Consider the following 72,089-nt stretch of genomic DNA (forward strand, 5'->3'; position numbering starts at 1 on the left):
TATCTCTGCAACAGAATTGAGAAAGAAGACATAGAATTGAAGAAGAAAGTACTTGAAAGTAAGAAAATACATAGAGTGTGAACAACTGTAAATGCTCAATGATGGAATAAAATTGAATGTTATTATTCTCAATTGTGAAGAAAATTGATCATACTGTGATTTATTAAAAGAACATATTTTGCCAAGAATCACAAATATTAAAAGTAGGAACGTGAATAAGATAGGATAACATCACAAACAACAGAGAAAAGAAACTGGTCAACATGATCACACAGGCTTCCGTTGCAACAGGTCATCAAGTTATTTTTTCACTTCTTTTATCAATTTCCACCACATTTCTCCTATTTATATAGTCTATATCCGAGATTATAAATAAAGATTATGAATAGTTTATCCGTATTTAGATTTTCTCTACAAAATATACTACCAGTTCAACTACATGTCTCGTGCAAAAAAGAAAAGAAAATATTAGCACTGTTTTCATTTTGCAATTTCTATCCTTTTGGTGTTGTCAGGCTCAAACTAAAATTTTGAAACTGTTAATAGATTTCATCTCTCATGCTCTAATTGTATGTTAATATAATATAATTAATTAATGCATAAAAAATGTCAAATACCAAAACAAAAACGTGTGAAAAATATATAAAAAAACTGGCTTTTGTTAATGTCCTTCAAGTAAGAAAAATGTAGAGAAAAGATAGAAATATCAGCTGCAAATGCTATAGTTGTTTCTTAAGCACAATGGAAAATTTGAAATGTATATCTCATGTAGGAAGCTGATAGGAGCAAGGTACTTGAACAACGGTTATAATATATGGCCTATGCCGGAGTTGATGCAAAATCTAACTGTACACTAAACACAACACGAGACTATGAGGGTCATGGATCTCACACTATCAACAAACAACAATAGGAGGAAGCTTTGTTCCTGAGGCAATGAAGCCGACAAAGGGAATGAAGCAATGAAGCTGAGAGTTAAAATAAAAAAAAAGGTGTGAGAAACGGATCAACAGTTATAGATTTTTCACATTTTTCTTTTATTTTAAGAGTACAACAACAATGAATCAGCCCCAACAAAAATAGGATAAAAACAAATTCTAGAGAGAGAAGAGATGTACTTTGCATGGTGGTGCGGTGGTGGGTCGAGGCTGTGCTGCTGTGGTGTGTCGCGTGACTGCGTGAGCATGAGTCGCGTTCTATTTTCCTTGAAAGGGAAAGAGTCATGTGACTGCGCACGTGCGTGAGTGCATAGTGGAGAAGAACTGTGAGGAGAAAAAGTGTTCTTAGCCTGCTACATCCACGAGTCTGTTGAGAGAAGAAGAAAGAAAAGTTTAAAGTGAAAGAGAGAAAATCACACCTAATGTAACTGGATCACACAAATCAAATGTAATGCGGGAAACCCGCGGACCCCGCGAGCCAAACCCGCATAGTCCACGGATTAAGCGGGGCGGACCCAAAAATATGACATAACCATGGATTGTTTAAAAAAATTGGTTTCCCGCGCGGAGCGCGGGTTCCGCCGGCCAATCCATGGACTTGGGCTTGTTTACCCACCCCTAGTAACAGGGAACAATCAAGCTTCCTCTGAAATGCGTCATCACAATGGAGACAGAGTCATAGTCACTGTTGACAACACAACACAACACATCCTGTGGTGAAGGAGGGAACTGTAAAGATCAATGCTGGCAACAATGAAGTTCAGCTGAGTGACGTCTATCATGTTCCTGGCTTGAAGAAAAATCTCATTTATGTCTTACAAATCACTAGCTCAGGCAAGTATCTTCTTTTTGGCCCCAATAGCGTCAAAATCTTGAATGATGTGAGAAATGTAGTATTTGAAGATATTTCTTCTTGGAAAGTTGAAGAAAAGGTTGTCTCAACTGATGAGTTCAGAGGAGAAGTGCAACCAGTTGCAGATGTAGATGAGCAATGAGTTACTAACGTAGAGCAACAAGGAGAGGAAAGCATTGAGTCAACTGAAATAGATGCAGAAGAAGTAAGAAGGTCAGATAGAAGAAAACAACCTCCAGCATATTTAAAAGATTATGAAACATGAGTAAGTCAATGTTTTGTAATTCATGCTTTCTTTACTAGCACTCAAGAAGAAGAAGAACCAAGCAGTTACGAAGAAGCTAAAGATAATGATAATTGGCAGCAATCAATGAGGGAGGAAATTGATGCACTCTTGAAGAATGAAACTTGGGATCTTGTCCGCAAGCCAGCTGGTTTCCAACCCGTTTCATGTAAGTGGGTGTACAGATTAAAAAGAAAATCTGATGGTTCCATAGACAGATTTAAAGATAGATTGGTGGCAAGGGGATTTTCTCAACATCAAGGACTGGACTATGAAGAAACATTTAGTCGAGTAGCAAAGATGGCTATTGTGAGAACCTTGATTTCCTTGGCTGTCAAAATGAATTGGAGGTTGTGGCAACTTGGAGTTGAAAATGCATTTTTGTATGGTGAGTTAGACAGAGATATTTTCATGATGCAACCTGAATGCTTTGTTTCAAATGATCATCCTAGCTATGTGTGTAAATTGAAAAAGGCTCTCCATGGCCTCAAACAAGCTCAAAGAGCTTGGTATGGGAAGATTTCACAATACTTTATGTTTTACGGTTTCAAAATTTCATATGCAAATTCAAGTCTCTTCATCAAGAATAATTCATGTGCACATATTGTAATCCTTTTATATGTTGATGATATGATTATAATTGGAAGTGATGAAGAACAAATTGAACAATTGAGAAAGGATCATGCTATTTGTTTTGAAATGAAGAATTTAGGGGAAGCTAAATACTTTTTGGCGCTGGAGATTGAGAAACTCAGGGATGGACACTTTGTTTCTCAGTCAAGGTATGCTAAAAATATGTGAAATCAATATGAGATGAATGAAGCAAAGGAGGCTGCCACTCCCATGGAAATTCACCTGAAGCTACTAAACGAAGAAGGAAAATTACTGGAGAACCCAAACCTGTACAGAAAGTTGTCTGGAAGCTTAATTTACTTAACCATTACTAGACCTGATCTCACATACTCTATCAGTGTTATCTCACAATTGTAGAAGCAAGGCTTCATGGTGAATGTGATTCAAAGGTGTTTTGATGATAACAATGATGACAACAAAAGATGATGACAAAGGTGATGAACAAAAAGCTCAAAGATCAAAGAACAACTCAAGTGAATCAAAGAACATCTCAAGTGAATCAAGAACAAGTCAAGAGTTCAAGAAAAGAATCAAGAAGAATTCAAGACTCAAGAAGAAAGCCTAGAATCAAGAATCAAGGTTCAAGGTTCAAGATCTCAAGAATCAAGATCAAGATTCAAGACTCAAGATTCAAGAATAAAGAAAAGACTCACTCAAGATAAGTATTAAAAAGTTTTTCAAAACTTTGAATAGCACATGAGTTTTTGACAAAACCTTTTACCAAAGAGTTTTTACGCTCTGGTAATCGATTACCAGTAGCAAAATGAGTTTGAAAAAGTTTTCAAACTGAATTTACAACGTTCCAATTATTTTCAAAAAGTTGTAATCGATTACAATGTTTTGGTAATCGATTACCAGTGCCCTTGAACGTTGAAATTCAAATTCAAATGTAAAGAGTCACATCCTTTCACTTAAAAGCCTTGTGTAATCGATTACACTAATTTGGTAATCGATTACCAGTGAGTGTTTCTGATAAATCAAAAGATGTAACTCTTCAAAAAAGGTTTTGACTTTTTCAAATTGGTTTTAAGTTTTTCTAAAAAGTTATAACTCTTCTAAATGGTCTTCTTGACCAGACATGAAGAGTCTATAAAAGCTTTGTTTTGCAAATTAAAAGAATTCATTCAATACTTTTACTTTTCCAATCAATCCTTTACAAGCCTTGAATCTCTTTGAACTTCTTCTTCTTCTTTGTACCAAAAGCTTTCTGAAGTTTTCTGGTTTTCCAAACCTTGAAAACTTGTGCTATTCATCTTTTCATTCTCTTCTCCCCTTGCCAAAAAGAATTCGTCAAGGACTAACCGCCTGAATTCTTTTTGTGTCTCTCTTCTCCCTTTTCCAAAAGAATAAAGGACTAACCGCCTGAATTCTTTTGTGTCTCCCTTCTCCCTTGTCAAAGAATTCAAAATGACACAGTCTGAGAATTCTTTTGATTCTTCCCTTTCCCTAATACAAAAGTGTTCAAAGGACTAACCGCCTAAGAATTCTTTTGTATCCCCATTCACAAAGTATCAAAGGTTTAACAGCCTGAGATCTTTGTCTCAACACATTGGAGGGTACATCCTTTGTGGTACAAGTAGAGGGTACATCTACTTGGGTTTGACTGAGAACAAGAGAGGGTACATCTCTTGTGGATCAGTTCTAATGGAGGGTACATCCACTAGGTTCAAAGAGAACAAGGGAGGGTACATCCTTTGTGGATCTTTGCTTGTAAAAGGATTTATACAAGGTTGAAAGAAATCTCAAGGACCGCAGGTAGCTTGGGGACTGGATGTAGGCATGGGTTGTTGCCAAACCAGTATAAAAACTCTTGTGTGTTTGTTTCCTTCTTTCCTACTCTTTTACTTTCTGTTGTGCATTTAATTTCCGCTTTTACTTTCTGTTAAGTTTCTCTTCTACTCCTCATTCTCTTAACAATTTAGTAAAAGCCTTAAAAGAGTAATTTTTTAATTAGTAAAGGTTTAGGAATAATTAATTCAACCCCCCCCCCCTTCTTAATTATTCTGAAGCCACTCGATCCAACAAAAATTTGTGCAAGAACCTCGAGTTCCTCATTGGATAGCTGCAAAACATATTATGAGATATATGAAGGAGACAGAAGAATTTGGGCTGAAGTATGGAAGAAACAAAGAACTGAAGTTGATTGGCTTCATAGATGCAGATTGGGCTGGTGACGAAAATGATAGGAGATCAACCTCAGGCCGCTGTTTCTTGTTTGGTTCAGCAGCAATTACAACGTGTAGCAGAAAACAAGGTATTGTGCCTCTTTCAAGCACAAAAGCATAATACATGGCAGCCACTCTTGCAGCACAAGAAAGCATTTGGATAAAGAGCTTAGTTGGAGATATGTTACACAAAGTAGATTCCACAATAGAGATCTTTTGTGATAATGAAAGTGCCATTAAATTATCATCAAATCTAGTTTTTCATAGGCGCACCAAACATATAGAAGTGCATTACCATTTTGTTAGAAAAAAGGTATTGAATAAGGAGATTGACTTGAAGAAGATTCATACAAAGGAACACCTGACTGATATTTTTACAAAGGCTCAAGAGAAAATCTTATTTGAGAAGTTCATAAGACAACTTGGAATCATGAAAAAGGAGCATGCATTAAAGGAGGGTGTGTGACAAATAATGCATGACACAACAGAGGAAATTAAGCAGCTAATGTGTTTATGACCAATCTTTAAATCTTATTAGTACCCCTTGATTTATGCAATTAAAATAAGTTGTTGTTGCAACATATTAGGAGAATCATTGTCATTTTAAATTTAGCCAAAGTCTAGGAGTTTGTTTTCCTAATTTTAGCATCACTCGTCATGTATAAAATCAACACTCTATCTCTGTATTCCTCAGTTCAGTACACAATAAAACACAGATTGGGTTCTGGTAGCCTGTTTTTCATATTTCAAATATTCATTTATTTGTTTTAGCCTGCTCTAAGTTAAGCCAAAGGACTCATTTTATATATAGCTTGAAATTGTAAAAGATATTTTTTATGTTCCCAATAATTTGTGCTAAAACTAGTATGCAATTTCCTTTTAAAAATATACATGCATTATGAAGTATTTTTTACCAAGGTTTTTTTTACTAGAAAGCTAAATAGTTCTCTAACTGTCATGTTAGGACAACAATTAACTAAATTTTTTTCTTGGAATTGAATGATAATATTACAATTTGAACTTTGATATATATATATATATATATATATATAATAAGCATAAAATTAATAGGAGTTGAATTAATTTTTTTTATAAAAACAATATATTATATATTGTATAAGACTTAAGAGAATTGTGAATGACTATATAATAATCATATAGAAAATCTATATCTATATTTTGTAGAAGCAAGCTTCATGATGATAAACCAAGCAATTTTGATGATGCCCAAAGCCCAAGTGATTGATTCAAGACTTCAAGATCAAGCATCAAGAATCCAATCCAAGATTCAAGATTCAAGAGAAGAAATCAAGAAGCAACAAGTCAATGTTGGATCAAGTGGCCTCAGAATAATTAAGAAGGGGGGTTGAATCAATTATTAATTTTCCTTGACTAATTCAAAAACATATCCTTCTTAAAGTTACTAGATTTAATTAGGCTTTTACTACTAAGTTAAGAAAGTAAGAAACAAAAACAAAAACTTAACCAAAAGTAAAAGCAGGAATTAAAAGTACACAGCGAAAATTAAAGAATGTAGGGAAGAAGAAGACAAACACAAGATATATACTAGTTCGGCCACAAACCGCGCCTACATCCAGTCCCCAAGCAACCTGCGGTTCTTGAGATTTCTTTCAACCTTGTAAAATCCTTTACAAGCCAAAGATCCACAAGGGATGTACCCTCCCTTGTTCTCTTTGAAAACCCAAGTGGATGTACCCTCCACTTGAACTGATCCATAAGAGATGTACTCTCTCTTGTTCTCAGTATAACAATTCCCAAGTAGATGTACCCTCTACTTGTACCACAAAGGATGTACCATCCAATGTGTTGGGACAAAGAATTCTCAGGCGGTTAGTCCTTTGAATCTTTGTAAGGGGAAACAAAAGATATATCAGGCGGTTAGTCCTTTTAAATCTTTTGTTTATGGGGAAGGGATGAATCAAAAGAATTCTCAGGTGGTTAGTCCTTTGAATCTTTTGTAAGGGAGAAGAGAGACACAAAACAATTCAGGTGGTTAGTCCTTCGTTCTTTTGGCAAAGGGAGAAGAGAATGAAAAAGATGAATAGCACAAGTTTTTGAATAAAGAACTTTTCTTGGAAGAGAAAGTTTTGAACAAAATTTTTTAGAAAGATGAAGAGAAAAAGAATCAGAAAATTTTGTAGAAAGAGTTGAAAGATATTGAATGATGTTGAGAGAAGATTGAAAGATAGATGATTGATCTCTTCTTTAAATTCATGCCATGGTCACATATTTATAATCTTTTGATGACTCAAGTCAAAGCTTGTGACTCTTGGCAATTTCTTTTAAAAAACTAGTCACTTAAAAAGTCGTGACTTTTGAAAAAAATCTTCAGAAACAAGTCACTTGAAGAATTGTGACTTTTGGAAATGTATTTTTTGAAATCAGTCACTGTTAATCGATTACCATTAAGGTGTCATCGATTACACATCAACAGATGTGACTCTTCATTTTGAATTTTGAAAATCTTAACGTTTTAAAACACTGGTAATCGGTTACTACCTTCTGGTAATCAATTACCAGAGAGTAAAACTCTTTGGTAATGATTTTGTGAAAACTTCTTATGCTACTCAATGTTTTGAAAAACTTTTTTAATACTTATCTTGATTGAGTCTTCTCTTGATTCTTGAATCTTGAGTCTTGAATCTTGATCTTGATTATTCTTGAATCTTGATTCTTCAATCTTGAATCTTGAATCTTGGAACTTTATTCTTGAATCTTTGCTTGAAACTTTGCTTAACTCTTGATTCTTTGGCATCATCAAAATAACCTTGGAAGACATTGCTTCCCCAATCTCCCCCTTTTTGATGATGACAATTCTGAAATCAAGAGAATGCATACAATTTTTGTTCTACCGATCACTCATCCCTTTCTCCCCCTTTCTTTTTGAATTTATGCTTGATTTTAATGTTTTGAAAATATAATATCTAGATTTCTTAAAATGCCCATTTTTCTCTCCCCCTTTGGCAACATCAAAAAGGCCAAAGTGCGTAAAACATACATAATTCAAAACATACACAAAGCATTCTTTGTAAAATAAACATAAAAGATTCTAAACCAATCATGAAACAAAACATGCATAAAAAAAATTAAAATGCAAACCACATAGTCATATATCATAATCCATAAATGTTCAGTCATACTAAGCAAATACTAAAAATACTAAATGTTCAAATGTCATAAGTTATTCACAAAACATAATAAAAGCATGTGTATTAAACAAGTCATAAATCATCATAAAATAAATTATTTGTCTAAGTCACTGACATCTTGAAGTCCTAATTCTCTTCTAATGGTGTAGAAGGAATCTTTGGGTAGTGGTTTTGTGAAGATATCTGCAAGTTGATTTTTGGTATCTAACACAGTCACCTTTTAGGACATGATCTCTAAGGAAATGATGCCTAATTTCTATGTGCTTGGTTCTAGAGTGGAGAACTGGGTTCTTAGATATATTTAAGGCACTTGTGTTGTCACATTTTATTGGGATATGGTCTAATATAATTCCATAATTAGATAGTTGTTGTTTCATCCACAGAATCTGTGCACAACAACTACCAGCAGAGATGTATTCTGCTTCGGCTGTGGATAATGCTACACTATTTTGCTTCTTGTTGTGCTAAGAGACAAGAGCAGATCCTATAAATTGACATGTGCCACTAGTGCTCTTCCTATCTGTTTTGGATCCAGCAAAATCTGAATCTGAGTATCCTACTAAATTACATACAGAATTTTTAGGGTACCATAATCCTAAGTTAAATGTTCCTAAGAGATATCTTATGATCCTTTTTACTGCAGATAAATGTGAAAACTTTGGATTTGATTGCAATCTTGCACACATGAACACACTAAACATAATATCTGGCCTACTTGCAGATAAGTAGAGTAGAGATCCAATCATACCTCTATATTGTTTTTCGTCAATGGGTTGATCGGACTCATCTTTATCAAGGTAGCAACCAGTGCTCATAGGAGTAGCCAAGTGTTTTGAATTCTTTATTCCGAATTTCTTGATGAGCTCCTTGCAATATTTTGCTTGATTGACAAAGATCCCATCATTTGTTTGTTTGATTTGTAGTCCAAGAAAGTAGTTTAACTCACCCATCATGGACATCTTAAACTCACTTTGCATGTCAATATAAAATTCCTTGTGCAAAGATTTATTAGTAGATCCAAAGATTATATCATCAACATAAATTTGTACCAATAAGATATCATTATCCTTCTTCTTTATGAATAGGGTGGTATCTACCTTCCCTCGAATGAAATTATTTTCTAATAAGAATTTACTTAATCTTTCATACCAAGCCCTAGGTGCTTGTTTTAACCCATAAAGTGCTTTCTTTAACTTATAGACATGATCTAATTTTTGTGAATCTTCAAACTCGGGAGGTTGTTCTACATATACTTCCTCTTGGATTAGACCTTTTAAGAAGGCACTCTTGACATCCATTTGATATAGTTTAAAGTTCATAATAGATGCATAGGCTAAAAGCATTCTAATGGCTTCTAATCTAGCTACAGGTGCAAATGTTTCTTCATAGTCTATACCTTCTTCATGGTTGTACCCTTTTGCAACTAGCCTAGCTTTTTTTCTAATTACTATACCATTTTCATCTAGTTTATCTCTAAATACCCACTTAGTTCCTATAATGGGGTAGTCATGTGGTTTCTCAACTAGTTCCCAAACATTATTTATCTCAAATTGATTTAACTCTTCTTGCATAGCAATTATCCATTGATAATCTATTATGGCTTCTTTAAAAATTTTAGGTTCTATCATAGAAACAAATGTCATGTTATTGCATAAATCTTTGAGAGAGTGTCTAGTTGTTACCCCTTTTGAGATATCTCTGATGATGTTGTCAAGAGGATGATTTCTTGAAGTTTTCCATTCTTTGGGAAGATTATCATTTTCTTGGGCTATGTCATCTTGAACATCCTTGTTTTCTTCATCTCTCTTCCTTTTTAGATTTTTTTCTTGATTGTGCATATCTTCCAAAGAATTTGCAATATCATCAAGAAATTCCTTTCTCGGAGAGGTAATATTAGTTTCATCAAAAGTAACATGTATTGATTCCTCAATTGTCATGGTTCTTTTGTTGTATATCCTAAAGGCTTTGCTTAGTAGCGAATACCCAAGGAAGATACCCTCATCTGCCTTAGCATCAAATTTTTTAGGACAAAACATTTACATCCAAAAACATGTAAATGTGCAGTGTTTGGTTTTCTATTATTAAAGAGTTTATATGGGATTTTCTTAAGAATGGGTCTTGGGTCTTATTAAGGCTCTATTCATAATATAACATGCGGTGTTGACTGCTTCTGCCCAAAAATATTTTGGAAGTGGTGTGTTATTTAAAAGGGTTCTAGCAATTTCTTCTAAAGATCTATTTTTCCTTTCTACTACACTTTTTGTTGAGGTGTCCTAGGTGCAGAGAAGTTGTGTTCTATGCCATGTTCATCACAAAACATTTCAAAATCATTAGTTTCAAATTCACCTCCGTGATCACTTCTAATGGAGATAATTTTGAGATTTTTGTTGTTTTGGATGACTTTGGCAAGTCTTCTAAATGGATGAAATGCATCATTTTTGTGAGTAAGAAATCAAGTCCAAGTATACCTAGAATAATCATCAACAATTACTAAGGCATAATAACTACCACCAAAACTCATGACCCTAGAGGGTCCAAACAAATCCATATGCAATAATTGTAATGGTTGAGTGGTAGAGACAATATTTTTAGATTTAAAATATACTTTTGTTTGTTTACCTTTTTGGCATGCATCACATAACTTATCTTTTTCAAACTTTAATTTTGGTAAACCAACAACTAGATCTTTTGAAATTAATCTATTTAGATGATCCATGTTAATGTGAGCAATTCTCTTATGCCATAACCATGGATCACTATCTTTACTTAGAAAGCATGTATCATTTTCAGATTTTTGTTTCAAATCAATCATGTAAACATTATTTTCTCTGAAACCTATATGCTCAATAATCTTGTCATGCTCATGCTTGATAATACATTTTTCAGAATCAAAAGATACTTTATATCCTTTATCACAAAATTGACTAACACTCAATAGACTATGCTTTAAACCTTCTACAAGTAACACATTTTCAATGGGAGTAGAGGAACTCGTACCTATTTTGCCGACTCCAATGATTTTTCCTTTGTTGTTGTCACTGTATGTAACGTGTCCACTTTTCTTGCGAGAAATAGTTGTAAACTTGGATACATCTCTTGTCATATGCTTGGAACATCCAATGTCGATGTACCACTTCATCCTTACAGATTCTTCCTTGTTATTCTCATGAGATTTTGTCATGAGACATAAGTTGGCTTGGTCTTCATCATAATCTTGAAATGATTTCAGATTTGACCTATTCCTGAAAATACTTTTGAAAAATAGAGAATTTAAAGAGGCCATTTATCTTGAAGTTGTTAAACTTTCTACAAGATACTTACTCTAATACCACTAGTTGGATCAAGTGGCCTCGAAATAATTAAGAAGGGGGGGTTGAATTAATTATTAATTTGTCTTGACTAATTAAAAAACTTATCCTTCTTAAAGTTACTAGATTTAATTAGGCTTTTACTACTGAGTTAAGAAAGTAAGAAACAAAAACAGAAACTTAACCAATAGTAAAAGCGGGAATTAAAAGTACACAACGGAAATTAAAGAGTGTAGGGAAGAAGAAGACAAACACAAGATTTATACTGGTTTGGCCACAAACCGTGCCTACATCCAGTCCCCAAGCAACCTACGGTTCTTGAGATTTCTTTCAACCTTGTAAAATCCTTTACAAGCCAAAGATCCACAAGGGATGTACCCTCCCTTGTTCTCTTTGAAAACCTAAGTGGATGTACCCTCCACTTGAACTGATCCATAAGAGATGTACCCTCTCTTGTTCTCAGTATAACAATCCCCAAGTAGATGTACCCTCTACTTGTACCACAAAGAATGTACCCTCCAATGTGTTGGGACAAAAAATTCTCAGGCGGTTAGTCCTTTAAATCTTTGTAAGGGGAAACAAAAGATATCTCAGGCGGTTAGTCCTTTTAAATCTTTTGCTTAAGGGGAAGGGAAGAATCAAAAGAACCATCCGACGGTTAGTCCTTTGAATCTTTTGTAAGGGAGAAGAGAGACGCAAAACAATTCAGGTGGTTAGTCCTTCGTTCTTTTGGCAAAGGGAGAAGAGAATGAAAAATATGAATATCACAAGTTTTTGAACAAAGAAATTTTCTTGGAAGAGAAAGTTTTGAACAAAAACTTTTAGAAAGATGAAGAGAAAAAGAATCAGAAAATTCTGTAAAAAGAGTTGAAAGATATTGAATGATGTTGAGAGAAGATTGAAAGATAGATGATTGATCTCTTCTTAAAATTCATGCCATGGTCACATATTTATAATATTTTGATGACTCAAGTCAAAGCTTGTGACTCTTGGCAATTTCTTTTAAAAAAACTAGTCACTTAAAAAGTTGTGACTTTTGAAAAAATCTTCAGAAACAATTCACTTGAAGAATTGTGACATTCGAAAATGTATTTTTTGAAATCAGTCACTGGTAATCGATTACCATTAAGGTGTAATCGATTACACATCAACAGATGTGACTCTTCATTTTGAATTTTGAAAATCTTAACGTTTTAAAACACTGGTAATCGATTACTAGAGAGTAAAACTCTTTGGTAATGATTTTGTGAAAACTTCTTGTGCTACTCAATGTTTTGAAAAAAAATTAATACTTATCTAGATTGAGTCTTCTCTTGATTCTTGAATCTTGATCTTGATTATTCTTGAATCTTGAATCTTGGAACTTGATTCTTGAATCTTTGCTTGAAACTTTGCTTAACTCTTGATTCTTTGGCATCAAAATTTCATCCATGAAAAAAGATTCCAAGAAGACTCTCCAACTCTTAGATGCTACAAGTGCAACCAACTTGGTCACATCAAAGCAAATTTCCCCTCAAAGGAGCAATGGCCTGAGAAGAATGAGAAGAAAAGTCATGAAGAAAGAAGATCCAAGAAGGCGTATATTGCGTGGGATGACAATGACTCATCCGACGGTTTGGAGAAGGAGATCTACCTTCTATCCAAGGACTATGAGAGCGATGAGAACATCTCTCAAGAAGATTAAGCAAAAGTCTGACTTCCATCTTTGAAGATCTAGGCACTTAAATCATGAAAAGGTAACATCAAAACCATTCTCTTTTAAATTAAGTTGGTTGAAACTTTCCTTTCAATTAACTTGTTTATATGATGACTAACAAAATCTTATTTGTTTGTCTTGGTTAATTGCTATTGTGAATATTTGCTTATATGTTTGATTGAATTTTTTTTTCTTTTTCTCAAAGCATGCAGTCTATTTTTTAAAACAAATATTTGATGATGTCTATGATTCTTGCATGATTTTTAGTATGATATGTGAATTACTTGCTTAAAAAAATCATTCATACAGTTTTCCAAAAATCTATTATGTTATATATATTTATTTTCATACAAGAGTTTTTAGATATAAAGTATTTTGACCCCCTTTCAAACCCTTTCACCCTAAGAATTCATTCAACACTTAGTTCTGCTAAAATGCTCTCTGGTAATCGATTACCACAATGTGTAATCGATTACAGCGAGACAGGCTAAGTGTAATCGATTACCAAAAGATGTAATCGATTACAACGCGTCTCTGTTACTTATAAATTCAAATTTCAGAATTCACGAAACTGCAACTTCGTCTTTCTCGCGAAACCCTCATTCCCAAATTTTCTTTCTGCCATAACTTACATATTTCTTATCCAAATCAAGTCCCACAAAGCCCAAAATTCATCTTTTTCCATCCTCTTTCATTTCAACCAATTGAAATTTCAAATAAGTCTCTCAAATGACAGAACCATCAAAGAAGCGCAAAGGTTCTTCGAGTAGAAGCCAGTGACACTCTGAGGCTCAGGATACTCCAATTCCTTTCTCCATTTCCTCCTCCTCATTGTTCTAATCGGAAGAACAACGTACACGGTACATAAACCTCTTCTCCTCTCGTTCTATCATTGACCCTAAGTTCATAGATATGGATTTCTTTTCTGATGAGAGTTTCGAATGCATTCAAGCATTTCATAACTAAAATCTCATTCCATTTATGTCTTTAAAACTGTCTGTGTATTCTGAATTAGAAAAAGCCTTTTATTCTAACCTTGAAATTCAAGAAAGTACCTTGATTTTTGAGGTCTATGGGATAAAGATGGTCATTGACCAATCCCTCTTCTATGATTTGACAAAATTGTCTAGTGACGGTGTACCATTTGAAGGTGCACTGGATGATGATTGTAAGTTTGATTTTTCTGTGCATGATGCCCGCCGATTGGTTTGCACCAACCAAGCGGATATGACCGGAAGGCTGCTTGCCGGTTCATTGGCTCTTGAAAGCTGCATCCTCCATTATCTAATTGTCCGTATCTTACTCCCCAGATCTTCAAACCTTGCACAGGTTTCTAAAGAAGATCTAATAGTCATGTGGGCCTTTCATACCGGCCGACAAATTGATTGGGCACATCTAGTCCAGTATCGCATGCATAAGGCATTGAGATTAAATGCTCATTTGCCCTATCCTCACCTAGTTACCTTACTCCTTCAACATTTTAACATCCCTCTTGATTCTGAATCATATGTTCCAATCAAGAGATCTTTCTTGATCGGTGTTGCTATGGTTGCCTCCTTTGGTTACCGCAAAGAGCGTGATGGCTCTTGGGTAAAAAAGGGTGCTCAAACAAATGATGATGAAGGAAACTTATCGGTTGAAGGGGACTCTTCTCTCCTTCAGAGTATTTTGGACATGTTTGATGAACTTCAAACCTATGTTGGTGAGAGGTTTGACTCCTTGGAACGTCAAGTGGACACACGATTCGAGGAGATGAACTCAAGGATTGCAAAGGTTGAAGAAGATGTCACCATTATTCGCGACTGCTTTGATTTACCTCCATCACCACCATCAGTTTAGACATTACTATTATTATTAGTATTTTGATTTCTAGTCGTTTATTTGGCTATGTTTTGAAACACTTATTAGTATGTTACTTTCTAATTTAGTTGTTTTAATTTGGTTATCTTGGATGACTCTCTAAAGTATCTGACATTATATTGTAGTTTATGAATGAATTATTATCATCCTTGCTTAAAGGGGGAGAGAAAGTTTATGTATGATTTTATGTCTCTATACGCACTTTGGCTTTTTGTTGATGCCAAAGGGGGAGAGAAAGTTGGGATTAAATCAAGAACTCATATAATTAAATAACTTAATTTCAAGTGAAGCTTAAACTCAAAAACAAAGGGGGAGAATTAAGTGAGTGATCGATTAGAAGATAGAGCTTGTATGCATTTCTTGATTTCAGGTTTGTCATCATCAAAAAGGGGGAGATTGTAGAAGCAAGCTTCATGATGATGAACCAAGCAATTTTGATGATGCCAAAAGCCCAAGTGATTGATTCAAGACTTCAAGAATCCAATCCAAGATTCAAGATTCAAGAGAAGAAATCAAGAAGCAACAAGTCAAGACTTCATATAGGATAAGTATTAAAAGAATTTTTTAAAAACCAAATAGCACAGTTTTGTTTTACAAAAGAATTTTCTCAAATTTTCTAAGTAACCAGAGTGATTACTCTCTGGTAATCGATTACCAATTATCCGTAATCGATTACCAGTGACCAGTTTGGTTTTCAAAATGTTTTCAAATGATTTATAACGTTCCAAACTGATTTTCAAATAGTGTAATCGATTACACTATATTAGTAATCGATTATAAGTGAATCTGAACGTTGGAATTCAAATCCAATTGTGAAGAGTCACAACTTTTCATAAAACACATTGTGTAATCGATTACACCTTTGTGGTAATCGATTATCAATGAATAGTTTTAAAGAAAAAGTTAAGAGTTATAACTCTTAACATGGTTTTCTCAAAAGTCATAACTTTTTCAATGATTTCTTTGACCAGACATGAAGAGTCTATAAAAGCATGACTTTGGCACATGAAATAATAATAATATATTCTTCCAAACAATCTTTTTTCACAATCTTTTCTCTAACCATTGCCCATTGTTTTTTCTTTGCCAAAAAGCTTTCTAAACTTTGTTTTCAAAACATTGTTTTTTTTGCAAGTGGAAATTCTACAGAAAACAAAAGTGTGCTATCTTTTCTTCCTTCTCCCTTTTGCCAAAAGATTCAAAGGACTAAATGCCTAAAAATTCCTTTGATTCTCCCTTCTCCCTTTTGTCAAAAGATTCAAAGGACTAACCGCCTAAGAATTCTTTTGATTCTTCCTCTTCCCTTTAAAAAAAGATTTCAAAGGACTAACTGCCTAAGAATTCTTTTGATTCTTCCTCTTCCCTTTAAACAAAAGATTTCAAAGGACTAACCGCCTGCGTTATCTTTTGTTTCCCCTTACAAAGATTCAAGGGACTAACCGCCTGAGAATTCTTTGTCTTAACACATTGGAGGGTACATCCTTTGTGGTACAAGTAGAGGGTACATCTACTTGGGTTGTAATACTGAGAACAAGAGAGGGTACATCTCTTGTGAACTAGTTCAAGTGGAGGGTACATCCACTTAGTTGTTCAAAGAGAACAAGGGTGGGTACATCCCTTGTGGATCTTTTCTTGTAAAGGATTTTTCAAGGTTATTGGAAATCTCAAGAACCGGTGGTTGCTTGGGGACTGGACATAGGCACGGGTTGTGGCCGAACCAGTATAAATCTTGTATTTGTCTTCTTCTTCCCTACACTCTTTACTTTTCCGATGTGTACTTTTAATTGTCGCTTTACTTGTGTCTAAGTTATTGTTTATGTTTTTTACTTTCTAATAACTTAGTGGTAAAGCCTAATTGAATCTAGTAACATTAAGAAGATTAATTTTTAATTAGTCAAGGCACATTAATAATTAATTCAACCCTCCCCCCTTCTTAATTATTATGAGGCCACTTGATCCAACATATTTATTTATTAATACTACCTTCAAAAGAATTGAAGGTAGCACAAATGGTAACTTTGTATAGGTGTCACCTATATACCAACTCATCACCTTCTCACCTTATAAAAATTTAAAAGCTTAATTGTATTTTTTATCCTTCTAGTTCTTTTAAGTTTCAATTATACCGATCAACTCTTAGTAAATGTATGGATTTACTCTCCCAGATCTTATTTGTTCTAATTGAATTTTCTTAATATTATTAATTGTGCAATTTTAGTCCCTCAAATTTTTATAATGCTATTATTAAAACTATTTTTTTAGACAAAATCACACAATTGTGATAATTGAAGACTAAAACCTTACCATTACGATAGCTGGGGAATTCAATTAGCAAATTGAAATACATGAGGACTACAATTGCATAACTTAAAGGAGCTTAATTAACACAATTGAAACATAAGAGACTAAAATCACACATTTATAATAACTATAAAATAAAAAAAATACAATTAAATCAAAATTTAACTATTAAAAGAATAAAAATATTTAAATCAAATAATCTAACAATTCAGTTAAATAACGAAATTTTTTCATCTCTTTCTTCATGTCATATAACTGTCTTTCGAAAAAAGAAAAAAAAAAAAAAAAGACACTTCCTCTTCTCATTTTGTTTTCACAAGCTAAGTTGCACTTGGGTACCCACAAGGTTTGTTAATAATATTAAGGATTTTACCAGAAAACCAATGCTACAAACTATGAATTTGTACATGTCCAAACCGAAACCAATATAATTATCCCCTAAATAGAGCACTTAAGTATTGTAATTATATCCCTTGTAAATAGAGCACTTAAGTATTGTCATTATATCTTGAATTAAATGTCTCATACTTTTAGTATATAATTAATTTTTAGTTTGAGTTTCTGATAAATTTTTTATCATTGAGTTTTTTATATATTAAAAATTTTACTCTAAATTCTTGTTGTCACAATTTTTTTATCAGAGACTCAAAACAAAAATAAAATATATGACACCTAAAAGTTATTTAAGTCTTATACATTTTATTCAATCAATTACCAAATATATTTGGATATTAAGTCTTGTTTGAGGATATATTTAGGTTAGAAGGAAGCAACGATTTTGAAAGTGGGAATAAATATGTTCTATTCTTTTGAAAAATTAAATTAAAACTTGAAAAAAATAATAAAAATTATATATAAATCTATCTTTCTTAAATTTTTATTGTCTCTAAAAGTAATTGGTTATATATATATATATATATATCGTTGAACCTGATGTTTGTAATAAGATTAGAGTAAAGAAATATATATAACGAAGTTATTTTAACAAAAGTATTTTTGTAAAAAAAAATTATATGCTAAAAAAGTTCTACTGTAACTAAACATGATTTTTTTTAATTCCCAAAACATGTGTAAATATTTTTAGGAATATTTTATAATAAATCAAACATTTTTTTAACTATTCATATTAAGAATCATAATTTTTAGAAATGATGATTTCTGGTCATAAAAATACTTTTCTTGCAGCCAAACGTCTTCTAAAGCCACAAGTTAATGGATATACAAATTATAAAGTTTTTATAAAAAAAAATCACTTTTTAAAGTTAAAAATATCAATAATACATTTCTAAATACATTTTTTTTATAGAAATTATAAGTTTCTCCCACTCCATTGGAGTTGTATAGAACTACTATTACTCTACTATTAATAACAATTTATCTCCTCCAAATATTTAAATAAATTGCATATTTATAATTTGAATTTAAGATCGTTGAAATAAAACAACCTATGTCAATTCTCACACTGGCTAATACTTTTATTGCAATTTCCAGTATATCTTCAACATTCATTTCTATAAAAAAATATTTTAAATATCTTAACCGATGTTTTTAGAATATTTATTAATTAGATAATTTAGCAGGATCTGATTTAACTTGAGTAAATACAATCTTAATGGTTGTTGAGATTAATGCAGTTTAATAACTGTCTGTCTCTGCGGCAGATCTTAATCCAAAGTTACTGGTACTATCTGACACCGCTTCCAAACATGTCACAAGATAGGCCTAAAGTTATGACTCCCAACGTCGTACGCTGTCAACTTCACACATATGACGAAATTCTGTCAGTTTAAATTTTCAAAGCAGTTTTTGATAAATTCCTTTTTATTGACTTTTTGTGATTGATTTAGGCAATAAAAATAAAATAAAAGATATTTTTTTAAAATAAAATAATTAGATTTCACATAATAAAGATAATTTTTATATAATTTTCATCCATTAAAATAAATCCAACCTTAATAATTGCTACTTCTAAACTTAAATATAAGCAATGATTTTTTTATTTAAATATAAATAAATACTAATTTACTTTTATGATAATATTCCTATTATGTTATTTATTTAATAAAATCTTATTTCTTATGAATTATTTGTTTTATTCATATTCTATAAAAATGATTGTGAAAGACATTTTAAAAATATTATTTTAAATAAATATTATTAACTCAATTCCTTAATTTATGAAGTTTATACCAGGAAAGAGTAGTGTTAAATCTTTTTATATAATAAAAATTGAATTAAAATATGTTAAAAATTATGATAAAATACATTGATAAAAAAAATTAATTATATTTTCCCCTTGTAATTTATTAATCAGAATCCACAGGCCACGACATTCATCTTTACTTTGGTAACAGGGCCCTAAATTATTGAACGTTGACTGCAGAGCCGCTATGTAGCACGAATACCTTTGGTGGTTTGGTACAGTTGCCTCAGGCATGAATGCTTTCAAGGGAAATGAATTCTCTCTATTTTCTTTTTTGTTCATTTCTTTTATTTTTATGTTTTTAGAAAAATAAATCAAAAGATGCATACTTTATGAGAATTCAAGATGAAGTAACACTAATTTTCTCAGAAAAATTCTATTCTTCTGAGAAATGTTAAGAATAAATCTTCTAAGATGGCTTTTAAAAGATCACTATCACTATGATATGATATACAGCAAAAGCGCTATCTATCGCCCATGAAACTCCCAGTACTATACAGATTAACAGAAGTGGCCAAAACTGAAAGAATGATACCAATCTAAGTACATGGCAGCATAGCATACACTCAACAACCATCATCACATAACATGCCATATTTCCCAGGAAAATCAAAATTTTGGCAAATGGATCAGAATGATCACAAAACTCATGACCAGTTTCAATGAAGTTTTCTTCCCTTGGTTCTTTAAAGTTTGCCATCAAAAGAATCCAAGTTTTGTTAGAAACTTGTTTACCGTGTCTTGGCTCCATTTGATGTCATTTTGCAAGGGATTGTCATCATCTGGCTCGTAGTTTGGCCGTCTTCCATTTCTGGGGACAAATGAGACTCTTCATGTTTATTGTAAAGCAACTCTGGTTCATTATTGATGGTTGCATTTATCTCTTGGGGTATGGCATCATCAGTTTCTTCCTCCTTACTGAACTGAACATTTTCAGTTTAAGCACAACATTAAAGAGTTATCAAACTACTTAACAGCTGCATGATTTAAAGAATGCAAAATCATCACCAACCCAACTCTCATTTTATGGATTCAACTACAAGAGTCAAACAATGCCATAATATTCTACTGTAAATATGGACAAAATATGAATTTTTAGACCCTTTTCAATGGTTTTGACTATAATTTTTATTGGTTTCTCTTATTAGAAAAGTGAGAAGAGATGAAAAATAAATGTGGCCACACATCATACAGCTTAAAGAAGAGTTGAGAAGTACCAATAAAGTAACTCATTATATTTGATTAAAATGATAAACATACATTTACTCTTGATATCTCTCTACCTCTAGAAATTGGTATATCTGTCTTCTTCACACATGCTCAAACTACCCAAGGCAAGTTTCTATTCACCGGCTTAAAGAATGGCAAAAACTGCCCATCCCTATGAAGCTCAACATTTATCAGAAATTTATTGCAAAACAACTGTCAGATGCCTGTAGTCAAGGGTAAGGAGTTATTGTATTTATATAATGGGAAACTTCATTGGAAATTTATTGCAAAACATGTGTCAGTTGCTTGTAGTCAAGGGTAAGTAAGGAGTTATTGTTTTTGTATAATGGGGAAACTTGTATTATAAGATGTGAATATAATTTATGGCAAAGCTAGATGGAATGTTGGACTAGTCTTTCTAACCAGTTCCAGACTCTGAATCAATTTTGACAATTATTGGTTTCTGTAATTCAAACAACCAAAAACTAATTGCAAAATGTTAAATATTTTACCATATAATTGTAAGAGCCCTTCATCAATGGTCAAGATTCATTTAATTAATGGTAACAATAAGAATAGAAACAGTTTTTCTTCTTTCCCTTAGCCTTTAGATGCTTTCATTATGTATGAGAAACAAGCTGATGCACCATGGAGATGGACAAAATTCCCTTCATTGATAAACATAGATGATGGTACAAACAGAACAGGATACTTCTGTTTATTATTTATTCACCTATCCTCAAACAGGATTTCAAAGTTAAAACCCTAAGCTCAAAATAACTTGTTCTTCAAAAGAAACAGAATCAAGCAATTCTCTGTCAAAGGTAGTTGTGGACAAGTAAAGTTGGGAAAAGGTTAGAAGGTAAGGACACACTCATCAAGTGTTTACCTCAGCTATGTTCTGATCCTGAGTTTCAAAAGCTTCAACTGAAATGTCCTTTTTAGTCGATTCTTGAACTTCACCTTGGTCTGCTTCATCAGTTGGCTCAGTTGGTGGTATTGTTAAGCCAGGTACAAGAACAGGACCTTCTTCAAGATCAAATAAGCTGCTTTCCACAATTGTCTTTTCCTGATTCTCCAGTGATGCAGCATTTCCATTGTGACCAAGATCATGTATTATATCATCATTTCCTGGACTATCTGCAGATTCTTCACTAGGTCGAAGTATACTCTTTTTATTACTTTTGTGGCTTATACTGCTGATGAGATCCTCCGAAGAACTTATGTTTTCTACAACAATAGAACATACTATTACCATTGAGGAAGAAATACTATTACCAGTGATTTGTTGCCCGACTGTTTCAGCAAGTGGTTCATCCACAGCATGAATTTGGGTATCTTCTACAGACGATATTTCCGATGCTTTGGAATCCAGTTCTTGAGGATTATTAAGAAATTCAGCTAAAGTTGGCACTTCAAAGTCAACCTGGGGTTCCTCAATTGGCTCGGCAAGTTGATCTTCCTCTGTAATTTTCTGAAGTTCTACATTCTCCCAATCTTCGAGAACAACTATTCTATTCATAGTTTCCCAAGTGTGGATCAATCGATCCGACCCTGGCTGCCAAATAATATCCCCCCCTTCTCCTTTCAGTATGAACTTATACTGGAATGATTGTCCAGCAGGCATATCCTGATTACACAAAGGAAGCATATACAACATTTATAAAAGATTTTGATCCAACAATATTTTCAAATTCTGAACAGATTTTACTCACCAGCTCCACAGCCCATACATGTCCTTCAGACCATGTCATGGGTAATGCCTCTAAAGGGTCCCATGAACCAAGCACAGGATCACCTCCAACTATAAGAAACTGTTCACCAAAATCACAAGTCTTTTGTAACTGGAACGATACACGAACAAACTTTGATTCATCTGCACAACAAATTACAATGTTGGGATTTTGAGTTCCACGGCATATATATGTAGTAGAAAAAATTCAAAAGGTCATTAGAACCCACTTGTTTGTTCACTTTGTTGAGCCTGAGGCTCCACAGTTTCCAAGTCCACCTGCAACATTTTATTCGGGCCAAGAGACTGTCTCATCAAACATGCCAAAATATTGTACGTTCTCAATTTATTTAATGTAAATACAATAACTAGACAACCATTTCTTAACGAATTTCCCCACATAACAGAAAAGCCAATTAGTTTGGGAACAAAACATAGATTTAGTTCTTTAAATACTTTTAGTGTTGTTCTGCAATCAGAATGACTCTTTTAGTGTTGTTCTCCAATCAGAATTGGAGTTTTAATTAGGTAATCTATGCTAATTTTTAATGCAAAGTTTATAACACGAATTATTGAGGTGAAACTCCAACTCCAATTGAAAAACAGTACTAAAAGTATTAAGAAATTGCATCTAAGTTTTGTATTTCATTTGGCTCATATCCTCTTGAATTATACAAAATCATTGAAATAAATTCTCAAGACAGTAAAGAGGCTCCACCAGTAACACCAAAGCAACAGAGAAAACTTCAAACCCGAAATATGCTGGAAAGAATCGTACCAAGCTATAAAAAACAAAGTAAAATGTTGAAGTCGCCAAACATTTCAAGAAATAACCATTCCCATAAAAGGGAAACAAAAAAAGAAAGTGTCAATGGAATCAGAACCAAGAAGTCTAGCATAGCAGTAATACTAAATGTTTCGTAACAAGTTTTGGATCTACGCATACTCATACAAAAGGGAGAATATTTGGCGTATAAAAAGAAACCAAAAGGTGAGAAGAAACTGGGCAAGCTACTAGGAAACACGAAATTTCAGAAAAAGGAAAGAAAAAAAAACAAGAATTGAAAAAGAAGCATATATTGAGAACCCAACAAGAATCACCCCCACTTGAAAGCATTCATGTTCCCACATGCAAACAAGAAACACCCCAAGAAGACCAAGAACAAACAAAAGAATCATGTTAGTTCCAACAAAGAAAAACAAAAATGTGAAACTAAGCATAGAACAAAAAAATAAAAAAGCAAACCTGGTCCTTTGGTGGCACTGCATGAACAGGGTAAAGATCATTGTTTCGAACTAGTTTCAGGAGCAATAAATTCCATCCCTTTTTCTCATTTTTGGAACGAAGGGTGAAGCAGAATTTGGGTCTATCAGAAACACAAAGGGGAACTCTGGGAGAGAAGGGTCCTAGAGTCTCGACCATGGCCTTAGAACAAGAGCTTGTGAGGGCTTTCATCATTGGTGAAGTTTGTTGTGCCACACAACAATGAGTTTCTGGGGTGAGAGTGAGACACTGGTTTGGTTTTTAGTTCCCTTCTTCGATCGCTTTAGTAGTTGAGAATCTTGAATCTATCTGGTGCTGACGGTGAGGGTCGTTTTATATAGTGGTGGGGTTTACGCAGTTTGTTTATCCACGTGTATGTGTCATGTGGACAGGAAGTGGCATCACTGCTGGAATTGGTTCACGTTTTTTTAAGTGAAATACTATTGCTATATTTTTTATTTTTCTAAATATTTTAACATTTTAGTTTTATAAAAATTTAAAATTCTGTTTTATATTTTAATAAAAGAGAAAATAGATTATGTATTAAAAATATAGAATATTTTGACACTTTCATTCAATTACACTTTATAAATAAATATGTTTCATAATTTTTTTAACTTTTAGAATAAGTATTTTAGAAGTGATATATATTTGAATTTTTTTATTAATTGATACGTAAATCTATTTTACACCGAAAATACATAATCATTAAATTCTCAATAATAAAAATATGTTATTAGCTTCCTATAAGAAATTAAAATCATGTAATTTTTATAAAAAAAATAAAATTACATTTAGAGAAATTTTGGGGGAAAAATATATTTACATTATTTTTACTCTATTATTTCTGATAAAAATGGAAATAAAATGAGATTGATCTTTTTACTTTTTTAACATAAAAGATAAATATGATAATAATAAAAAAATGGCAACAAGTGTTTGAAAAATCATATTGACTCAGAAAATAAAAGTAAGATGCTTTTGGTATAAGTATATATTCAAAATAGTAACAATTTTACACGAGTCTCTGTTCTTGTTTGACATAAACATGTAGAGGTTTAATTTGACAGGGAATTGTAGTGAAAGACTGAAATGACCACATTAAAGAACAGTTGCCAAAAATTTAGATGAGGTTAATGAAGTAATTTTGATTTTACATTGCTTTATTATTTGGATAGAAGATAAAAATAATAGAATATAATAGATAATAGATAAAAGATAGATAATAGATAACGGTTGAATTATATGCACAGGTGAACCATTTTTTCCTATTTTGCAATAGTTTAGTGTTTATTTTGTTGCGTAAATGACATCAAATATATATACTGGACTGACATATATAACACTTGCTAATCCTGCATTTATTTTCAACAAATTGAACTTTTATTGATAAAAAATTAATCATTTTTCCAATACCCCTCAAGGCTTAAGTTTCTCCACAACTTTTTCTTCGACATTAGATTAATCGAAGCTAACCCAGCTATGAGGAAGTAATAGTAGTCCAATTTTCCAGCATTGATGTCATCATTCAACCAATCAATTCCACCATGCTTTCGAGTTAGTTGGTGCACAACATTAACCACCAAGGTTCCAACATAAATTGAAAATGTCACCACAAGATATTGCAAAGAGTTTCCTATGCTTTTTATTTTATCAATGACCCAGTGTTGTAGAACTGAATGTGTCCAACAAGTGTAAACATCTTACATTGCATTCATGAGTGCACCATGTGAAATACCCATATCCCTTCTTTGTCACTCCACCAAGCTAGCACTTACCATTGTGAGAATTGAACACACATCACCAATCACTATCTTCTGAAGACTTGTGAGGCCTTCCTCTTTTTTGGTCACTTTTGCCAATGCTGGCTGCAAGAAGAGGTCAAAGCATGGGAGGAACATGCCTATGGTGATTAGGGACACCACATTGTGCTAAGGGAATCAAGCAGAGAATTCCTGAAGCCTGGATTGGAAGCATTTTGATCAAACATTTGACTTCTTCCGTTTGCTAAATGTTGCAAATCCTCCAGGGATTCTTCACACAATCTTCTGTGTTGAGATCGTTGTCTTGTATCAGGGCAGCTTTATTTAAACATCTGTGCCAAAATCAAAATAACTTCTAGATTACAGTTACTAATAAGTTAATTTGTCTTTAAACAAGAAATTATTGCATGGTTCAAAATTTGTATAGTCTCAATTAGTCTCTACCCGATGACAGATAGTTTGAGTGTTACTACTGATTAATTAAATTTTGTGTTGTTTGCACTACTCATGCAGTCCACCTTGTATATGGTAAAAGAGGAAGGTGGAGAAACTTTTTTCTTCTTCTTTATCTATCATAAAGGTAAGATCTAATTCCTATGAAGTGAATAATTCACCTTAAAAGACAGTAAATAAACTCAGTTATTAATAAGAAAGCCAATTGTCATGTATATGCAAAACAATTCATAGACATTTTGAATAATAATTATTGATTTCTTTGTAATAATGTAAATTTACGATAAATTAAATACTCTAGACCATCACATATCTATTGTTCCGACTAATATTTATATGACATGTTTTTTTAAAGTTTTTTTTTTGTTTATGAGAATACAACTAATAACACTTGATTATGTGTCACATAAAGATGGGTCGATATTATAAATTAGATAACATAAACCATCTAATAATTTCTCCAAATTTATATTTCATCTTTACTTTCAAGAATCCAATCCTTAAAAGATAAGAAGTGAGGGTATTATAAAAATTCAAGGCTATCAAAGACACATTATTCTAATTAGATGAAGGGTAAATATTGAGGCGCATTACCTAAGTTGTTTGGTTAAAGGTAACTTCAGTGGTGCTTTGTCATTCACTAGGGGATCAAAGTAAACACCTTCCTCTTTTTTCATTGAAATTTTAAGGTGACACTTCTTATAAGCAACAACAAACACCTATGCAATGCCAGAAAAATATGCTCCCCTTTGCTGGAATGTAGACATAAATACATACTCCAACAAAATATATGATAATTTAACAGATCATAAGCACACTTAGTGTGCCAAAACCCGAGATCCAATTCTTGTTTTGGAGGTAAACTATAGCTGTCAAACTGATCAACTGGACCATTGTTTGTGAAGTGTAGTACCAATTAAAGAAGTTGTTCACTCCTTTTCTTCCTGCAGGGGAAGTTGTGTCAAACTGATTGATGGCAAAGAGAATAGTGCATGGTCCAATCCCACCTGTGCCCACAACCAACCAGTACAGGCCTAAAATTAAGATGCCAAGTTGAGTACTTGTTGGGGGAATGCACTGCTGAGGAGAAGTGCAACTTGGGGGATGAAGTTGTGGCATCCAGATTGTTAGTGTTAGAATCACCATTCCCTAATTAATCACCAGCAAAGCAAATGGTTAATTGGCACTAACACATAGAATCAAAAAGATAGTAACAGGTATAGAATGCAATTTAAGTCCTTTAATATGTGGTCAAAATTGATTATATTCCATATGTTTTAAAAATGATATTTTTTATCCTTGTATTTTGAAAGAAAAAAATACTTGAACAACCCAAATACTATCCAGCATTAGTGTGAGAGAGAAAAGGATAAAAAAAATTAGGAAATATCTAACAGACTTAACCTAATGTTGATGAGAATGATTGTTGTAGACAATATTAAGACAATCCTAAAATTGAAAGTGCTAAAAAGTTTATGGGATTAGTGGGAGAGCACTCTCAAAAAGCTGATAAGTCTTTTGCTAGGACATTAATGAATACATTAACCACCATGAAGATTGATGGTTCACCTACTATGCATGAACATATCATTGAGATGACAAACATTACAACAAGACTTAAGACCTTGGGAATGGTTGTGAATGAGAACTTCCTTTTTTAGTTTATTCTAAACTCATTACCATCTGAGTATGGCCCATTCCAAACTCATTGCACAATATGTTAGTTCAGGAAGAAACGAGGCTTAAGAATCAAGGAAGTCACTCAGTCCATTATGTAAGCCACCAAGGGAATCAAGGAGCTGAAAAGAAATTTATGAAGAAGCATGATAAAGGAAAAGGATCATTAAAGATCAATGACGACTCTTTGCAAATCTAGAAGAAGGCATCAAAGGACAATAATTGCCAATTTTGTGGGAAATCTCGACATTTTGAGAAGGATTTCCTAAAGCATAAGTCTTGGTTCAAAAAGAAGGGTGAGCTTAATGCTCATGTATGTTTGAATCAAACTTAACTCAAGTTTCCCATAATACATGGTGGATTAATTCTGGATGTACGACTCATGTTTCTAACACTATGCAAGGATTCCTTACAATCCCAACCATAAGCCCAAATGAGAAGTTTGTCTTCATGGGGAATAGAGTGAAAGCTCCAGTGGAAGCAATCGAGACTTATTGTTTAAAACTTGATACTAGACATCATTTAGATTTACTGGAAACTCATTATGTACCTAGTTTATCTAGGAATTTAGTTTCATTATCTAAACTTGATGTTATTGGATACTCTTTTAATTTTGGTAATGGATGTTTAATTTCATTTAAGAATAATCATCTCATTGGTACTATTGTTCTTTGTGATGGTTTATATAAATTGAAATTAGATGGTTTGTATGCTGAAACTATTTTAACTTTGCATCATAATGTTGGCACTAAACATAGTTTAGTGAATGAACGATCTGCTTTCATGTGGCATAAACGTTTAGGTCACATTTCTAGAGAAATGATGGAAAGATTAATAAAGAATGAAATTCTTCCTGATCAAGATTTTGTGGATCTAAATATTTGTGTGGGTTGTATCAAGAGAAAACAAACAAAACATACAAAGAATGGAGCTACAAGAAGCACTCAGCTTCTTAAAATTGTGCATATAGATATTTGTGGACCTTTTGATGTTAGTTCTTTCGGAAAGGAAAGATACTTTATCATCTTTATTGATTACTATTCATGTTACGGTTATGTCTACTTACTGCACGAGAAATCTCAAGTAGTGGATGCCTTAGAAATTTACTTGAATGAAGTAAAAAGACAATTAGACAGAAAGGTGAAAATTATTAGATTTGATAAAGGTGACGTGTATTACGAAATATACGATGAAACTGGGCAACACTGAAGTCTATTTGCTAAGCTTCTTTAGAAACGTGGCATTTGTGTGCAATACACAATGCCTGGTACACCACAACAAAATGGTGTATCAGAAAGGTGTAATAGAACTTTAATGGATATGGTTAGGAGTATGTTAATCAATTCAACTTTACTCGTATCTTTGTGAATGTATGCCTTGAAAATTGTCATGTGTTTATTGAATAGGGTTCCTAGTAAGGCAGTTCCAAAGACACCTTTTGAACTGTGGATGAATAGGACACCTAGTATATGGCACCTGCATGTTTGGGGTTGCTAAGCAGCAATAAGGATTCATAATTCGTAAGAAAGAAAATTGGATGTAAGAACAATCAGTGGATATTTCATTGGTTATCCTGAAAAGTCAAAGGGCATATGTTTTATTTTCCTAATCATAATATGAGAATTTTCAAAACTGGAAATGCAAGGTTCATTGAAAATGGTGAAATCAATGAGAGTACAGTTCCACAAGATGTGGAAATTAAAGAAGTTAGAGTGCAAGTCCCTTTAGCTTGTGCCTTTAGCAGTAAGGTGATTGCTCCTTTAGTTATTGTTCAAAAAAATTAATGAAGAGGAGCAACACAATAATGAATCCATGATACATAATAAACCAATTGTGGAAGAATCACAAGAAGTAGCATTAAGGAGGTCTCAAAGAGAAAAGAGACCAACTATTTCGAATGACTATGTGATATACCTATATGAAACAGAAATAGAGTTAAGCATTAATGGTAATGATCCAGCTTCATTTTCACAAGCTATAAGCTATGATAATTCTGAGAAGTGGTTAAATTCCATGAAAGAAGAGATAAATTCTATGGAACATAATGGTGTTTGGAATCTTGTAGAATTGCCAAAGGATTGTAAGAGAGTTGGTTGTAAGTGGGTCTTTAAGACTAAACGTGACTCTTATGGAAACATTGAACGTTACAAGGCTAAACTTGTTGCTAAGGAATTTACTCAGAAAGATGGCATTGATTATAAAGAGACGTTTTCACTAGTCTCACAAAAGGATTTTTTTTCAGGATTATCATGGCATTAGTAGTCCATTATGACTTGGAGCTACATCGGCTAAATGTGAAGACTGTCTTTCTTAATGGATATTTAGAGGAGAATTTTTATGTGGACCAACCAATGTGGTTCTCAATTGAAGGAAAGAAACACGTGGTGTGCAAATTAAAGAAACTGATATACAGTCTTAAAACAAGCTTCCTGTCAATGGTATTTGAGGTTTAATGATACCACTGCTTCCTTTAGATTTAAGGAAAATACTATTGATCAATGTATATATATGAAGGTTAGTGGGAGTAAAGTTATTTTTCCAATTATGTATGTTGATGATATCTTGCTTGCAACTAACAATCTTGGTCTTTTTCATGAGACTAAGAAGTTTCTTTCTAGTAACTTTGAAATGAAGGATATGGGAGAGGCAAGCTATGTGATAGGGATGGAAATATTCTGCAATAGATCACAAGAATTGTTAGGCTTATCTCAGAAAGCATATATCAATAAAGTACTAGAGAGATTTAGGATGGAAAGGTGTTTAGCATCACCTGTTCCAATTTAGAAATGAGACAAGTTTAGTCTCACGCAATGTCCTAGAAATGACATGGAACGAAAACAAATGGAAGCAATTTTGTATGCATAAGTTGTTGTTGCATCTATCCTGAAAACTGAATTTGTAGCATGTTTTGAGGCTACAATTTAGGCTAATTGACTGCAAAACTTTATTTCAGGGCTTGGAATTGTCGGCAGTATTGACAGGCTGTTGAAGATGTATTGTGATAACTCCACAATAGTATTTTTTTTAGAACGACGAGTAATCTAAGGGTGCTAAGCATATGGAATTAAAGTACTTTGTTGTGAAGGAAGAAGTTCAGAAACAAAGAGTGTCAATAGAACATATTTATACAAACCTTATGATAGCTGACCCTTTGAATAATGAATTATCGTCCAAGACATTTATAGAACATGTTGAAAGTATGAGCATTATTGTTATTGATGATCATTAAGTGTAATTTATCTTATGCATTTTAGTGACACTCTAAGCTCAATTATGATATGTTTCTGATTACATGTTCTCTATGTCTGCATGCATATTTGTATTAGAGTAATGTTAACAGGTTTTGTCTTGAATGAAGACATTGTGTTGGACCAATTATGTACTCCTAACTAATGGTCAAATTAAGAGAAGACTAATTTGTAGTACATTGAAGGAACTATGTCGATTAGGTGATGTACAACCGCCATGACTCATATTGGTTCATACTCTTAATCATGAAATTATGATGTACCCAACGTATAGAATGATTTAGTCATTTTTTTAATGCGCATTATGTTAGTTTAATCTATTTATTTATTTAGTCCATAATATTTAGTAATGTCACATGAGCCAAGTGGAAGAATGTTAGAATTAATGTCTCATGTGAGAGGCATGTGACTTATGTAGGGACTAATAAATAAATAATTAATAATTAAGGAATAAATTGTAATTGGGTTAAATAAAAGAAGTTTCTAGAGGTAACTGCTACTTGATGGGAGTAGTGGTTATAAAAGGGGGTTAATACTTACTAACATGAAATAAGGTCACCTTCCTGATAGAAAAGTACTCTCTCTCATCTACAGTCATCACAAACGTAGAAAGGTATAAAGAATAGTCAAGGGAGTGAAATCTTATTTCTCTCCTCTTCCAAGGAAATTAAAGTACACCGGAGAGAGACCGTCGTATGGAGAAAGGTATGCATTATTTGTTTATTTATTATTTGTGAGAATCATAAGTTTCAAGATCTTGTTGGTTTCCTATAATTGATAATCTAGAAAACCCTTAATTATTTTACAAGTTCAACAAAGGATGGGTATTATCAATTCATTTTCACTATTATGAAAGTTGAAAGTTCTTCCCTCCTCCATCCTCTGACTTTCATGCAATTCAAAAGAAGCTTGCTCTAAGTTAAGCCAAAGGACTCATTTTATATATAGCTTAGGGTGTGTTTGGTTTGTATTTTCATTTTTTGTTTTCATTTCCTGTTTTCAGTTTCTGACACTACTAGGAAATAAGGTTTTTACATCAATTATTTAAGACTTTCAACATCGGTTATTAACCGATGTTGAAAGTCCCCATGTTGAAAGTAATATCGTTAACATCGTTTTTTCAAAATCGATGTTAACTAATAAATACAACATTGGTTATTTAAATAGCCAATGTTACATGATAAGAATTTTGAAAAAAGAAATTTATAAATTTACATATCAACATCGGTTATTTAAAAAACCGATGTTAACTAGCACTAAAAGTCAATGTTAACTGTCACTAACAACATCGGTTATTTAAAAAATCAATGTTAACGGGCACTAACAACATCGGTTATTTAAAAAACCGATGTTAATTGGAACTAACAACATCGTTTATGTTAATTGGAACTAACAACATTTGTTTTTTAAATAACTGATGTTGTTAGTGGCAGTTAACATCGGTTTTTTAAATAACCGATGTTGTTAGTTCTAGTTAACATCGGTTTTGTAAATAACCGATGTTGTTAGTGCCAGTTAACATTGGTTATTTAAATAACCGATGTTGATATGTAAATTTATAATGAACATCTTCAGCTGCATTATATGTTTGCTTGTTACAGTATAATGCATTCAATTTAAAGAGTCATCAGACTTGTAGCTAAGCCTTAACATTTAAAACTAAAGCATAAAAGAATAAAAACTTGAAGGGCAATCAAAGATCTCATTATTCAAACCACTAGGGTCAGCCAAACAGTGGGAGTTATAGTAGTTTGCATGGAATCTTAAGTACAAGCCCCATTACCACCATTATACACCCAAAAAAAATCTCATATGCATGTAGATAGTCAAATAAACTAACATTCTATCCAACATGGCAGCGAGCTTACAAACACATTGATAACAAAATTTTAGTGAACTTACAGTCTCTCTTTCACTTGTTCCTTTTGGTGGCTATATATCTTGTATCCATTCAACCTCTGCAACATGGTACCTACATAAAACATTTAAAGAATAAATGCATATTTCCATGAAAGAAAAATAACATATCAACAGCTAGAGAATTCATGAAACACCCAGAGACAACTCACCCATCTTGATCCCAGGAACGGATGATACGAAATCTCCAACAACTTTCAATCTGCATGTAACAACACTTTCTTAAACATTGAAAAAATTTAAAATAAAATTAAAGAAAAACCAATTCTATTTTAATATAATCTAGGTTAAAATAGAAAATTCTTAGGAGCCTTCAAAGTATCCTAGGACCACTAACACTAGCCCAACAGTGACAAAATAAAATGAGAAACAAACACCATTACAACTGACTCTTAGAATGAACTTGTACAAGTTGTCAATTGTCCACAATATTCTCAAGTCCTTCTAGTAAGCACATATGACATAAACAAGAAATAGTTATAAGTTTTAAAAAATTGCTTTCTGGATTTATCAAAATTGTCAGAAAATGATTGGGATAATATTTTTACCATGTGATAACAGTGTAGACAATTAGTATCATAACAAAAATATTTTTGCCCTCCTAAGCAAGTTTTTTAGTCAAATATTTGTTCCTTGTCTCTGTTTCAAGTAAAAAAAATCCTAGACACTATAGTTTCTAGATTTGGAAAAGAAGCATATTAAAGATAGGAGAATTTTTTTTATATTTTGTGAATCTCCTGTCATATGGAGAATCACACCAGAGAAATGTTCTTAGAAAATAGAGAAAGAACAATTAAAAGAAATTCTGCCAACAAAGATGAAAGTTGAGAGAGAGACAATTTTTTTTTTCAAATTTCATCTTCAATAATAAAGTATTATAACTAGAGCAGTGAAGTATATATAAGTACATAGATAAATCAGCTAAATTTTCACCTTTATATAAAAATGACCATCTGGAAGTCGTTCACACCTACAACAAATAAATAAAATTATTTAAACCAAGTGACATACATGAGAAACAATTTCAAATGGAAAAGGGGATATGTATATGAGATTTTTTATTTTCATGATAAAAGGATGTCGAACACCTACTCTGTTATTTCCACTTCACAGGCAAACTCAGCTAAGGAACCCGTTGAATCAAGTATAGCCTACAAGATCAAAAGACAAGTCACATACATACACAATAACAGAAGAAAATGGTTAGTGCTATATAGAGAGAAAGGGGGAAAAGGGGATAAGTGAAGTAATCTACCATTCCCATCCAATGATTGCCTTCCATTATTCTTCTTACTTGTTTTATTTAAATAAATAAATAGCTGAGTAAATAGCTTATCCCAAACCAAAACAGCTGATCCCAAACCAAAACAGTGAATACACCCAAAGTATTGCTTTACTATACAAGCTTTAGACCTTTGATGGCATGTTGGCATCACCCGCATTCTTGTTCTTGTCAGCTTCAAACTTATCAATTGCTACCTACAGTTCATTAGTGCCTCCAACAACCCTCATGGTGTAGAAGTAGCACCAAAGACAAAAGTTGTCAAACCCCCAACAACTACCAAATTCTTTGCCTTAGGTGGAAGGCTCATATATCCCAAAAGTCCAGCCATCTTGATCAATGGGGGAAAAAGGGTTAGCACAATTTCACACAATTACAACTACCCTTTGTTGATGCATGCATACTAATTTTTATAGGTTCAATGCTAAATAAAATCCTAAATTGAAAACGTTTTTAAATCAATTACAAAGTTCAATGCTAATAAAATCCTGAATTAAAAACGTTTTTATTATTTGTAAATGAGATGACAACCATTTTTAATCATTAAAAAATGTTTATTTTTTTATCATCGTATATGATAACACATTTCCAACAAGAAATCAGAAACAAAATTTCTTTTTAATCAGAAACACATTTCTTTTTAACTAGATTAAAAATCTTTCTAATCCAAAAAATGCATAAAGCTAATAAATATGTACAAGGAAAGACAAACAGAGTTAATACTCAGAGAACATAGCTGATGTAAAACGTGGAAGTGGAAATGAGTTAATACTCAGAGAACATAGCTGATGTAAAACACTTGTTAGTCAATTCCATCTGATTCCCTCAAATATTTGTGTTACCTTGCTGATAGCAGTTCTCACAATCTTTTGCTTTTCTCGAGCTGGAACAATGGCACCGAGTTCTCACAAAGTGAGGTACAATTTGATTAAGCAAACAACTTGGTTCCCAAGACATTTGGAAAATGCAATTTAGACAAAATACATAAAAGAAATAATAAATAAATAAATAACAAGTTTGTCAATAGCAAGAGTAATCCCAATTCCTAAATGTAATTATCATTTGTCCATTGTCCCAAAATTAGAATCACACACATCAAAGCCCAAATTTTAACCAAGCAGTGAGAGATTAAACCGAGGGGAGGAAAAGTATGAACTATCATACATCCATACAGTAAGAAAAGTGATGAAAAATAAAATGAAATTGTGGAACAATGTAATTTCTTATTATTTAAACAGTAGAATACTTTATATTTTCTAAGATGATTAAATTTCTAAGAAAACAATAATTGTGAAGGAATCTGTTGCAGCCAATTAAAATTCACATACCAATGCTAATTATGCTAAGTAAGAATGGCGCTTCACAATCCACATACCAGTGCAAGAGGGAGATTAAAAAAATCTTTTGCAGCCATTAAAATTCAAACTGCATTTTAGGGTTACCTGGTGAGTTTGTCCAATCCATTCTCTTTGATTTACCTCTTTGCATTGACTGCTAAATTCCTCACTCATGGATTCATATTAATTATAAAAAAAACAATTTATTTAGGTCATAAAATTCTCCTTAGGTACTTGTATAGGAGTAAAAAAATATATATATATCATGAATTGGACTTCTCTCATGAGAAGAAACTAAGTGAAGAGAAAAAGATATTTATCCTTGGGACATTTTCGTGCACACAACTCACCCAAGATTTAACAGGTTGTTGATTCATGACCGTACACGTTATTGTGGAAGCTAAGTGAAGAGAAAAAAGTATTAAATGCTCTATACAAATACCACCAGAAAAAATAAAAAATGATTAATATAAAATATAGTATATTTATTTTAGATTTTTAAAGATTTTTTAAATTCCAATAATTTATTTTTTTAAAAAAGTAGTTTTTATTATCAATTAATAATATTAATCAATGACATATCAATAACATTAACAATAATATCTATACTTTACTGACTTATCACTAATCGATAATCATGAATACAAAATATTTTTATAAATTATGGTTTTAAATTCCTAGTGAACTGATCTAAAATTAATCAAACTTGAATGATAAAGGAAATGATGAAACTGTTAAAAATAAGTGAAAATGTGTAAGAAAAAATATGTTATTATTTTTAATGAAAATATATTTATTTGTCAAAGAAAAAAAAATATTTCTTACACTTTTTAATATGAAATAAGTTTTTTAATGGACAAATAAATCATATAAGCTTATTTATAAAAAGGTCAAGTGCAGACCTAAAAAAAAGATATCAGATGGATCCATAGCCAATATTGACAAGAGTAAAATTGTTGATTCAAGTTTCAAAATGAAAACAAACTTGTCCTTCTTGTTTTGTCTGGTTCTTTTTCAAACTAATTGTTAATTTGATTTGTTGAAAAGAAAGATCATTAAACAGAGTCATGCTTTATTTCCTTTCTTGGAGTTATATGCAAACCAAAAAATCACCAACCAATTACTCATTTTCCCTTTGTTTTCCATCTCCTATTCCATTCAAAGATAATGACAAATAGTTGAATAGAAGATATTCAAGGTCATAAATTCACACAACTCTAAGCTGAAAATTGAAAATTTGAGCAGCATAAAGGCATAAAGAAACCATGATAACTCATAATTGAATGTTGTTATTAGGGGGATAAAAAGAAAAATATCAAATAAACATCATCCTAATTTCAATGCCAAATTATATAGGAAATGAACAAGCATAAAAATTGTCAAAGTAAAAATGGTCTGAGATTGGTTTTGCAGATCTACTACCTGTTGAATGCGGTCAGCTACATCATCTTGCATAAACTTTTTCCCATTTGGATTTGTGACATGAAAAACTGGCCAATGAGCAAAAACCACATGAAACAAGATTACACGAGAACAGAAAATACAATTCACATTGTTGCTTGTTTGTGAACGTGCTTGTCATGCGCTATATATAGTTATGTATGATCCTAGTATAATTCATTGCCCACCTTTGTTTTTACCTGTGTTTATAGACAATGCCTTCACTATAACTAGGATTCTTAATTCCTACCATGGTCAAGCCTAACACTTTGCAAAATCACCCCACATTCCAAAACTACGTTGGACTCTGTCAAATCCACGTTTACGAGAAGCATCAAAATTTGCAACTTTGCAAATTGATGTATATAATAACTACCTCTACTAATGCCAAAAGGAGAAAAGTCAAAGTGGAAATAAATAAACTAGTTGATCAATGGAAAGGAGTTTTATCTAACAAATGAATGCATACATGATCTTAGAAAAATGTATAGGTATAGAAGTAGAACAATGATCATAAAGTATTCTTGATGTGATTTCTCTCTATCCTGAGTATCCTTTACAATTTACCCAATTCTTTGTCCGCAACATATACCGATAGCTATTATTAACTATTTGAAACTCAAAACTTAATCAAGAACTTGTTTTTGATTGGCTTTACAAAATCATACGTGTTCAAATTGTTTGGAGAGTCACTTCAAGAGTGAGGGTTGATTTAACAAGTAGAATGTGGAAGCAAAGCTTCATGATGAATCAACAATGATTCAAAGGTTTTTTGATGAAAAAAATGATGACAACAAAAGATGATGACAAAGGTGATGAACAAAAAGCTCAAAAGATCAAAGAACAACTCAAGTGAATCAAGAACAAGTCAAGAGTTCAAGAATCAAGAAGAATTCAAGACTCAAGAAGAAAGCCTACAATCAAGAATCAAGATTCAAGATTCAAGATCTCAAGAATCAAGATCAAGATTCAAGAATGAAGAAAAGACTCAATCAAGATAAGTATTAAAAAGTTTTTTCAAAACTTTGAATAGCACATGAGTTTTTGACAAAACCTTTACCAAAGAGTTTTTACTCTCTAGTAATCGATTACCATATTGTTGTAATCGATTACCAGTAGCAAAATGAGTTCGAAAAAGTTTTCAAACTGAATTTACAACGTTCCAAATATTTTCAAAAGGCTGTAATCGATTACAATGTTTTGGTAATCGATTACCAGTGTCCTTGAACGTTGAAATTCAAATTTAAAAAGTGAAGAGTCACATTGTTTCACTCAAAAGCTTTGTGTAATCGATTACACTTATTTGGTAATCGATTACCAGTATTTGTTTCTGAAAAATCTAAAGATGTAACTCTTCAAAAAGGTTTTGACTTTTTCAAATGAGTTTTAAGTTTTTCTAAAAGTTATAACTCTTCTTAATGGCCTTCTTGACCAGACATGAAGAGTCTATAAAAGCAAGAATTTGTTTTGCATTTTCAATCAATCTTTCTAACAACAATCTTGAATACTTTTGCTTTTCCAATCAATCCTTTACAAGCCTTGAAATCTCTTTGAAGTTCTTCTTTTTCTTCTTTTGTACCAAAAGCTTTCTGAAGTTTTCTGGTTTTCTAAACCTTGAAAACTTGTGCTATTCATCTTTTCATTCTCTTCTCCCTTTGCCAAAAAGAATTCGCCAAGGACTAATCGCCTGAATTCTTTTTGTGTCTCTCTTCTCCCTTTTCCAAAAGAACAAAGGACTAACCACCTGAATTCTTTTGTGTCTCCCTTCTCCCTTGTCAAAGAATTCAAAATGACACAGTCTGAGAATTCTTTTGATTCTTCCCATTCCCTAATACAAAAGCGTTCAAAGGTTTAACCGCCTGAGAATTCTTGTGTATCCCCATTCACAAAGTATCAAAGGTGTAACAGCCTGAGATCTTTGTCTTAACACATTGGAGGGTACATCCTTTGTGGTACAAGTAGAGGGTACACCTCTTGTGGATCAGTTCTAGTGGAGGGTACATCCACTAGGTTCAAAGAGAACAAGGGAGGGTGCATCCCTTGTGGATCTTTGCTTGTAAAAGGATTTTTACAAGGTTGAAAGAAATCTCAAGGACCGCAGGTCGCTTGGGGACTGGAGGTAGGCACGGGTTGTTGCCGAACCAGTATAAAAACTCTTGTGTGTTTGTTTCCTTCTTCCCTACTCTTTTACTTTCCGCTGTGCATTTAATTTTCGCTTTTACTTTCTGTTAAGTTTTCTCTTCTACTCCTCATTCTCTTAACAATTTAGTAAAAGCCTTAAAAGAGTAATTTTTAATTAGTAAAGGTTTAGGAATAATTAATTCAACCCCCCCTTAATTATTCTGAGGCCACTCGATCCAACATAGAAAAATTGGTTGTCTTATCATTCAATCAAGATTTATATTTCAAGGGTTTTTAAGTTGCAAATAATAGTCCAAATGTTGTATATTAACATGATTAAAATCATAAGGTGTTGGAAAAGAAATTAACAAGGCATTAATTATCAATTTTTATTGCTCTATAACTAACTACAGTACATTTTCTTTTCAATGTTGTGAAATGTGAATGAACAACAAACCATCAAAACAAATTGAAATATACAGACATGTAGCATTAAGGAATATGCACCTTGAGAGTTATGGAAAAGGGGCTTTTTGAAAAGCTTGTCACTTCCTACAGTAGAATCCTCCACCACTCTGCATTTCTTGAACGTACCTTTTTGTAACTCGATCACAACCAGTGGCTATTGAAGAGATTTAAATAAATACTAATGTTGAAAAATTCACATTAAAATTTCTAACCATCATGATCTAGTTGTTGTTCTTGGTGGAGGTACGCGGACCAATCGTTCTGCTTCTTTTTGAGCTTGGGCTCAGCATCTCCATTTTATGTGGCGGCAAGCGGCAAATTTAGGGTTCCGGCAAGGGGATATTCTCCATTGTTGAAGGACTTGCGGGACATGTTGATGTTTTGGACGAACTTGCGAAGTTCCTTGGCCATGAATACCTGGGCGAAGACTCTGCAAACCGATTGCTTCTGGTTGCAGACCGCAGAATTCCATCTATTGTTGATCTTCTTCTTCTTCACTTGAACATAGTTGCAATCAATTGGATTAGAATGCACACAAAGTATGAGAGAGAGAGAGAGCTTGCATGGTGGAGCATTGGCATCATTCGAGGGCGATGAAGAGCGTAGACATGTGATGCGAAAGAAGTCTCTGTTGTGTGCTGAAGTTGTCTGGGACGACGCAAGATTTGAGGAAACTTTGGGTATTTTTTTTTGTGCCAAATTTTTGAATGGGAAATGTTGAAATTTAAAAGGCCACTTCAATTTTAGGGCGAAAAAAAGGTAGAAATAGAGAGAAAAATAAAATAAAGGGCCTAATGAAAAATATTTTTCATCAATAAAAAGATAAAGGAAAATAGTATTATTTTTCCATGTTATTGTTGTTCTTGTGATATTTTTGTAAATAATTATTTTAATATGTTAAAACAATCATTTTAATACGAGAAAAAGAATGAGAATAACTTATATGGTTGGGTCTCCGATGAACTTTTTAGAAATAATTATTTTGATATGTATTTTACTTACATTATGTATTTGTAGTTAGAAACTTTTTAAATTTTATCTACACCAATGGATTGTAGGTGTAAGTTTTATAGGATTTTAACAACACTAATAAATCGTAGATGCAAGTTTTATACGATTTTAACAACACTAATAACACTGAGCATTTGTAAGTAGAATTTATTTTAAGTTTTACCTACAACATATAATAGTAGGTATAAATTTTTGAATTTTGCCTATGACAAACAATTGTAAATATAAGTATTTTTTACTTTTACCTACAGTTATCTATGTCGGTAGGCAAAAGCCTTGGTAGGTATATGTCATTTTTCTTGTAGTGTTTGTAGGTATATGAAAAATTTCTTGTAGTGTGAGTTTTACCTACACTAATTGACCGTAGGCACAAGTTTTTTGGAGTTTTACTTACATAAAGTAGTTGTAGGTAGAAGTCATTTTTAATATTAATGAATTTACCTACACTAAATAAGGGTAGGCACAAGTTGTTGAGTTTTACCTACATTAATTAATTGTAGGTAGAAGTATTTTTGAGTTTTACCTACACTAATTCATGACTGTAGGTAAAAGGAGTTTGTAAGCATAGATCAATTTTCTTGTAGTGTTACCAACATTCTATAAAAATTCTATAAAAGTTAAACTGTATTATTAAAAATAATTTTTTTTATTATCAAATGAACTAATATGCAATAATTTATATAAATGTGTGTTATATTTAAATGATAATCATGAAATAATAAAATTAAAATTACATAATTTATTTTAAAAATTTAGTTTAATTTTTAAATGTTTACCTTTTGAATTTGTTATTGTTTATAAATTATTATATTTTTTTAAATTAAAATATAATTAATAACTCAATATATGATTTTTTAAAAAAATATATAAATAATTAAAGAAAAAGAATTGGTATTAACATCGGTTATTTGAAAACCGATGTCGTTAAGCAATTACAACATCGGTTTTCAAATAACCGATGTTAAAAATGAATTTAGTATGATTTTAACATCGGTTATTTGAAAACCGATGTTGTTAAGCATTTACAACATTGGTTTTCAAATAACCGACGTTAAAACTGAATTATTTTAACATCGGTTACTTGAAAACTGATGTCGTTAAGCACTTATAAAATCGGTTTTCAAATAATCAATGTTAAAATCACACTAAATTCAATTTTAACATCGATTATTTGAAAACCGATGTTGTAAGTGCTTAACAACATTGATTTTCAAATAACCGATGTTAATAGGACGATGTTAAAACTCATTTTTTTAGTAGTGTGAAAAATGTTTTCATTTTCAAAAGATTAAAATTCTGAAAACATGTTTTGGTTTGAACATTCCTATTTAAAAAAATTCTTGTTATGGTGGCTAACCACGGAGAAGACAATCCATCAACAACACTCAAAGTAGAAGAGATGAAAAAGAGAGAGAGGGAGGGAGAGAGGGAGAGAGAAGCGTATGGGAAGAATTGGAAGGGGTGAGAAAAAGGAAGAAACTGAAAATACTGAAAACTGAATTTTATTATTTTCATTTTTTGGTTCGTTTGGTAAAATATTTTTACTGAGAATGTGTTCAAAAATCCAACCAGACACATTTCCATCACCATTTTCTATTTGTAGTGAAAATGAAAACAAGAAACAACCAAACCAAATACCCCTTTAAAATTCTAAAAGATATCCTCTACATTCGCAATAATTTGTGCTAAAACTAGTATGCAATTTCCTTTTAAAGAATATACATTATGGAGTATTATTTTACCAAGGTTTTTTGACTGGAAAGTTAAATAGTTCTCTAACTGTCATGTTAGGACGTTGTTTAGAAGAAAAAAAACTGTCACGTTAAGACAACAATTAACTAAATGTTTTTCTTGGAATTAAATGATAATATTACAATTTGAACTTTGGTGTATATATATATATATATATTAAATTACCATAAAATTAATAGGAATTGAATTAATTTTTTTACAAAAAGCAATATATTATATATTGTATGAGACTTGAGAGAATTGTGAATGACTAAATAATAATCATATAAAAAATATATATCTATATTTATTTATTAATAATACATTCAAAAGAATTGAAGGTAACACAAATGGTAACTTTGTACCGTGTCACCTATATACCAACTCATCACCTTCTCATCTTATAAAAATTTAAAAGCTTAATTGTATTTTTTACTGTTCTAGGTCTTTTAAGTTTCAATTATACCAATCAGCTCTTAGTAAATATATGGATTTAGTCTTCTAGATTTCATTTGTTCTAATTGAATTTTCTTAATATTATTAATTGTGTAATTTTAGTCCTTCAAATTTTTATAATTCTATTATTAAAACTATTTTTTTCTGACAAAAACACATAATTGTGATAATTGAAGACTAAAATCTTACAATTATAGCCGAGAAATTCAATTAGCAAATTGAAATACATGACGACTACAATTGCATAACTTTAAAGGAGGTTAATTCACACAATTGAAACATAAGAGACTAAAATCACACATTTATAATAACTATAAGATCAAAAATAAAATGAAGTCAAAATTTAATGATTAAAAGAATTAAAAAATTTAAATCAAATAATCTAACAATTTAATTAAATAACGAAATTGTTTCATCTCTTTCTTCATCTCATATAATTGTCTTTCGAAAAAAAGACGCTTCCTCTTCTCATTTTGTTTTCCCAAGCTACATTACACTTGGGTACCCATAATGTTTTTTAATAATATTAAGGCTTTTACGAGAAAACCAATCCTACAAACTATGAATTTGTACATGTACAAACCGAAACCAATATGTCTCCCCTAAATAGAGCACTTAAGTATTGTCATTATATCTTGAATTAAATATGTATCAACGATTATGAAAGTGGGAATAAATATGTTCTACTATTTTGGAAAATTAAATTTAAAACTTGAAAAGAATAATAAAAATTATATATAAATCTATCTATCTTAAATTTTTATTCTCCAAAAGTAATTGTCTTATATATATATATATATATAAGTACTGTAAGGATATATTCAGCGACAAGAGATCAAACGGACAGATAGGAAGTAAGGATGTATTATGAAATGAATATGCAGTATGATCAAGAGTTAAACAGAAATTATAATATCAAAAGAAAATGATAAAACAAATTAAAATGAAAGCAACATAAAAGAAATTGAAGCGGCGTCAAAGCCGCACAGGATCAGCAAGGGGAGAGAAGAAAAGAAACCAAAGTGGTGGCAGGACTGCACATGATCAATCAAGAGGGAGAAGAGATATGAAGAGAAAAATTCAAATTTATTGAAATCAAAAGAAAAGCTTACAAAGGTTGTTTCCTAGCAGAGCTTTTCTCTCTAAAAACAGAAATCTGACTATCTGAAAGGGTACCTCACAAATGGGTTGAGGACTCCTTAAATAGCCATAAAATTTACTGTAGCTACAGTGTCGGTTTTGTGACCGGAACTATTTACATAGTACATGTAATTTTTTAATTAATCATCATTTAGAGAAATACCAAAACAATCATTTTCATTTTGGTAGAAATGGTCGTCTTCTTCTTCTGAAGAATTGTTATCTTCCTTCTTTGAGGAAGAGATTTCGTCTTCTTCTTGTTGAAGCTGTAGGACCTCTTTTAGATTTTGTGCCAGACTTTCTTTTGATTTGGAAATGGCAAGGAAAACAGCTAATTGAGACTTCTGATTGAGGAATAAAGAAGTCTTGGGATCAACAACTTTCAAAAATTATGGATGGGCTTGAAACCAGATTCTCACTTGATCTGGTGCTGCTTTTGATGTATCAAACCGATTCCACCACTTGATAAATGCATGACGTTACAGTGATGGAAACTAGTTGTTTTTAGTTTTCCCATATCTGTATTGCCATGAAAATATCCACGACAATGCAAAACTGTAAAAGTATTTTAGGTCTGCAGGGATTCATGATTCCTAAGAATTGAACATCTTTTTTTGAACTAATCAAACCCTTGTTGGACTTGCTCCGGGTAGATATGAAAGGTTGGTCCAAAAAGGTCCCACCACTGGAAGAACCAATTTGGAAAATTATAGACTGTGTTAGTTTTGAAATAAATAAGCCAAGAATGTTTGAATTTGTTGTTTTGATGCCAAAATACATTGGTCCAGGCATCTACATAATCCTAAAAGGTATAAACTATTGGATCAAAGGGTATAAAGAATTTTTTGGCTTAATTTAAATTTGTTCCACATTGTCGAGGTTGTATGACCTTTAAAATCTGGATAGTCGAATGAGTATTTAAATTTGTGTCATTTAGGTCTTTGAAGTGTTTAATAGACACTAAGTTTGTGTCTATCAGTATGAATTCATAAAAGATTCTTGTTTTATTGGTGGCAGTAGGTTTGAAATAGAAGCCCGGTGGAAATGCCTTGGTTGTAGCCTTCAAGGGATTTTTGTCCCAAAATTCGGGCTCCATCTGCAAAACAGTTGAAAATTTATTTTTGTAAATATAACTGTTAGTAGGTTTTGGTGGTGGTGTCTTTTTTTGGTATAAGGTCTATCTGCCTTTTGGATTGACAATCGTTTTGGATTGTTTGGAGTTTGGAATCATGGTTTGTAAATCAGTTTTAGAATCATCATCAAATTCATAGGCAATGTCTGCTCAAGTCTTTTTGGCGAGTTTTGGGAGTTTGGTTAGACCCATTTCTTGTAAGGCCTGGAGTGTTTGTATTGAGAAGGCATTGTCGGCCTTTGTTTGTTTTGTGGTTGAAGGTTTTGGGCATTCCTGAGTGGATGACTCAGGTTTGATGGTGACTATTTGGGTTGATGACCCTTCTATTTTAGGTTTTTGGGTTGATAACCCAGCCTAGGTTGGTGACCTAGAGGATGTGGAAGAACTCTTCTTGATAGTTGGCTTTGGTAGGGCCAACTTGAATCCTTTACTCGTGCTTCGTCCACCCCTGAGGGGGGTGCCTGATGCCTTAGGTGGCATGAGAATTTGTCTATAAGAATTCATGTGTAAGATAGTTAGGCGGAGAGTTTGAAGTGTCCTTGATATATTCTATGTCGAAATAAAAAACACTTAAAATTGCTTGTCATCTTGCAAAAATTTGTTTGGAGTCAAGATTTTTTACATCTTTCTGTAAAATGTCTTCGGCAAATTTATAATCAACCCGAATTAAAAAAATTTATTTAATAAATAAGATTGAAATTTGGAAATGCACAAAACAATTGCTAAAACTTATTTTTTAACAATTGAATATTTTATTTGTGCAGAATTTCAATGCTTTGATGTGTATGCAATGACATGTTCTTAGGTATGGACTCTTTGTTTGAGGATACCACCATAACCTATGTCAGATGCATCAGTCTCAATAATTTTGAATGCCTGTGGAATTGGGAGATACAAACTATTTATAGATTGGACTTTGAGTTTGATATCTTTGACAACTTGAGTATGTATGTCAGACCAAGGAGGTGAATTTTTCTTCAACCAATCATGCAATGGTTTGACAATATTGTGTAAATACAGGACAAATTCTCCCACATAATTCAGACAACCAAGGAATCTTTGCAACTGGGTTTTGTCTAAAATTTGATTAGGGAATTTGTTTGCGAATTCTATTGATCTCTCTATTGGTATGATTGTACCTTGGTGTATGTTGTGACCAAGGAATCAAATCTTTGTTTTGAATAGATTGATTTTTGATTTGGAGACGGCAAGGCCATTTTGCTTGACGATATGATTAAAAGTTTGCAAATGTTTAAAATGTTGATCGATATTTTGGGAGAAAATTAAAACATCATCTATGTAGACAATGACAAATTTTGAATAAGGATTGAAAATATTGTTCATGATTTTTTGGAATTCTGAAGAAGCGTTCTTCAGACCGAATGACATAACATTCCATTCATATTGCTCGAAAGGTACTGTGAAAGCAGTTTTGCACCTATCAGATTCTTGTATTTGGATTTGCCAAAATCCGGATTTCATGTCAAACTTGGAAAATATTTTTGCAGAATTTAGTCTATTGAGTAAATCTTTTTTGTTTGGAATAGGATACCCAATCCACTGTAAGGCTTGGTTTAGTGGTTTATAATTTATGACTAAACGAGGCGTACCTCGTTCGAGCTTCGATTGTTTATTGACATAGAAAGCAACACAAGACCATGGACTTTTGCTCTTTCTAATTAAGCCTTTGTCAAGTAAATCTTTAATTTCCTTTTGGCAATATTGAAGAAGTTCTTCATTCATTTGAATTGGTCTAGCTTTTGTGGGAGTTTGTTTTTCGTTAAAATCTTTCTCATAAGGGAGATCGACAATATGTTTTTTGCGGTTCCAAAATGCATGTGGCAGATTGGAACAAATGGTTAATTGGATGTGTTGTAACAGGGTTTGAATTTTTTCTTTTAATTGGGGTTTTTCCAATTGTAACTGGACATTATTAAAAGAGAATTCTTCTTTTAATAAATTAATTTGGTTGATTTTCTTTTCTATGAAATTTATATTTCTTTAAATAGGTTTAGTAGAAAAATAAAATGTAATTTTTCTTCCTAAGTGAATGGTAGTTATTCCTTCCTTGGATATCTGATAGGGGAATACCGCTCTAATGAAGGGTGTTCCTAGGATAATCTCATTCTTTAGGTTTTTTACTAGAAGAATTTTTTTATTAATCTTAAGACCTTGATTTTCTATAATTGCACTTGATAATTTGTAGTAAGTTTTTAATTTTGAGCCATTTGCTATGCTCAATTTCTCTGAGGTTTTTTCAAAGAATTTTGTAGGAATTAATCCTTCCAAAATACAATTTAAATCAGCCCCTGTGTCAAATAGGGTCATTGTATCTAGAACAAAATCATTAATAATGATTCTAATGTTTATGTAAAATTTTTGGATCTTAATCTTGTTGATTAATCCCATAAACATTTCATCTTCTAGGTTTTCATTTTCTATATCCTTTTCTACACTCTCAGAATCACTATTTTCTCCAAGATGAGATAGGATGATCTGATGAATTTCTTGTTGATGATGAAGTTCCTTAAGTTCCATTTTCAAATTATTAATTTCTATTTGGAGATCTTGGATTGTGGTTGGTTTAGCTGAAGTATTTTCTAATCTCTTGAATATATTGCTAACATCGAATTTATTATTTGTAATAAAGTCTTTTTGACCTAGGTTTGGTTTCCAACATTTTTCTCAATTTTTCCAAGAAAACCTTATTTTCCTGGGGGTTTGGTATGGAATTGATTGCCTCGAGCAAGAGATCTTGTTCTCTTGTTAAAGTATCGATTTCTCATATATCTTCATCGTCCATAGACGATGGTTGGTTATCTTGTTGAATTAGATCGAGGTTTTCTTCAGAGGATGCAAAATATGCATTTTCTGTTTCTTCCTCTAAGGTTTCAATAAGTAGATTATTAATCTACTCTTCAATGGTTGGAGAACTATTTGAGGATGATGAAGATGAATTAGAGTGAAAGGAAATACAGGAAAAAGAATGTAAAAATCTTCGCCTTCATTTGGTTCCATAGAAATTCTTCCATAAGGTTATATGTCGCGTCTTTTACATTCTTTTTCCCGTATTTCCTTTCGCTCTAATTCATATTCATCATCCTCAAATAGTTCTTCAAGACACTTAAATTTGCTCAATGAGCAAGAAAGACCCACGAGGTCGCCCCAAAACAGAATCTCTTCGATGAAGAGGTCCGATTCGAAGAAATAAATCAAAATATGGATGACTGGAGTATTCCAGAAATCCCTCAGGACACATTGTATGTTCCTGAGACAATCAAAGACAAAAATAATGTTGATTAAATAATTAAAACCATAGAAAATAATATTCTTCTAGGTTAAGACATAGGGGAAGAATTTCATCTACTTTCAAAAAAACTCAATTTATGAACACAGTTGAAAATGCAAACACCTACACATAGGATGTGTACAGGTAGCCATCAAGCCTTTAATTTACATGTGCATAGATGTCGCAGTTTTAATGTGTCTTAGAGATATTAGGCACAACAAATTCGAAGATTCCTTAATAGGAACGGTAGAAACAAGCTTAGCACAAGGTCCAATCTATTTCAATTGCTATCCAAACAAAACAATGAGTTTGATGGATAGAAACATTCTTGACTCTATGTTCCTAAACATCCACTTTCATGGACTTGACATGAAAGAAGGATCAATCCCAGCAGCATTAATATATAGGATTCCGTACAAGGTCATGAACACTTGTGCATCACGAGTCCTTCTAAAACCACGAAGAGGAGAAACAACTTTGTTTATCACTGATATGACAAAGGCCAATGTTTCTCTCCCAAGAACCATAAAATGGGATGAGATAACTCTTCCTGAAAAATGGGTCATGGATAAGGCCACACCGTCAGTCCCCGACCCGCTCTAACTATTGAACAAATTAAGCAAGATAACTCCGGTAAGGTAGAAATAACCTTTATTAGGACAAAAATAATTTTAAAAGTTTCAACGCAAACAACATCTATGAATGGAATATAGATGCCCAAACAGAGTATAATATTATGAATACATTCCAACACATGACCATGGTAGCCACGACATACCAAACATCCCATGAGTGTTCAGATGAAACAATCATTGATATCCTAGTGGCAGGATTTTCAGGCCAATTAAAGGGATGGTGGGATAATTATCTCACTAATGATGAAAAATAAAAAATTTACGGCGTAGTCAAAACGGATTTCAATGGAAAAGTCATTACAAATGACGATAATAAGGAGATTCATGACGCTGTTAATACCCTTATTTTTACAATAGCTCAACACTTTATCGGTGACCTGTCACTTTGGAAAGATAAGTCAGTAGAATTATTATCCAATCTTAAGTGTAGATATTTAGCAGATTTTAGGTGGTATAGAGATACCTTTCTAACTAGAGTTTACACAAGAGAGGATAGCCAACAACCTTCCTGGAAAGAAAATTTTCTAGCCGGTCTTCCAAGATCATTAGGAGATAAGGTTAGAGACAAAATCCGTAGCCAATCTGTCAATGGAGACATTCCATATGAGAGTTTAAGTTATGGTCAATTAATTTCATATGTCTAGAAAGTAGCTTTAAAAATTTGTCAAGATGACAAAATACAAAAACAATTAGCCAAAGAAAAGGCCCAAACAAAGAGAGATTTAGGATCTTTCTGTGAACAATTTGGACTACCTGTCTGTCCAAAGCAAAAGAAGAACCAAAACCTTAGCAAAGAATCCCATGGGAATAAAACCTTCAACAAAAAGAGATTTTCAAGAAGGAAATACTCGCATAAACCCTCAACCAGCAAAGAAGCTGACACTCCAAAGCCAAAGATAAAACCCAAAATAACATGTTACAATTGTGGGGAACACGGACACATTAGCAAATACTGTAGGTTAAAGAGATAATTGAGAAACCTTAACCTAGATCCAACCATTAAAGAGCAGATTAATAATCTACTTATTGAAACCTCAGAGGAGGAAATAGAAAATGCATCTTATGCATCCTCTAAAGAAAACCTTGATCTAATTCAACAAAATAACCAACCATCGTCTACGGACAATGAAGATATACGAGAAATCAATACTTTAACAAGAGAACAAGATCTCTTTTTCGAGGCAATCAATTCCATACTAGATCCCCAGGAAAACCTTCTTTTCCTGGAAAAACTGAGAAAAACTCTGAAAACCAAACCCAGGCAAAAAGACTTTATTACAAATAATAAATTTGATGTTAGAAATATATTCAAGAGATTAGAAAATACTTCAGCAAAACCAACCACAATCCAAGATCTCCAAACAAAGATTAATAATTTGAAGAGGGAAGTTAAGGAACTTCGTCACCAACAAGAAATTCATCAGATCATCCTATCTCATCTTGGAGAAAATAGTGATTCTGAGAGTGTAGAAAAGGATGAAGAAAATTAAAACCTAGAAGATGAAATGTTTATGGGATTAATCAACAAGATTAAGATCCAAAAAATTTACATAAACATTAGAATCATTATAAATGATTTTGTTCTAGATACAATGACCTTATTTGACACAGGGGCTGATTCAAATTGTATTTTGGAAGGATTAGTTCCTACAAAATTCTTTGAAAAAACCTCAAAGAAATTGAGCATAGCAAATGTCTCAAAATTAAAAATTAACTACAAATTATCAAGCACAATTATAGAAAATCAAGGTCTTAGAATTAATACAAACTTTCTTCTAGTAAAAAACCTAAAGAATGAGATTATCCTAGGAACACCCTTCATTAGAGCGCTATTCCCCCTTAAGATATCCAAGGAAGGAATAACTACCATTAACTTAGGAAGAAAAATCACATTTTATTTTCTACTAAACCTATTTCAAGAAATATAAATTTCATAGAAAATAAAATCAACCAAATTAATTTCTTAAAAGATAAAGTCTCTTTTAGTAATATCCAGTTACAATTGGAAAAACCCCAATTAAAAGAAAAAAATCCAAACCCTACTACAACACATCCAATTAACCATTTGTTTCGATCTGCCACATGCATTTTGGAACTGCAAAAAACATATTGTTGATCTCCCTTATGAGAAAGATTTTAGGGAATAACAAATTCCTACAAAAGCTAGACCTATTCAAATTTATGAAGAACTTCTTCAATATTGCCATAAGAAAATTAAAGTTTTACTTGACAAAGGCTTAATTAGAAACAACAAAAGTTCATGGTCTTGCGCTGCTTTCTATGTCAATAAACAATCAGAGCTCGAATGAGGTACGCCTTGTTTAGTCATAAATTATAAACCACTAAACCAAGCCTTACAGTGGATTAGGTATCCTATTCCAAACAAAAAAGATTTACTCAACAGACTAAATTCCGCAAAAATATTTTCCAAGTTTGACATGAAATCCGGATTTTGGCAAATCCAAATACAAGAATCTAGTAGGTGCAAAACTGCTTTCACAGTACCTTTCGAGCAATATGAATGGAATGTTATGTCATTCGGTCTGAAGAACGCTCCTTCAAAATTCCAAAAAATCATGAACGATATTTTCAATCCTTATTCAAAATTTTTCATTGTCTACATAGATGATGTTTTAATTTTCTCCCAAAATACCGATCAACATTTTAAACATTTGCAAACTTTTATTCATATCGTCAAGCAAAATGGCCTTGCTGTCTCCAAATCAAAAATCAATCTATTCCAAACAAAGATTTGATTCCTTGGTCACAACATACACCAAGGTACAATCATACCAATAGAGAGATCAATAGAATTTGCAAAAAAATTCCCCGACCAAATTTTAGACAAAACTCAGTTGCTAAGATTCCTTGGTTGTCAAAATTATATGGGAGAATTTGTCCCATACTTAAACAATATTGTCAAATCATTGCATGATAGGTTGAAGAAAAAACCACCTCATTGGTCTGACATACATACTCAAGTTGTCAAAGATATCAAACTCAAAGTCCAATCTATAAAATGTTTGTATCTCCTAATTCTGCAGGCATTCAAAATTATTGAGACTGATGCATCTGACATAGGTTATGGTGGTATCCTCAAACAAAGAGTCCATACCTAAGAACATGTCATTGCATACACATCAAAGCATTGGAATTCTACACAAATAAAATATTCAACTGCTAAAAAAGAAATGTTAGAAATTGTTTTGTGCATTTCCAAATTTCAATCTGATTTATTAAATCAAAATTTTTTAATTCAGGTTGATTGTAAATCAGCTAAAGACATTTTACAGAAAGACGTCAAAAATCTTGGCTCCAAACAAATTTTTGCAAGATGGCAAGCAATATTAAGTGTTTTTGATTTTGACATAGAATATATCAAGGGCACTTTAAACTCTCTACCTAGCTATCTTACACGTGAATTCTTATAGACAAATTCTCATGCCACCTAAGGCATCAGGCACCCCCCTCAGGGGTAAACGAAGCACGAGTAAAGGATTCAAGTTGGCCCTACCAGAGCCAACTATCAAGAAGAGTTCTTCTGCATCCTCTGGGTCATCTACCCAAAAACCTAAAATACAAGGGTCATCAACCCAAATAGTCACCATCAAACCTGAGTCATCCACTCAGGAATCCCCAAAACCTTCAACCTCAAAACAAACAAAGGTTGACTATACCTTCTCAGTACAACACTCTAGGCCCTACAAGAAATTGGTCTAACCAAACTCCCAAAACTCGCCAAAAAGACTTGGGCAGACATTGCCTCAGAATCTGACGATGAATTTGAAACTGATTTACAAATCATGATTCAAAACTCCAAACAATCCAAAATGATTGTCAATCCAAAAGGAAAACAGACCATATCCCAACAAAAGACACCACTACCAAAACCTACTAACAGTTATATTTACAAAAATAAATTTCCAACTGTTTTGTAGATGGAGCCATAATTTTGGGACAAAAATCCCTTCAAGGCTACAACCAATGCATTTCCACTGGGCTTCCATTTCAAACCTATTGCAACCAATAAAACAAGAATCTTTTATGAATTCATACTGATAGACACAAACTCAGTGTCTATTAAACACTTCAAAGACCCAAATGACATAAATTTAAACACTCATTCAACTATCCAAATTTTAAAGTTCATACAACCTCGAAAATGTGGAACAAATTTAAATCAAGCCAAAAAAATTATTTGTACCCTTTGATCCTATAGGTTATACTATTGGGATTATGTAGATGCCTAGACCAATGTATTATGGCATCAAAACAACAAATTCAAACATTATTGGCTTATTTATTTCAAAACTAACACAGTCTATAATTTTACAAATTGGTTCCTCCAGTGGTGGGACTTTTTTGGACCAATCTTTGATATCTACCCGGAGCAAGTCCAACAAGGGTTTGATCAGTTCAAGAAAAGAATTTCAATTCTCAGGAATCACGAATCCCTGCAGACCTAAAATACTTTTCCAGTTTTGCATTGTCGTGGATATTTTCATGGCAATACAGATATGGGAAAACTAAAAACAACTAGTTTCCATCACTGCAACGTCATGCATTTATCAAGTGGTGGAATCAGATTGATACATCAAAAGCAGCTCCAGATCAAGTGAGAATCTGGTTTCAAGCCCATCCAGAATTTTTGAAAGTTGCTGATCCTGAGACTTCTTTATTCCTCAATCAGAAGTCTCAATTAGTTGTTTACCTTGCCAGTTCCTAGTAAAAAGAAAGTCTGGCACAAAATCTAAAAGAGGTCCTACAGCTACTCTAACAAGAAGAAGACGAAAGCTCTTCCTCAAAGAAGGAAGATAACAATTCTTCAGAAGAAGAAGACGACCATTTCTACCAAAATGAAACTTAAAATGATGATTAATTAAAAAATTACATGTACTATGTAAATAGTTCCGGTCACAAAATCGGCATTGTAGCTACAGTAAATTTTATGGCTATTTAAGGAGTCCTCAACCCATTTGTGAGGTACCCTTTCAGATAGTGAGATTTCTATTTTTAGAGAGAGAAGCTCTACCAGGAAACAATCTTTGTAAGATTTTCTTTCGATTTCAATAAATTTGAATTTTTCTCTTCATATCTCTTCTCCCTCTTGATCGATCTTGTGCGGCCCTGCCACCGCTTCGGTTTCTTCTTTTCTCTCCCCTTACTGATCATGTGCGGCTCTGACGTCACTTCAATTTCTTTTATATTGCTTTCATTTTAATTTGTTTTATCATTTTCTTTTGATATTATAATTTCTGTTTAACTCTTGATCATACTGCATATTTGTTTCATAATATATCCTTACTTCCTATCTATCCGTTTGATCTCTTTCCGCTGAATATATCCCTACAGTACTTATATATATATATATATATATATATATAAGTCTTTTTGAAGAATAAAAATTTAAGATAGATAAATTTATATATAATTTTTATTATTCTTTTCATGTTTTAAATTTAATTTTTCAAAATAGTAGAACATATTTATTCCCACTTTCAAAACCGTTGATACATATTTAATTCAAGATATAATGACAATACTTAAGTGCTCTATTTAGGGGAGGCATATTGGTTTCCGTTTGTACATGTACAAATTCATAGTTTGTAGGATTGGTTTTCTTGGTAAAAGCCTTAATATTATTAACAAACTTTATAGGTACCCAAGTGTAATGTAGCTTGGGAAAACAAAATGAGAAGAGGAAGTGCTTTTTTTTTCTTTTTTTCGAAAGACAGTTATATGAGATGAAGAAAGAGATGAAACAATTTCGTTATTTAATTAAATTGTTAGATTATTTGATTTAATTTTTTTTATTCTTTTAATCGTTAAATTTTGACTTATTTATATTTTTGATCTTATAGTTATTATAAATATGTGATTTTAGTCTCTTATGTTTCAATTGTGTGAATTAAACTCCTTTTAAGTTATGCAATTGTAGTCCTCATGTATTTCAATTTGCTAATTGAATTTCCCGGCTATAATTGTAAGATTTTAGTCTTCAATTATCACAATTATGTGATTTTGCCAGAAAAAAATATTTTAATAATAGAATTATAAAAATTTGAAGGACTAAAATTACACAATTAATAATATTAAGAAAATTCAATTAGAACAAATGAAATATGGAAGACTAAATCCATATATTTACTGAGAGCTGATTGGTATAATTGAAACTTAAAAGACCTAGAACGGTCAAAAATACAATTAAACTTTTAAACTTTTCTAAGATGAGGAGGTGATGAGTTGGTATATAGGTGACACTGTACAAAGTTACCATTTGTGTTACCTTCAATTCTTTTGAATGTAGTATTAATAAATAAATATAGATATAGATTTTCTATATGATTATTATTTAGTCATTCAAAATTCACTCAAGTCTTATACAATATACCAAAGTTCAAATTGTAATATTATCATTCAATTCCAAGAAAAACATTTAGTTAAGTGTTGTCCTAACATGACAGTTAGAGAACTATTTAGCTTTCCAGTCAAAAAACCTTGGTAAAATAATACTCTATAATGTATATTCTTTAAAAGAAAATTGCATACTAGTTTTAACACAAATTATTGCGAATGTAGAAAATATCTTTTAGAATTTTAAGCTATATATAAAATGATTCCTTTGGCTTAACTTAGAGCTGGCTTCTTTTGAATTGCATGAAAGTCAGAGGATGGAGGAGGAAAGAACTTTCAAATTTCATAATAGTGAAAATGAATTGACAATACCCATCCTTTGTTGAAATTGTAAAATAATTAAGAGTTTCCTAGATTATCAATTATAGGATACCAATAGGATTTTGAAACCTATGATTCTCACAAATAATAAATAAACAAATAATGCATACCTTTCTCCATAGGAAGGTCTCTCTCCGGTGTACTTTAATTTCCTTAGAAGAGAAGAGAAATAAGATTTCACTCCCTTGACTATTCTTTATGCCTTTCTACGTTTGTGATGACTGTAGATGAGAGAGAGTACTTTTCTGTTAGGAAATGGACCTTATTTCACGTTAGTGAGTATTAACCCCCTTTTATAACCACTACTCCCATCAAGTAGCAGTTACCTCTAGAAACTTCTCCTATTTAACCAAATTACAATTTAGTCCTTAATTATTAATTATTTATTTATTAGTCCCTACATAAGTCACATGCCTCTCACATGAGATATTAATTCTAACATTATCCCACTTGGCTCATGTGACATTACTAAACATTATGGACTAAATAAATAAATAGATTAAACTAACATAATGCGCATTAAAAAATGACTAAATTGTTTTATACATTGGGTACATCATAATTTCATGATTAAGAGTATGAACCAATTTGAGTCATGGCGGTTGTACATCACCTAATCGACATAGTCCCTTCCATGTACTACAAATTAATCTTCTCTTAATATGACCATGAGTTAGGAGTACATAATTGGTCCAACATAATGTCTTCATTCAAGACAAAACCTATTAACATTACTCTAATACAAATATGCATGTAGACATAGAGAATAGATAATCAGAAACATATCATAATTGATCTTAGAGTGTCACTAAAATACATAAGAGAAATTACACTTAATGATCATCAATAACAATAATGCTCATACATTCAACATGTTCTATAAATGTCTTGGACGGTAATCCCTTATTCAAAGGGTCAGCTATCATAAGGTTTGTACAAATATATTTTATTGACACTCTTTGTTTCTGAACTTCTTCCTTCACAACAAAGTACTTCAATTCCATATGCTTAGCACCCTTAGAGTACTCGTCATTCTAAAAAAAATTCTACTGCGGAGTTATCACAATACATTTTCAGTGGCCTACCAATGCTGTTGACAATTCCAAGCCCTGAAATAAAGTTCAACAGTCAATTAGCCTGAATTGTAGCCTCAAAACATGCTACAAATTCAGTTTTCAGGATAGATGCAACAACAACTGATGCATACAAAATTGCTTCCATTTGTTTTCGTTCCATATCATTTCTAGGACATTACGTGAGACTAAACTTGTCTCATTTCTAAATTGGAACAGGTGATGCTAAACACCTTTCCATCCTAAATCTCTCTAGTACTTTATTGATATATGCTTTCTGAGATAAGCCTAACAATTCTTGTGATCTATTGCAAAATATTTCTATCCCTATTGTCATACCCTAATTTCGTCCGGGGACCTTTGCTTGGTGGCATGCAACTTTCATTTGACCATTTTGAGGTACTTGGCACCCATCGTCAGGCAATTCGTGAAGTTCCGTGACATGCCGAAACTCAAAAGGAAGCATTGTTGCACAATTCGTGAGGTTCCGTAACATTCCGTAAGTCAAAAAGGGAATGATTATGTAATCTGCAAGGTTCCATAACATTACGGAAAGAAAACAAGTATCGTTACAAAATTTGTAAGTTTCCGTAACTTTACGGAAAAAGAATCACCAAAAAAAGACAGGGGGTGTATTCAGTAAAAATGGGGGTGCAAATAACAACTAGGCCCGGGCCCTCCAGAAGATTCCTCCAGAAGGCGGTTGCTTCTGGATGAAGCCACCTTACTCGCCTGGGCGAGCTGGGTGGCAAGCATCTCCCCCATTTTCCTATAAATAGGGGGAGAAGTGAAGAGGAATTTCGTTCAGCCCTCATGGTAATTCAAGAATCACTTAAAATTAGTGAAAAAAATTGGTTCCGTGAAGAAAATCCGAGCCGAGGCGCTTCCGTAACGCTTCCGTGACGTTTCCGTGGGGATTTTCGCAAAGATTTTCAGCCGTTCTTCGACATTCTTTGTTCGTTCTTCATCGTTCTTCGGTCTTCAACCGGTAAGTTCCTGAAACCGAACTTTTCAATTCATTCTATGTACCCTTAGTGGTCCTCATTTGTTTTTACGTACTTTTATTTTCATTTCATTTACTTTCCGTACCCCCTTTTAACGTGCTTTAGTCATTTGCTTAAGTCATTTTCTCGCCTAAATCAAAAATAAAATAAATTTCCACCGATCATTTGAGTTGTAACATCCGTTAATTTCGTTTAAAATGAAATTCGACCGTTCGGTCATGCTGTAACCACGTTGGAAACCAAAAAGAGGTAAAATAATAATATAATAATAAAAAATATCTTTTAGTAAAATAAGCCAAAAAAAATCAATCGGACGTTTCTCTTTGGGATTTTCCTTTCTTAATCGAATCAACTAATAAACAAAGTGCAACTAAAGGCTAAAATCAATTCATAAACCACACTTTTATCATCGCCTAAAAAAGGCCATTTTCAAAGGTCCAATGCCTTGAAATGGTCTTTTTCGCTTTTATTAGTTAAGTGTAGATTTCTAAAGGCCTAAAATCAACATGTAATTTTATTACCTCTTTCAAAAAATAAAAAATAAAAAACATTAAATGGTCCAATGCCTTAATGTCTTCTCTCTTTTCAAAAGAATCGAAAGTTTGTTTAACGGTCCAACGCCTTAAATAACCTTTCATTCAACAAAAACATGTCTTGCAAAAAGGATAAAAACAACTTAACCAAACATTTTGTTCACAAAGAACTACGTAGGTCTGATTTCCTTATCGCAATTAAGGAATACGTAGGAGCAAGGGAAATACCCTCGTCGACCGCAAAAGATAAAAAAATATATAAAGGAATAAAGACGTAAAAGGGAACCTAAAAATTGAAGTCATGTTTGCACATTTAATTAAAGGCTGCCGTCTCCTGTGACGGACGCGTGGGGTGCTAATACCTTCCCCGTGCGTAAATACAACTCCCGAACCTTTCACTTAAAGTTCGTAGATCACGTCTTTTTCGGTTTTTCTGACGTTTTCCTCAAATAAACGTTGGTGGCGACTCCGCGCGTATTCCTTTCTTGGAACATGCACCCGCGAGTCACGTGTCGCCCTCCCGCCGAAGGGTAGGTTGTGACAGTTGGCGACTCCATTGGGGACTATTCTTCGAGAGTTAGGCCATGTAATCTTGTGCAATGTTTTATCATGACTTTCTCCTTTGTTGGTTTCCCTTTATTTGTCTTATGTTCTTGTGTATATAAACTCTTTGTTGCTTTTAGTGCGTTTTAAAATGTATGCATGAGGTAAATATTTATTCATTTGATGCACACAAACACCAACACTATTTGCACACACGGTGAGTTGAAAAAGGGCCCTATACCCGGGTTCATGGGAGCATAAGGAGTGGAGGTGAATCTGTGATCATGCTAGGTCTCCGACTTGCTTGATTACAGTGAACCCTCGTCTAGAGTTTTCCTCTTTGAAAATGTATTGTTGCTAGTAGTCCCTACTGCTGCAATATGTTCTTCGAAGGGGATGATACCTCTAGAAACCATCAAGAGAGAGATGACCACCTTGGGAATTATCACTAAAAAAAAAAAACCTTTTAGCTCCCTCCCATATAGGTCCTTTGAATAGGGGCACGAAGCGGACACGCTGCATGCCGTTTTTTCACGCTGCCATGCATAAGTGTCATGTACCCTTTTGCTTATATTTTGTGAATATTGTCATACTATGTACATTCCCGTGTTGCGCCTTTCACATATGCGTCACGCACGGATTCTGTCTTGATCCCCTCTCTTTAACAAACCAACGGAGGGTCCGTGTCACCTTCTTAAATACATACGTTGGGCACTTTGCTACCCCAAGACGTTGTATCTAAGAAGGAGACAATTTCTCGGGCTCCCATATTCATAAATTGCATCTGTGTCATATGCATTTCTTCATGCATTCATCCATTCCACCCATGATAGATGTTGGAGTTTTGATTCGCACCGATTTTTGTTCACTTTAGTAAAACATGGGATCAAGTCAAATGCCTTCGCTTAAAAAGAGGTTCTATCAAGTCAAGGTCAAGAGCCTAGGGATCACCAGTCTAAAAGAGTTAGGGCAGTTGATAGGTCGGCTCCAGCGGCAAGCTTTTCGTAAAGCTTACGGTAAAATCTGGGACCAAGCCATGGTAGAAGTCTCCACAGAGGTCATTGCCTCCCTCGCCCAGTATTATGATCAGCCGTTGAGGTGCTTCACCTTTGGGGACTTCCAGCTATCACCCATGGTGGAAGAATTTGAAGAGATCCTAGGATGCCCTCTAGGGGGGAGGAAACCATACCTCTTCACAGGGTTCTATCCCTCATTAGCTAGAATTTCCAAGATAATCCAAATCTTGGCGCGGGAATTAGACCACAGGAAGCAAGTCGAAAATGGGGTGGCCGGAATACCGAGAAAATATTTGGAGGCAAAAGCAAGAATCTTGGCAGGTAAAGGCGAGTGGGCCCCGTTCATAGATATTCTCACACTGTTGATTTTTGGAGGAGTCCTCTTTCCGAATGTGAATGGGTTGGTGGACCTGGCAGCGATCAACGCTTTTCTCGCCTATCATAACCACAAGGAAAGCCCGGTTGTCGCTATACTAGCCGACCTATATGACACATTCGACCGAAGATGTGAAAAGAGCAATACAAGGATTGTTTGTTGTACTTCAGCTTTTTTGTATGGTTAGTTTCGCACCTTTTTCGCCAAGAGGTGAGGCATGCTTCCCCGTTAGAAAGCTACCGTTCATGCACAGAGAAAGGAGGGGCGAATTGGGACCAACTCTTAGCAAGCAAAGAAGGAGCATCTGTCAACTGGTTCCCTCAATGGAAGGAAGGAAGAACCGAAGTTCTTATTTCATGTGGAGGATTTCCAAATGTTCCCTTGATGGGGACGAGGGGTTGCATCAGCTACAATCTCGTTCTTGCTATAAGACAACTTGGCTATCCTATGAGAGGGGCACCACTAGAGGAAGAGATCGTACCTGTCATTTCAGGAGGTTTCAATAAGACCAACGTGGAGACACTTCAGAAGGTCCGCAAGGCATGGGAGGTGTTGCAAAATAAGGACAAGGAACTTAGGGGGAGTAACAATGGGCCCATCGGTGGCTATCGTAAGTGGTTAAAAGCCCACATGCAAGGTTTGGATTGGCTCCCGAGTCTGAGAACCGCTAAGAGGGAGGAAGATGAGGCACCGGAGGAAGATGAAGAGGTGCAGGCCCTTAGGATGGAACTCAAGCAAGCTCAAACAGTCAAAGAAAGGTTCAAATCAGCAGCTCTTAAAATCCGAAAGAAGAATGCCGAACTGAGAGATATAAATATAGCTACCACCAAGGCTTTGGAACAAGAGACCAAGAGGGCTCGTAGGGAAGAACACGGCCGGAACAAGTTCCGAGGGGCTCTGTGGGGCAGTAACAGCAAGCTTAAACTCCGAAGAGAGGAAAGGGACCAATCACGAGTAGACAGTTTGATCTTGAAAGATGAATTGAAGGCTTGCTCGAGGTCCAAAAGAAGTTTGTCTCAACGATTATGCGAGACAGAGACCAACACGTTAGCTATCATCACTAAGTACCAAGAGGAACTAAGTCTAGCCACGACCCACGAGCATAGGGTGGCGGACGAGTATGCCCAAGTGTACGCAGAAAAGGAGGCTAGGGGAAGGGTGATCGACTCGTTACACCAAGAGGCAACCATGTGGATGGACCGATTTGCTCTTACCTTGAACAGGAGCCAAGAACTTCCTCGTTTGCTAGCCAAGGCCAAAGCAATGGCGGACACCTACTCCGCCCCCGAGGAGATCCACGGACTTCTCAACTATTGTCAGCATATGATAGATTTAATGGCCCATATAATTAGGAACCGCTAGGGAATTTGTATTGTCACTCAAATCTTGACTAGCTATAACCTTTTTGAATAAAATGAGTTTATCCCATGTTTCTACTCCAAAAAGTCGGTGCGAATCAAATCACTCCTGCATTTTATCTCTAAACATGCGTTCATATTTTTGCCTACTCCTCATGTTTGGTTTTTCTAGGAAGAACACCATAACTAGACGCGCCACAAGGCATCCCTATCGCACCAGATCCAAATCTAGGACGATGGGTGACCAAGAAGAGACACAGGAACAGATGAAAGCCGACATGTCGGCTTTGAAAGAACAAATGGCTTCTATGATGGAGGCCATGCTAGGAATGAGGCAACTCATGGAAAAGAACGTGGCCACCGTTGCCGCTGTCAGTTCGGCTGCCGAAGCAAATCCGACTCTCCTAGCCACCGCGCACCATCCTCCCCCAAATACGCTAGGACGAGGAAGGAACACACTGGGGCACATCAACAACCCCCATTTGGGATACAACCGAGCGGCTTACCCTTATGGATTGCCGCCTAATTACACGCCGCCAGTCATGCAAGATGATGCGGGTCATATCTCTTCTCCCACCCTTGAAAGGGAGCCTCCTCGACAACCCGATGAGGTCCATGAAGATCATCAAGAGTATGCCCAAGGGGATGTCAAGTTCTACCCCCCGATTCCCATCGAGGGACCGGCACCCAACACTTTGCCTCAGCCCAACCTCACTGCACAGCCGATAATCTTGTCCACAGAAGGACCACCCCCGGCGACCGAAGAAAGAAGGAAACTTGATCTCCTCGAGGAGAAATTGAGGGCTGTTGAAAGCTTTGGTGATTATCCATTCGCGGACATGACGGATCTTTGCTTGGTACCAGATGTTGTTATCCCCCCAAAATTCAAAGTGCCGGACTTTGACAAGTATAAAGGGACGACCTGTCCCAAGAACCATCTCAAGATGTATTGTCGCAAGATGGGCGCGCACTCTAGGGATGAGAAGCTATTAATACACTTTTTCCAAGATAGCTTGGCCAGAGCCGCGGTTGTTTGGTACACTAATCTGGAAGCTTCCCGCATCCGTACTTGGAAGGACCTGATTACTGCTTTCCTAAGGCAATATAAGTATAATTCCGATATGGCTCCCGATCGCACTCAGCTATAGAATATGTTCAAGAAGGAAGGTGAGACCTTTAAAGAATACGCGCAACGGTGGAGAGACCTGGCAGCACAAATGGCACCTCCCATGGTCGAAAGGGAGATGATCACCATGATGGTAGGCACCTTGCCAGTGTTTTACTATGAGAAGTTGGTAGGTTACATGCCATCCAGCTTCGCGGACCTAGTGTTCGTCGGGGAAAGAATTGAAGTAGGGTTGAAGAGAGGGAAGTTTGATTATGTTTCCTCTACAAGTGCCAATGCTAAAAGGGTCGGAACAACTGGGGCAAAAAGGAAGGAGGGAGATGCCCACGCCGTCACTTCGACGCCCGCGTGGGTTAAACCCCCGTAGACATCTCATGGTACACATCAGTACGCTCAAAATCATCCGAGCTTCTCAGCTCACGCCGGGAACTCCTCTAATTCAGCACCCATGCAGCCTAAGGCACCCGTTTAGAGGGAGGCCCCCCAAGTTCCAACTCCAACCACGACTCGCTCGGCCGGCAATTCCAACGCAATGAGGAACTTTCCCCCGAGGCCAATTCAAGAATTCACCCCACTCCCAATGACTTATGAAGACCTCTTGCCGTCCCTCATCGCCAACCAACTGGCCTTAATAACTCCCAGGAAGGTCTTTCAACCCCCTTTCCCAAAGTGGTATGATCCTAACGCAACTTGCAAGTACCATGGGAATACCTCGGGGCATTCCATCGAAAAATGCTTGGCCCTTAAATACAAGGTCCAACATTTGATAGATGCTGGATGGCTGACATTCCAAGAGGATCGGCCCAACGTGAAAACCAACCCGCTTGCCAATCATGGAGGGGGGGCGGTTAACGCCATTGGGTCAGATAGGCCCCGCCGGTCTAAACCTTTAAAGGACGTAGCAACCCCTAGGAGGTTTATCTTTGAGGCCCTACAAAAGGGAGGTGTGATTCCCCACGGTGGGCATAAAGAGGACTCTTATTTGTTCCATCCCGACGAGCTACATAGCATGGAAACATGTTTGGCAGTAGAGGAATTGTTGCAGCGAATGATAGATTAAGGCCGACTGGAAGTCGGTGATGAGGGAAGAGAAGAGCAACATATATGTATGCAATCCGTGGATGAGAGAAGTTTTGGAAGGCCTAAATCTTTGGTGATATATTTCACCAAGGGCGCAGCTTCGCAAAAACCCCAACACCCCTTGGCACCTAAGCTTGTCCCTTTCCCGTACCAAAATAGCCACGCAGTCCCATGGAGGTACACACCTCCGAACAAAGAGGAAGAAGAAACCACCGACATCAGTTCATTGTCGACCAAAGTAACCAATATCATGAGGCTGAGCGGTGTGACCCGCAACGGTCATGTATTTGCGCCCCCCGACCTACCAATTCAGCCCATGAATGTCAAGGGGAAGGCAAAGGTAGTGGAAGAACAAGATGATAAAACGCCCCTCACTCCGAACGAGGATATTCCAGCGAAAGGTCTTCCGGAGAAAAGGGATGGTTATGGCAAGAAGGAGGTGTCACTAGAGGAAGCCAGTGAGTTTCTCCGCATAATTCAGCAGAGCGAGTTCAAGGTTATTGAGCAGCTCAACAAAACCCTGGCCAGGGTCTCGCTGTTGGAATTACTCATGAGCTCGGAAACTCATCGGGTTTTGCTTGTAAAGGTTTTGAATGAGGCCCACGTGGCCCAAGATATCTTTGTGGAAGGCTTCAGAGGGCTTGTTAATAATATCACTGCCAACAACTATCTCGCCTTCGCCGAAGAAGAAATCCCTGCCGAGGGAAGAGGGCATAACAAGGCTTTGCACGTCTCAGTCAAGTGTATGGACCACGTCGTAGCCAAGGTGCTCATCGATAATGGTTCCAGCTTAAACGTGATGCCCAAAAGCACCTTGGAGAAATTACCGTTTAATGCTTCCCATCTAAAGCCAAGTTCCATGGTAGTTCGTGCCTTTGACAACACCCGCCGAGAGGTTAGGGGAGAGATTGACCTTCCGGTATAGATAGGCCCTCACACCTGTCAGGTTACCTTTCAGATCATGGACATTAACCCCCCTTACAACTGCCTGTTGGGACGCCCATGGATCCATTCAGTGGGAGTCGTTCCCTCTACACTCCATCAGAAATTGAAGTTCGTAGTGGAAGGGCATTTGGTCATCGTATCGGGCGAGGAAGACATCTTTGGTGAGTTGTCCATCCTCTATGCCATATGTGGAGGCCGTAGAGGAGTCGTTAGAAACCGCTTTCCAGTCTTTCGAGGTGGTAAGCATTTCCTCCGTGGACTCCTTTTCTGGGCAACCTTGCCTGTCAGATACGGCAGTAATGGTGGCACGGGTAATGTTGGGGAATGGCTACGAGCCCGGAATGGGTTTAGGCAAGGATAACGACGGCATAACTAGCTTGATAAGTGCCAAAGGAAATCGTGGGAAGTTTGGGTTAGGCTACAAACCCACACAGGCAGATATAAGGAAAAGCATCGCGGGAAGGAAAAGTGGAGGTCAAGGCTCGCGATTAAGACAAGAAGATGAAGAAAGCCCACCCTGCCACATAAGTAGGAGCTTTATAAGCACGGGTCTAGGGGACAAAGGCCAAGTCGTTGCAATATGCAAAGATGATGTTACGAGTGGTTCGAATTAGGTACGACCATGCCCTCCTGATTTCCAACTAGGAAATTGGCGAGTGGAGGAGCGCCCAGGAATTTACGCGACAAGCATAATGTAAACCTTTTACGGCTTTTTTTTTAAAAAAAAACTCTACAGTTGGGCCTAGGCTTTAGAGTTTCCTTTGGTTAAGGCTTTGTGTCTTTTGCTCCTGAATCTATAATATAAAGATCTTTCTTTCATCTGTTCCTGCGTCTCTATCCATTCTCATCCATTTGCATGTTTATTTCCTTATGTTTAAAACGCCAAATCCGACGATGAGTCCCTTGAAGGTACTAATACCTGGGACCCGCCCATCGACTTCGAGCAAGAAATGAATAAAACAGAAGACGAAGAGGATGAGGATGTGGGACTTTCCCCGGAGTTAGAAAGGATAGTCGCCCAGGAGGACCAAGAAATGGGGCCTCATCAAGAAGAGACAGAACTGGTAGACTTGGGAACTGGCAGTGGAAAAAGGGAAGTAAAGATAGGCACGGGTATGACCACGCCCATCCGCGAAGAAGGATAAAAACAACTTAACCAAACATTTTGTTCACAAAGAACTACGTAGGTCTGATTTCCTTATCGCAATTAAGGAATACGTAGGAGCAAGGGAAATACCCTCGTCGACCGCAAAAAGATAAAAAAATATATAAAGGAATAAAGACGTAAAAGGGAACCTAAAAATTGAAGTCATGTTTGCACATTTAAAGGTTGTTGTCTCCTGTGACGGACGCGTGGGGTGCTAATACCTTCCCCGTGCGTAAATACAACTCCCAAACCTTTCACTTAAAGTTCGTAGATCACGTCTTTTACGGTTTTTTTGACGTTTTCCTCAAATAAACGTTGGTGGCGACTCCGCGCGTATTCCTTTCTTGGAACACACACCCGCGAGTCACGCGTCGCCCTCCCGCCGAAGGGTAGGTTGCGACACCTATCACATTGCTTGCGTCACCCATATCCTTCATTTCAAAGTTACTAGAAAGAAACTTCTTAGTCTCATGAAGAAGACCAAGATCATTAGTTGCAAGCAAGATATCATCAACATACATAATTGGAAAAATAACTTCACTCCCACTAACCTTTAGATATATACACTGATCAACAGTATTTTCCTTAAATCTAAAGGAAGCAATGGTATCATTAAACCTCAAATACCATTGGCAGGAAGCTTGTTTTAAGATTGTATATCGGTTTCTCTAATTTGCACACCATGTGTTCCTTTCCTTCAACTAAGAACCACATTGGTTGGTCCATATAAATATTCTCATCTAAATATCCATTAAGAAAGACAGTCTTCACATTCATCTGATGTAGCTCCAAGTCATTATGGACTACTAATGCCATGATAATCCTGAAAAAAAAATACTTTTGTGAGACTGGTGAAAACGTCTCTCTATAATCAATGTCATCTTTCTGAGTAAATTCCTTAGCAACAAGTTTAGCCATGTAACGTTCAAGGTTTCCATAAGAGTCACGTTTAGTCTTGAAGACCCACTTACAACAACTCACTTACAATCCTTTGGCAATTCTATAAGGTCCCAAACACCATTATGTTCCATGGAATTTTTCTCTTCTTTCATGACATTTAACCGCTTCTCAGAATTATCATAACTTATAGCTTGTGAAAACAAAGCTGGATCAATACCATTAGTGCTTAAGTCTATTTTTGTTTCATGTAGGTATACCACATAGTCATTCAAAATAGCTGGTCTCTTTTCTCTTTGATACCTCCTTAATGCTACTTCTTGTGATTCTTCCACAATAGGTTCATTATGTATCATGGGTTCATTATTGTGTTGCTCCTCTTCATTAATTTTTTTGAACAACAACTAAAGGAGCAATCACCTTACTGCTAGAGGCACAAGCTAAAGGGACTTGCATTCTAACTTCTTTAATTTCCACATCTTGTGGAACTGTACTCCCACTGATTTCACCATTTTCAATGAACCTTGCATTTCCAGTTTTGAAAATTCTCATACTACGATTAGGACAATAAAACATATACCCCTTTGACTTTTCTGGATAACCAATGAAATATCCATTGATTGTTCTTGCATCCAATTTTCTTTCTTGCGGATTGTTAATCCTTATTGCTGCTTAGCAACCCTAAACATGCAAGTGCCATATATTAAGTGTCCTATTCATCCACAGTTCAAAAGGTGACTTTGGAACTGTCTTACTAGGAATCCTATTCAATATACACATGACAGTTTTCAAGGCATACAACCACAAAGATATGAGTATAGTTGAATTGATTAACATACTCATAACCATATCCGTTAAAGTTCTATTACACCTTTCTAATACACCATTTTGTTGTGGTGTACTAGGCATTGTGTATTGCACACAAATGCCACATTTTTGAAGAAGCTTAGCAATGGACTTGGGTGTTGCCTAGTTTCATCGTATCTTTCGTAATACTCACCACCTCTATCAAATCTAATAATTTTCACCTTTCAGTCTAATTGCCTTTCTACTTCATTCAAGTAAATTTCTAAGGCATCCACTGCCTGACATTTCTCATGCAGTAAGTAGACATAACCGTAACGTGAGTAGTAATCAATAAAGATGATAAAGTATCTTTTCTTTCCGAAAGAACTAACATCAAAAGGTCCACAAATATCAGTATGCACAATTTTAAGAAGTTGAGTGTTTCTTGTAGCTCATTTCTTTGTATGTTCTGTTTGTTTTCTCTTGATACAATCCACATAAATATATAGATCCATAAAATCTAGATCAAGAAGAATTTCATTCTTTATTAATCTTTCCATCCTTTCTCTAGAAATGTGAGCTAAACGTTTATACCACAAGAAAGCAGATCGTTCATTCACTAAACTATGTTTAGTGCCAACATTATGATGCAAAGTTAAAATAGTTTCAGCATACAAACCATCTAATTTCAATTTATATAAACCATCACAAAGAACAATAGTACCAATGAGATGATTATGCTTAAATAAAATGAACCATCCATTACCAAAATTAAAAGAGTATCCAATAACATCAAGTTTAGATAATGAAACTAAATTCCTAGATAAACTAGGTACATAATGAGTTTCCAGTAAATCTAAATGATGTCTAGTATCAAGTTTTAAACAATAAGTCTTGATTGCTTCCACTGGAGTTTTTACTCTATTCCCCATGAAGACAAACTTCTTATTTGGGCTTATAGTTGGGATTGTAAGGAATCCTTGCATAGTGTTAGAAACATGAGTCGTACATCCAGAATCAATCCACCATGTATTATGGGAAACTTGAGTTAAGTTTTATTCAAACATACATGAACATTAAGCTCACCCTTCTTTTTGAACCAAGACTTATACTTTAGGAAATCCTTCTCGAAATGTCCAGATTTCCCACAAAATTGGCAATTATTGTCCTTTGATACCTTCTTTTGGATTTGCAAAGAGTCGTCATTGATCTTTAATGACCCTTTGCCTTTATCATGCTTCTTCATAAATTTCTTTTCAGCTCCTTGATTACCTTAGTGGCTTACATAATGGACTGAGTGACTTCCTTGATTCTTAAGCCTCGTTTCTTCCTGAACTAACATATTGTGCAATTAATGCACATTCCATTTATCTTTCATGGTATTATAGCTCATTTGGAATGAGCCATACTCAGACGGTAATGAGTTTAGAATAAACTGAATAAGGAAGTTCTCATTCACAGTCATTCCCAAGGTCTTGAGTCTTGCTACAATGTTTGTCATCTCAATGATATGTTCATGCATAGTACGTGAACCATCTAACTTCATGGTGGTTAATGTATTTATCATTTTCCTAGCAAGAGACTTATAAGTTGTTTGAGAGCGCTCTCCCACTAAACCCATAAACTTTTTAGCACTTTCGATTTTAGGGTTATCTTAATACTGTCTACAACAATCATTCTTATCAACATTAGGTTAAGTATGTTAGATCTTTCCTAATTTTTTTTCTCTTTCTCTCTCACACTAATGTTGGATAGTATTTGGGTTGTTCAAGTATTTTTTTCTTTCAAAATATAAGGATAAAAACTAAAACATATGGAATATAATCAATTTTGACCACATATTAAAGGATTTAAATTGCATTCTATGCTTGTTACTATCTTTTTGATTCTATGTGTTAGTGCCAATTAACCATTTGCTGATTAATTAGGGAATGGTGATTCTAACACTAATAGTCTGGATGCCATAACTTCATCCCCCAAGTTGCACTTCCCCTCAGCAATGCATTCCCCCAACAAGTACTCAACTTGGCATCTTAATTTTAGGCCTGTGCTGGTTGGCTGTGGGCACAGGTGGGATTGGACCATGCACTATTCCCATTGCCATCGATCAGTTTGACACAACTTTCCCTGTGGGAAGAAAAGGAGTGAACAACTTCTTTAATTGGTACTACACTTCACAGACAGTGGTTCAATTGATCAGTTTGACAACTATATTTTACCTCCAAAACAAGAACTGGATCTTGGGTTTTGGCGCACTAAGTAGTGTGCTCATGATCTATTCAATTATCATATATTTTGTTGGAGTATGTATTTATGTCTACATTCCAGCAGAGGGGAGCATATTTTTTTGGCATTGCACAGGTGTTTGTTGCCGCTTATAAGAAGCATCACCTCAAAATTCCGGTGAAAGAAGAGGAAGGTGTTTGCTTTGATCCCCTAGTGGATGACAAAGCACCACTGAAGTTACCTTTAACCAAACAACTTAGGTAATGTGCCTCAACATTTACTCTTCATCTAATTAGAATAATGTTTCTTTGGTAGCCTTGAATTTTTATAATACCCTCACATCTTATCTTTTAAGGATTTGATTCTTGAAATTAAAGATGAAAATAAATTTAGAGAACTTATTAGATGGTTTAACATCATTATCTAATTTATAATATTGACCCATCTTTATGTGACACATAATCAAGTGTTATTAGTTGTTTTCTCATAAACAAAAAAACTTTAAAAAATATTAGTCGAAACAATATATAGGTGATGGTCTAGAGTATTTAATTTATCGTAAATTTACATTATTACAAAGAAATCAATAATTATTATTCAAAACGTCTATGAATTGTTTTGCATATACATGACAATTGGTTTTCTTATTAATAACTAAGTTTATTTACTTTATCTTTTAAGGTGAATTATTCACTTCATAGGAATCAAATCCTACCTTTATGATAGATAAAGAAGAAAAAGACAAGTTTCTCCACCTTCCTCTTTTACCATATACAAGATGGACTGCATGAGTAGTGCAAACAACACAAAATTTAATTAATCAGTAGTAACACTCAAACTATCTGTCATCATGTAGAGACTAGTTGAGACTATAAAAATTTTAAACCATGCAATAATTTCTTGTTTAAAGAAAAATTAACTTATTAGTAACTGTAATCTATAAGATATTTTGATTTTGGCACAGGTGTTTAAACAAAGCTGCCCTAATACAAGACAACGATCTCAACACAGAAGATTGTGTGAAGAATCCATGGAGGATTTGCAACATTCAGCAAATGGAAGAAGTCAAATGTTTGATCAAAATGCTTCCAATCTAGGCTTCAAGCATTCTCTGCTTGATTCCTATAGCACAACATGTTGTACCTAATCACCATAGGCATGTTCCTCCCATGCTTTGACCTCTTCTAGCAGCCAACATTGGCAAAAGTGACCAAAAAATAGGAAGGCCTCACAAGTCTTCAGAAGATAATGATTGGTGATGCGTGTTCAATTCTCACAATGGTAAGTGTTGGCTTGGTGGAGTGACAAAGAAGGGGTGTGGCTATTTCACACGGTGAACTCATGAATGCAATGTGGCTGGCACCACAATTTGTGTTTTTGGGATTGTGTAAGATGTTTTCACTTGTTGGACACATTCAGTTCCACAGCATTGAGTCACCAGATAAAATGAAAAGCCTAGGAAACTCTTTGCAATATCTTGTGGTGGCATTTTCAATTTATGTTGGAACCTTGGTGGTTAATGTTGTGCACCAACTGACTCGAAAGCATGGTAGAATTGATTGGTTGAATGATGACATCAAACTACTGGAAGATTGGACTACTATTACTTCCTTATAGCTGGGTTAGCTTCAATTAATCTTGTCTATATCTTGTTCTGTGTTAAACGTTACCGTTATAAGGTTAACGTCAAAGAAAAAGTTGTGGAGAAACTTGAGCCTTGAGGTGTATTGGGAAAATGATTAATTTTGGATCAATAAAAGTTGAATTTGTTGAGAATAAATGCAGGATTAGCAAGTATTATATATACGAGTCTAGTATGTATATTTGATGTCATTTACGCAACAAAATAAACACTAAACTATTGTAGAATCTAAGGAAAAAATGGTTCACGTGTGCATATATTTTAACCGTTATCTATTATCTATCTTTTATCTATTATCTATTATATTCTATTATTTTTATCTTCTATCCAAATAATAAAGTAATGTAGAATCAAAATTAATTCATTAATCTCATCTAAATTTTTGGCGGTTGTTCTTTTATGTGATCATTTCATTCTTTCACTACAATTTTCTGTCAAATTAAACCTCTCTAAATTTATGTCAAACAAGGACTCAGACTTGTGTAAAATTGTTACTATTTTAAATATATACTTATACAAAAAACATGTTACTTTTATTTTCTGAGTCAATATGATTTTTTAAACACTTGTTGTCATTTTTTTGTTATTATCATATTTATCTTTTATGTTAAAAAAGTAAAAAGATCAATCTCATTTTATTTTTATTTTTATGAGAAATAATAGTGTAAAAATAATATAAATACATTTTTATTTCCCCCAAATTTCTCTAAATATAGTTTTATTTTTTTATAAAAATTACATAATTTTAATTTCTTATGAGAATCCAATAACATATTTTTATTATCGAGAATTTAATGATTATGTATTTTCGGTGTAAAATAGATTTACATATCAATTAATAAAAAATTTCAAATATATATCACTTCTAAAATATTTATTCTAAAAGT

At 34.0% G+C, this 72,089-nt stretch overlaps 1 protein-coding gene and 1 pseudogene across 2 annotated transcripts; both read right to left on the reverse strand.

Annotated features, from left to right (window-relative positions):
- Positions 1-19,829: 19,829 nt before the first annotated feature.
- On the reverse strand, positions 19,830-23,932 carry LOC114406160. 2 transcript variants are annotated; one of them, XM_028368757.1, is made up of 5 exons: positions 23,598-23,932; positions 22,582-22,630; positions 22,335-22,495; positions 21,509-22,249; positions 19,830-20,333 (listed from the first exon to the last, which is right to left on the reverse strand). In XM_028368757.1, the coding sequence occupies exons 1-5, from the start codon at positions 23,808-23,810 to the stop codon at positions 20,142-20,144; spliced, it is 1,356 nt and encodes a 451-aa protein (XP_028224558.1). In that variant the 5' UTR covers positions 23,811-23,932; the 3' UTR covers positions 19,830-20,141. The 2 variants fall into 2 exon arrangements, with proteins under 2 accessions (XP_028224558.1, XP_028224559.1); XM_028368758.1 differs by having other exon boundaries at positions 20,200-20,328; positions 23,598-23,931.
- A 2,547-nt stretch (positions 23,933-26,479) lies between these two features.
- On the reverse strand, positions 26,480-35,562 carry LOC114406161 (annotated as a pseudogene).
- Between the last annotated feature and the right edge of the window lie 36,527 nt (positions 35,563-72,089).

This window comes from Glycine soja, chromosome 3 (genome assembly GCF_004193775.1).
Source record: "Glycine soja cultivar W05 chromosome 3, ASM419377v2, whole genome shotgun sequence".
Lineage (NCBI taxonomy): Eukaryota > Viridiplantae > Streptophyta > Magnoliopsida > Fabales > Fabaceae > Glycine > Glycine soja.

What these genes read in the sequence shown, in the direction of transcription:
- LOC114406160 (XM_028368757.1), bottom strand. Translation starts at nt 23,810, where the DNA reads ATGATGAAAGCCCTCACAAGCTCTTGTTCTAAGGCCATGGTCGAGACT. An exon ending in CAGTGCCACCAAAGGACCAG is followed by an intron (nt 22,631 to 23,597) that starts GTTTGCTTTTTT and finishes AAAATGTTGCAG; the next exon opens with GTGGACTTGGAAACTGTGGA. An exon ending in AGGATCAGAACATAGCTGAG is followed by an intron (nt 20,334 to 21,508) that starts GTAAACACTTGA and finishes GAAAATGTTCAG; the next exon opens with TTCAGTAAGGAGGAAGAAAC.